This window comes from Coregonus clupeaformis, chromosome 19 (genome assembly GCF_020615455.1).
Source record: "Coregonus clupeaformis isolate EN_2021a chromosome 19, ASM2061545v1, whole genome shotgun sequence".
Lineage (NCBI taxonomy): Eukaryota > Metazoa > Chordata > Actinopteri > Salmoniformes > Salmonidae > Coregonus > Coregonus clupeaformis.
The window spans coordinates 44,619,240-44,680,187 of NC_059210.1; the positions used below are offsets into that span (position 1 = coordinate 44,619,240).

Below are 60,948 nucleotides of genomic sequence, written 5' to 3' on the forward strand. Positions count from 1 at the left end.
CTGAGAACTCAGAAAAAACGAGTTCAAGGGAAGGAGGAGAGGAGAAAGAAAAGACAAGGGAGGTAGGAAAGAAAGTGAGGAAAGGGAGATGGGGAAGGAGGAGAGGAAATGGAGGTAGGAAAGGAAGTTAGTAAAGGAGAAAAGGAAGCTAGGAAAGTTGTAAAGGAGAAAAGGAAGCTAGGAAAGTTGTAAAGGAAAGGGAGCAAGAAGAGGAGAAAAGGAATCTAGGAAAGAAAGAGGTTCACATATATGTGGTAGGGATAAACCATGGCCAGTAGAGAGGAAAGGAAAGGAAGAAGAAAAGGAATCTATGAAAGGAGGCAGGGCATAAAATTACAATTTTGGTCCACCAGCCACTGTAGCAGGTAGATAAAAAGATCTACCAGCCACTCAGATCTTTTACCAGCCAAAATGTATATTTTTTCTAGCAAAAATTACACTAACAAAACACACAAAAAACGGATGAGCTTGCTTTGTAATGTTTCTAAAACAATACATGTGTTACTACACTGCTCAAAAAAATAAAGGGAACACTAAAATAACACATCCTAGATCTGAATGAATGAAATAATCTTATTAAATACTTTTTTCTTTACATAGTTGAATGTGCTGACAACAAAATCACACAAAAATTATCAATGGAAATCAAATGTATCAACCCATGGAGGTCTGGATTTGGAGTCACCCTCAAAATTAAAGTGGAAAACCACACTACAGGCTGATCCAACTTTGATGTAATGTCCTTAAAACAAGTCAAAATGAGGCTCAGTAGTGTGTGTGGCCTCCACGTGCCTGTATGACCTCCCTACAACGCCTGGGCATGCTCCTGATGAGGTGGCGGATGGTCTCCTGAGGGATCTCCTCCCAGACCTGGACTAAAGCATCCGCCAACTCCTGGACAGTCTGTGGTGCAACGTGGCGTTGGTGGATGGAGCGAGACATGATGTCCCAGATGTGCTCAATTGGATTCAGGTCTGGGGAACGGGCGGGCCAGTCCATAGCATCAATGCCTTCCTCTTGCAGGAACTGCTGACACACTCCAGCCGGTCTAGCATTGTCTTGCATTAGGAGGAACCCAGGGCCAACCGCACCAGCATATGGTCTCACAAGGGGTCTGAGGATCTCATCTCGGTACCTAATGGCAGTCAGGCTACCTCTGGCGAGCACATGGAGGGCTGTGCGGCCCCGCAAAGAAATGCCACCCCACACCATGACTGACCCACCGCCAAACCGGTCATGCTGGAGGATGTTGCAGGCAGCAGAACGTTCTCCACGGCGTCTCCAGACTCTGTCACGTCTGTCACATGTGCTCAGTGTGAACCTACTTTCATCTGTGAAGAGCACAGGGCGCCAGTGGCGAATTTGCCAATCTTGGTGTTCTCTGGCAAATGCCAAACGTCCTGCACGGTGTTGGGCTGTAAGCACAACCCCCACCTGTGTATGTCGGGCCCTCATACCACCCTCATGGAGTCTGTTTCTGACCGTTTGAGCAGACACATTGTTACGTTAATTATTTAACAAAACTATTTCAGTGTCTCGGTGCGTCTCCCAAAAGGTTGTAAGTCTTTTGGGATTTAAGTAACGGACAGAGTCTCGATCTGCATAGTCAGAGATTTATTCATTGAGAATTCTGTCATCACAATTTCAGAGTCCATCTTTTATAGTCATACGTCATACAAAAAAATCCCTCCCCTCTGTAGGGGGGCTGTAGTTTTCCACTCTAAAACTGCTCTCCTGACCATCAGTTCACACACACACACACACACATATACACACATGCATACACACATAAATACACACACACTTTCTTATCATAGCCTACTACCTGCATTCCTCAGTTATTGCCGTTCTCACAATATTCTGCACCATGTTTTCATAACAGTTTCTCTACTCCCTAAATTCCTCAGTTATCAGTTGCCTTTGTTGTCTGGCCTAACTCTTACTCACATTGCTAAATAGTGGCTCAATGCCATAGCCTTTACTGGTCCTACACTCACACATTTCTAACACATTATTCACAGTTTCAGGGTGTAATAATTAGTCATTAATAATTAATCTATCACACATGCACATTTGTGGCCTGCTGGAGGTCATTTTGCAGGGCTCTGGCAGTGCTCCTCCTGCTCCTCCTTGCACAAAGGCGGAGGTAGCGGTCCTGCTGCTGGGTTGTTGCCCTCCTACGGCCTCCTCCACGTCTCCTGATGTACTGGCCTGTCTCCTGGTAGCGCCTCCATGCTCTGGACACTACGCTGACAGACACAGCAAACCTTCTTGCCACAGCTCGCATTGATGTGCCATCCTGGATGAGCTGCACTACCTGAGCCACTTGTGTGGGTTGTAGACTCCGTCTCATGCTACCACTAGAGTGAAAGCACCGCCAGCATTCAAAAGTGACCAAAACATCAGCCAGGAAGCATAGGAACTGAGAAGTGGTCTGTGGTCACCACCTGCAAAACCAGTCCTTTATTGGGGGTGTCTTGCTAATTGCCTATAATTTCCACCTGTTGTCTATTCCATTTGCACAACAGCATGTGAAATTTATTGTCAATCAGTGTTGCTTCCTAAGTGGACAGTTTGATTTCACAGAAGTGTGATTGACTTGGAGTTACATTGTGTTGTTTAAGTGTTCCCTTTATTTTTTTGAGCAGTGTATTAAGAAATTGTGTGATTGTTTAATTTCATTTTTTGTGACCTGATTCTTGTAACCAAAATATCACAGATGAGACAAACATTTTCACCTGCCCCTTTAAGGTTGGGGGTTACCATGGTAACGTGGCATGTTTGTACCTGTGAGATTGAGTCTGACTAGTAGAAGTGTTGTCTTCTCTTCCCAAGCAGTTGAAACTCAAACATAGAAATATAACCTAGCTTGTGAACGAAAACAATGTAAATGGCCAAGAAACACAATGACAAAGTCTCACTTCAGTAGACTTTCGTTTCAAGTAAATTAGACTAACTTTTATGCCTACAAATTAATATTTCACTCAGCTCTTCACGTGCGCACAGCCCCCAGCCAGGCAGTGTTGCAGTGCGAGGTGGAATAGGCTATAAAGTATTTGTAGTTCTTTGACTTTGTGCGATTTTAATTTACCAGCTATGAAACGAAATGGCAGCAACACTTAAACAGCTACTGCAGCAATTATTTTACTATAAATGTGATCATACTTTACTTTTTATTCACAAATGCGATTAAAATGCTTGCACTGTGGAGCCCTGACCACCCATGAGGAAAGGAATCTAGGAAAGAAAAGTTCACATGTATGTGGTAGGGATAAACCACGGCCATTAGATGGTGATAGTATTGGTTTTAGTGACAGGCTAGTTTTAGTCACAGGCTGCTGTGGGGCTGCAGCTGGATGCATCTTCTGCAGCTAACTATCACATGTCTAGTCATCCCTATTCATTGTGAAGATTTAGCAGTGATCTAGCAGTGTCTTAGTTTTGGCTGGAAGGTTCTGGCCTGGGTATAAGCATTTCGTGGTTTCTTGTTTGTCAGCAAACGTATCTCGTTACCTGGACGTTTTCTAGAATGCCAAGAACATATGCTATTAGCTATTTACTTAGCTAGCAGTAGTAAGCTAGCAAGCCTGCCATATTCGGGATACACACAGCTGCTTGGAGGGGTGTGTGTGGAGATTCTCCTTCTGGTTTTGGTGACCTGACCCTGCCCTGCTGAATATCCTATTTCTGCAGGCAGTGTGGCTGGTCACTGCTGATACTGAGAAGGGTGTGTGTGTGAGAGACTGTCAGTCAGTCTGTCCCATGGTGTATTTCCTACAGGCAGACTTGCAACACATGGTGTCTCATCAGACAGTTCCCACATTTCCACATCATCACACAAATACATCACCTCTTGAACAGTTTTAGAGCCCACAGCCCAAGACCTAAACACAACAGCAGCCCAAAGTACTAGAATGCATAGAGTAAACATGCACCTGTTAAGAAACGGACTGTTAGAACTGTTAAGGCTCCTGTATGGTTGAAAGAGACGGGGCAAAAGGAGTGGCTAATAAGTCTGCCTGCACATCTGACTGGCTGACTTACTGCAAATTGAGACATTATGTGACTAAACTCAACAAAAAGAAGAAACTGTATTATGAAGCCAAGATCAATGATATAAAGAATGATGGGGGAAAAAAAACTTTGGAGGACTTTTTAAATGAAATTATGGGCAGAAAGACAAATTCAACTCAATCTTTCATCGAATCAGATGGCTTATTCATCACAACCATTTGATCTTGCCAATTATTTTAATGATTACTTCATTGGCAAAGTGGGCAAACTTAGGCAGAAAATGCCAACAACGAAGAGTGAGCCATCATATTCATGCTTAAAAAAAAAATAATGAAAGAAAAGCATTGCAAGTTTGAATTTTGTAAAGTTAGTGTGGAAGAAAATGATCAATGACAAACCTCCTGGCATTGACAACTTAGATGGAAATCTACTGAGGATGGTAGCTGACTATAGCCACTCATATCTGTCATATATTTAATCTGAGCCTAGAGGAAAGTATTTGTCCTCAGGCCTGGAGGGAAGCCAAAGTAATTCCGCTACCCAAGAGTGGTAAAGCGGCCTTTACTAGTTCTAACAGCAGACCTATAAACTTGCTGCCAGCTCTTAGCAAACTGTTGGAAAGAATTGTGTTTAACCAAATACAATGCTATTTCTCTGTAAACAAATTAACAACAGACTTTCAGCGTGCTTATAGAGTAGGGCACTCAACATGTACTGCACTGGCACAAATGACTGATAATTGGTTGAAAGAAATTGATAATAAGATTGTGGGAGCTGTACTGTTAGATTTCAGTGCAGCCTTTGATATTGACCATAACCTGTTGTTGAAAACGTATGTGTTATGGCTTTTCAACCTCTGCCATATCGTGGATTCAGAGCTATATATCTAATAGAACTGAGGGTTTTCTTTAATGGAAGCTTCACTAATGTCAAACATGTAAAGTGTGGTGTACCGCAGGGCAGCTCTCTAGGCCCTCTACTCTTTTCTATTTTTACCAATGCCACTGGCATTAAACAAAGTGTGTGTGTCCATGTATGCTGATGATTCAACCATATATGCATCAGCAACCACAGCTAAAGTCACTGAAACCCTTAACAAAGAGTTTAGTCTGTTTTGGAATGGGTGGCCAGTAATAAACTGGTCCTGAACATCTCTAAAACTAAGAGCATTGTATTTGGTACAAATCATTCCCTAAGCTCTAGACCTCAGCTGAATCTGGTAATGAATGGTGTGGCTGTTGAGACAAAATTACTTGGCGTTACCTTAGATTGTAAACTGGCATGGTCAAAACATATAGATTCAATGGTTGTAAAGATGGGGAGAGGTCTGTCTGTAATAAAGAGATGCTCTGCATTTTTGACACCACATTCCAAAAAGCAAGTCCTGCAGGCTCTACCTTTGTCTTATCTTGATTATTGTCCAGTCGTGTGGTCCAGTGCTGCAAGGAAATACCTAGTTAAGCTGCAGCTGGCCCAGAACAGAGTGGCACATCTTGCTCTTCATTGTAATCAGAGGACTGATATAAATACTATGCATGCCAGTCGCTCTTGGCTAAGAGCTGAGGAGTGACTGACTGCATCACTTCTTCTTTTTATAAGAAACATTCCAAATTGTTTGCGTAGTCAACTTACACACAGCTTTGACACACACACACTTACCCCACCAGATATGCCACCAGAGGTCTTTTCACAGTCCCCAAATCCAGAACAAATTCAAGAAAGCGTACAGTATTATATAGCGCCATTATTCCATATTGCTCAAATAAACAGCAAACCTGGTTTCAAAAAACAGATAAAGCAACACCTAACGGCACAACGCCTCCCCCCTATTTGACCTAGATAGTTTGTGTGTATGTATTGGTATTGATATGTAGGCTACGTGTAATTTTTTATTGATGTTGTTCTGTCCTTGAGCTGTTCTTGTCTATTAATGTTCTGTATTATGTCATGTTTTGTGTGGACCCCAGGAAGAGTAGCTGCTGCTGTTGCAACAGCTAATGGGGATCCTAATAAAATACCGAACACTACCACAGACATACTGTGCCATACCCTGCTACAGCACAACTAACCTTCAGTGTCTCTCTTTCCCTCTCTCCCTCCCCTCCATCTCTAGTTGGTGAAGCAGGAAGGCACGGGGACAGAGCTGCCTATGACGGGGGACAAGGTGTTTGTTCACTATGTTGGCACGCTGCTGGATGGAACCCCATTTGACTCCAGTCGCGAACGAGGAGAGAAGTTCTCCTTTGAGCTGGGCAAAGGTGTGTGTGTGTATCAAATGTGTGTCTGTGTGTAAGTATAAGCCAGGTGATCAAGGCATTTGACCTGGGTGTAGCTACTATAAGTGTGTGTGTGTTTGTGTGTGTGTAGGTCAGGTCATCAAGGCGTGGGACCTGGGAGTGGCTACTATGAAAGTAGGAGAGATCAGCCAGCTGATCTGTAAACCAGAGTACGCTTACGGCACCGCCGGCAGCCCCCCGAAGATACCCCCCAATGCTACTCTTGTCTTCCAGGTAACCTTCTGTCTGTCTGTGTGAACATTGACGTTTGACTTTGTGAGTGCTTAAATTTATGTTTAGTGTGTGTGTGTGTGTGTGTGTGTGTGTTAGGTGGAGCTGTTTGAGTTTCGAGGGGAGGACATCACTGAGGGAGAGGATGGAGGAATCATCCGTCGCATCATCACTAAGGGAGAGGGATACTCCAAACCTAACGAAGGAGCTGCCGTAGAAGGTACACACACAAACATATCATCATCAATAAGGAACAGGGATATTCCAAACCAAATGAAGACCTACTGTACAGGATACAAGCTCTCACACCTTTCTCTGTCTCTTTCCCCTGCAGTGTGTGTGGAGGGCAGCTGTGAGGGCAAGGTCTTTGACCAGAGGGAGCTGAAGTTTGAGTTGGGAGATGGAAAGAGCCTGGGTCTGCCAAATGGAGTGGAGAAAGCCCTGACTGCCATGGAAAAGGGAGAGGAGTCACTCTTTATCATCAAACCCAAGTAATACACACACACCCACAATTACAAACCTAGTCTACATACTATGTTGTTATTTTGAGAAATGTGTAGTGGTGTGTTCTCTGGGTATATTGGCCGAGTTGTGTGACTGTGTATGTATGGATATCTAATTGTAGTGTGTGTAGATATGGATTTCTAAGTGTGTGTGTGTGTGTGTAGGTATGGCTATGGAAACACAGGAAGCAGCAAGTACAGTATTCCTGGTGGAGCCACTCTGCAGTACAAACTCAAACTGACCGCCTTCGAGAAGGTATGACCCCTCACCCTTTAGCCATATCAACCAGAGGGTCCTGTCCAGAAACATGCCTTAGGCATTTTATTCATGACATTTCCAAACCATTTGCCTACTAAGTGTGCCCCAGATAAGTCTGGTGTTCTGAGAGGTGATTTGCTGACTGACTGAAGCATTTCCTGTTCCCCAGGCCAAGGAATCCTGGGAGATGAACTCAGCAGAGAAACTGGAGCAGAGTATCATCATCAAGGAGAAGGGAACACAGTACTTCAAGGTCTAGATTTAGATTTTAGTCATTTAGCAGACCCTCTTATCCAGAGCGACTTACAGGAGCAATTAGGATTAAGTACCTTGCTCAAGGGCACATCGACAGGTTCTTAACCGCTAGGCTACCTGTGGGTGGGTGGGTTGGAGGGAGGAGAGAAGTAGCTTCAAGCAGCAGTGCAGTATAACCAGCCAGGTCGCCCGTGATACAAGTCAGTATTAGACGTCCAGCCATGTCTGAGGATGTCGGGAAATTATGTGGAAACTGGCCACTAGGAGCAACAGTAAGCGCTGTTACCTTCAAATAGGTTTCGATTTTGCTAGGGCAGTGGGGTTGGCGGATGGGCATCTGCTTCTGGTGCAAAAGGTTGCATGTTTGAATCCAGCGATAGAAAGTTATTTTTGAGATTTTTGTTTTAAGCTTATCCCAAACCTTAACCCTTACCTTAACCATTTGGAGTTAATGCCTAACCTTAACATTTCAGAGATAATGCCTAAACTTAACCATAAACGTAACCTTAAACACTTTGAAATTTGACATTTGAGAAACCTGGATGAACATCTAATTCTGACGTGAGACTGTGCGAGCTTGTTTAGTATAACAGGATTGTGTGTGTGTGTGTGTAGGAGGGGAAGCATCGCCAAGCGGCTGTCCAGTATAACAGGATTGTGTGTGTGTGTGTGTGTGTAGGAGGGGAAGCATCGCCAAGCGGCTGTCCAGTATAACAGGATTGTGTGTGTGTGTGTGTAGGAGGGGAAGCATCGCCAAGCGGCTGTCCAGTATAAGAGGATTGTGTGTGTGTGTGTGTGTGTGTAGGAGGGGAAGCATCGCCAAGCGGCTGTCCAGTATAACAGGATTGTGTGTGTGTGTGTGTGTGTAGGAGGGGAAGCATCGCCAAGCGGCTGTCCAGTATAACAAGATTGTGTGTGTGTGTGTGTGTGTAGGAGGGGAAGCATCGCCAAGCGGCTGTCCAGTATAAGAGGATTGTGTCATGGCTGGAGAATGAATCAAGTTTGCCCGAGGGGGAGGAGCAGAAAGCTAGAGCCCTGCGATTGGCTGCTCACCTCAACCTGGCCATGTGCTTCATCAAGCTACAGGAACCAAGCTCTGCCTTCGACAACTGTGACAAGGTACACATGCACACTCACTCAGGAGACACACACCTGACCTGACTGTATCTGAACCTATCTGACATCCCAAATATTCCACATCACACCTATTCCCCGACCTACTTTTGGTTTCTGCTCTCTCTCTCACGTGTATGCGAAGGCCCTGGAGCTGGACGAGGCCAATGAAAAGGCTCTATTCCGGAGGGGGGAGGCGCTGTTTGCCATGAAGGAGTTTGATAGGGCGAGAGCAGACTTCCAACGCGTCACACAACTTTATCCTAGCAACAAGGCCGCCAAGAGCCAGGTACTGTACTAGAATGGTCTTTGTGTACCCCCGTCTAAACTTCCCTCTCATCTGGATGTCCATCTCTCTGATCCGGGGCTCTCTGTCTTCCCTCCCAGGTGGCTCTGTGCCAGAAGCAGATTAAGGAGCAGCATGAGAAGGACAAGAGGCTCTACGCCAACATGTTCCAGAAGTTTGCAGAGAGAGACGCCAAGGTGAGTCAAACAGCCCTTAGTCCCTACACATTTCCTGTAGCCTCAAGGTGAGTTGAGATGGAATACTGAGGAGACATCAGAACAGGGCTGAAGTTTTCTAAATTAACCACTAGAGGGCAGACTAACCCACACTTAGCATCATATCTTTTAATTTTAATTTTACAATGACGGCCTACCCCGGCCAAACCTGGACAACGCTGGGCCAATTGTGCGCCGCCCTATAGGACTCATAATCACGACCGGATTGTGATACAGCCTGGAATCTAACCAGGGTCTGTAGTCACGCCTCTAGCACTGAGATGCAGTGCCTTAGACCACTGCGCCACTCGGGAGCCCATATAAGAAAGTGTTCCATAGGGATGCTGGCCATGTTGACTCCAATGCTTCCCACAGTTGTCAAGTTGGCTGGATGTCCTTTGGGTGGTGGACCATTCTTGATACACACAGGAAACTGTTGAGTGTGAAAAACCCAGCAGCATTGCAGTTCTTGACATACTCACACCGGTGCGCCTGGCACCTACTACCATACCCCGTTCAAAGGCACTTAAATATTTTGTCTTGCCCATTCACACTCTGAATGGCACACACACAATCCATGTCTCATTGTCTCGAGGCTTAATCCTTCTTTAACCTGTCTCCTCCCCTTCATCTACACTGAAGTGGATTTAACAAGTGACATCAATAAGGGATCATAGCTTTCACCTGGTCAACCTATGTCATGGAAAGAGCATGTTCTTAATGTTTTGTATACTCAGTGTAAATGTACTGTTTTTTAATGTCTCTCTCTTTCTCTCTGCTGTGATGAACAGAAGGAGGCTGACAAGGGGACTGAGAACGTAGGAGGGATGGAAGTGGAGGAGAGTGGAGGACAGGAGTAATGGCTGCTGGAGAAAGATGTGGCAGTCTGTCTGTCATGAATACTTTTAAAACTTCATACATTTATGTTTATAAAGAGAGAACGTGTTTGTGTTTGTGAGAAGTGTGTGTGTCCATGGCTCAACTGTATCTTGTGTGTGTGTGTGTGTGTGTGTGTGTGTGTGTGTGTGTGTGTGTGCGTTCTATTGTCATGGCAGCTAGCTGGCTGGGTGGGCCTTCTGTAGCTGACTGCACTCGGGAGGTGTGGCTAAAAGGAGTGTCCCCCATCCCTCTGGTTAGCATGTAGCAGGCTGCCCCTCCCTCCACCACTCCGCCTCCCTCCACCACTCCCCCGCTCATAGAGCTCTTTGCTTAATGGAGTTGGAAGCCCAGTACTGGGTGTGTGCGTATTTGTGTGTGTGTAAACCCCCCTTCTTTCACCAAGCAAGGGCTAATCCCCAAACCCCCTTCTCTTCTCACCCCTCCCCCTTCCAAGGCCAACTGATCAACTCCTGGGGACTGCTCCCTGTGTATGTGTGACTGCGTGTCTGCAGACAGTAGCAGCACCCTCTCTAGCAGCAGTCATGCTAACTAAGCGGTTGCTCTCTGCTTCTCAAACACACTGTATGTTCTTACCCTGGGTTTATGATTTCTCTTAACTGTTCTTCATGGGATGATGATTTACTTCACACCTAGAAGGGTGTGTGCGTGTGTGTGTGCGCAAGTGTGTGTGAAGCAGCTAACGCAGCTTCTCCTGGTCAGACTCAACCAGTATAAAGCTCAGTCACATTACATATATAGTCTTACTGTAGTCTGTCTGCATCCCAAATGATACTCTATACCTTGTAGATCAGGGATTCCCAAACTCCAGCTTGGGGCCCCCAATGGGTGCACGTTTTGGTTTTTGCTCTAGCACTACACAGCTGATTCAAATAATCAAAGCTTGATGATCAGTTGGTTAATTGAATTATCTGTGTAGTGCTAGGGCAAAAAACAAAACATGCACCCAGAGGGTGGGGCCCCAGGACCGAGTTTGGGAAACCCTGTTGTAGATGACACAATATGCCCTACTTTTTGACCAGTGGTCAGAGGTGGCTACTAAAGTAGTGCACTATATAGGTAATGGGTGTCTTTTGAGATGCAGACTTACTGTAATCTTACTCTTACAGACAGCATCTCCAGCTCCAGCAGACCTGGCTCTAGGTTCAGCTAAACAAGGTCCTGTGGAGCAGGGCAGAGCAGCTAGGGAATGCGATTGGTCAGTGGGTGGGGTTTAGGGTGTCAACTGTGTGCTGGTTGGTTGGTTGGAGGGGGGGGGTCTGTCTGATTGGAGCATCACGATTGGTTCTCAGACTGAAGGCTCTAACTGCTAATAAACAGAAATTACGCAAACTCTGGTCTCTCTGTCCTCATTTTTTGTACAAGGGTCAGTGTACCTTTTGGCCAATCGATTTTGTAGTATACAGTGGAAACGATAAAAGTAGTTTTTTCAAGACTGACAAAATTAAAATGCAAACTAATTGGGTAAACCAAAAGCAATCCTCCCAGTTGAGATATAATTTATTTGTCATGCATAATCGTTAGATGCTAAGCCGGTTCCTTGGGATGACCCTAAACCAACCCTTAACCGTTTCAAATGTAAACTTCAGTGGGGTGACATCAGATTTGGGTCCTCCCAAGCAAAAACCATGCATTACCCTGGCCATAACTAAAACCATATCTCAATCCCATTTTCACTCAACAGTTTGGCCTGTCAATCAATGTAGGTGGGGTTTTCAAAGAAGGGGGTGGGATGTTTGTGAGAGACAGTTGATAGAGCTCCAGACCTGTCTATCAATCACTGGGGGTGGGGTACCAGGAGGGGGTAGGGTGCTACTAGTGGCTAGGTGCTACTAGTGGCTAGGCCAAGGGTATTCAACTCTTACCCTACGAGGTCTGGAGCCTGCTGGTTTTCTGTTCTACCTGATCATTAATTGCACACACCTGGTGTCCCAGATCTAAATCTGTCCCTGATTAGAGGGGAACAATGAAAAAGCAGTGGCAATGGCTTCGAGGTCCAGAGTTGATTTTGAGGGGGCTAGGCTGTTCTGACAGGCACAACAGTTGGGTTTACTAAATCTGGTATGCACCATGGCAGTTTTAGCATGTTTGAAGGATCTGGCCTTTGAAGGGTCTGTGTGATGTATTATTTTTTTAAATCCTAAAGATAGTAATGATCTGATTATCTGGCAAAATTTTCTCTTTAATCCAGAGCAGTGCTCTCCAACCCTGTTCCTGGAGAACTACCGTCCTGTAGGTTTTCGCTCCAACCCTAATCTAGCACACCTAATAATTACCTGGTTTATAAGATGAATCAGGTCAGTTACAACTAGGGTTGGAGCAAAAACCTACAGGAGGGTAGCTCTCCAGGAACAAGGTTGGAGAGCCCTGATCCAGAACCATATAATCAGTATACGTGGCCCATGCAGAGCTCAAACCTACCACCCTCTTCTATAAACCAGCTATCTGAACCAGATCTGGATCGACATGATCGAGTTGTTGAAGTTATTGTTCTGTTAGCTGTGGATATGACCCCACCACAAACAGGAACTAGGCTAACTCAGATCACTAGACATATGTGTTCAGTTGGTGGTGGGTCAGTAATAATAATAATATGCCATTTAGCAGACGCTTTTATCCAAAGCGACTTACAGTCATGCGTGCATACATTTTTGTGTATGGGTGGTCCCGGGGATCGAACCCACTACCTTGGCGTTACAAGCGCCGTGCTCTACCAGCTGAGCTACAGAGGACCACAGGTGTGTGTGTGGGTCAGTGGTACTGACCATCAGCTAAACCTGTCTCTCCGTTCACCTGCATGGCTGCTTAGGTGGCCATGACATTATCAGGTGGCTCTACTTCCTGTTTCCTTCACACAACTGTGTCCTGGTTTCCATCTCAATGAAAAAGTAAACATATGAAGGTCACATGCTGTGACTGGAGAGAAAGGAGGGAAAACTGGACTGGTGACAGCAACATGATGGATGTGTAGCCTATATCAGCTTTTTGCTTTCACCTGTAGTTCTTTGCTATCAATGTAAAAGAGGAGAGGTTCCTACTGAATTAATTAAATATTGTAGCTTATTGAGTTAGGGTTTTTCTTTTCTATATGTTCTTACAACCTTGCATACAAGGACTTCTGTATGAAGAAAGAAGACTTAAAGACACCCTTTAGGTGGCCCCTCCAAAACTTGAACGCTGGATCTCTCTCCCCATTGCAGAGTCACTGCTGGGTAACACACACACGCTGGGTTACTGGGCGCCAAGCAGGGCCATCCGCAGTGTCATCTTACAGACGCTCTCTCTTCTGATGAACACAGGCTGCCACACACAAACACACTCTGACATAAGCTACTCAATCCCTATCGATAGAGCTGCCAGCCTGCCACATAGTTAGTTTGACTATGACAACAAAACACTGTATTACAAAAACACTGAACAGGACCAGGTGTGATGCTTCCGGATACATTAACTTGACCATACAATAACTCATCAACTGGCAGTGGTGGAAAAAGTACCCAATTGTCATACTTGAGTAAAAATAATGATACCTTAATAGAAAATGACTCAAGAAAAGTGAAAGTCACCCAGTAAAATACTACTTGAGTAAAAGTCTAAAAGTATTTGGTTTTAAATATACTTAAGTATCGAAAGTAAATGTAATTGCAAAAATATACTTAAGTATCAAAAGTAAAAGTATAAATCATTTCAAAGTGCTTATATTAAGCAAACCAGACAGCACAATTTTCTTGTTTTTGTTTTTATTTATTTACGGATAGCCAAGGACACAACAACACTCAGACATAATTTACAAATGAAGCATTTGTGTTTAATGAGTCCGCCAGATCAGAGGCAGTAGGGATGCCCAGGGATGCAGACCACCATAGTCCCTGTGTCCAAGAAAGCGAAGGTAACCTGCCTAAATGACTACCGCCCCGTAGCACTCACATCGGTAGCCATGAAGTGCTTTGAAAGGCTGGTCATGGCTCACATCAACACCGTCATCCCGGAAACCCTAGACCCACTCCAATTCGCATACCGCCCCAACAGATCCACAGATTACGCAATCTCAAGTCGCACTCCACACTGCCCTTTCCCACCTTGACAACAGGAACACCTATGTGAGAATGCTGTTAATTGACTACAGCTCAGCGTTCAACACCATAGTGCCCACAAAGCTCATCACTAAGCTAAGGACCCTGGGACTAAACACCTCCCTCTGCAACTGGATCCTGGACTTCCTGACGGGCCGCCCCCAGGTGGTAAGGGTAGGCAACAACACATCTGCCACACTGATCCTCAACATGGGGGCCCCTCAGGGGTGCGTGCTCAGTCCCCTCCTGTACTCCCTGTTCACCCACGACTGCGTGGCCAAGCGCGACTCCAACACCATCATTAAGTTTGCTGACGACAACGGTGGTAGGCCTGGTCACCGACAACGATGGGAGAGACCTGGCAGTGTGTTGCCAGGACAACAACCTCTCCCTCAACATGAGCAAGACAAAGGAGATGATCGTGGACTACAGGAAAAGGAGGGCCGAGCACGCCCCCATTCACATCAACGGGGCTGTAGTGGAGCGGGTTGAGAGTTTCAAGTTCCTTGGGTCCACATCACCAACAAACTATCATGGTCCAAACACACCAAGAAAGTCGTGAAGAGGGCACGACAACGCCTTTTCCCCTCAGGAGACTGAAAAGATTTGGCATGGGTCCCCAGATCCTCAAAAAGTTATACAGCTGCACCATTGAGAGCATCCTGACCGGTTGCATCACCGCCTGGTATGGCAACTGCTCGGCATCCGACTGTAAGACGCTACAGAGGGTAGTGCGTACGGCCCAGTACATCACTGGGGCCAAGCTTCCTGCCATCCAGGACCTATATACTAGGCGGTGTCAGAGGAAGGCCCAAAAAATTGTCAAAGTCTCCAGTCACCCAAGTCATAGACTGTTCTCTCTGCTGGTGCACGGTAAGCGGTACCGGAGTGCTAAGTCTAGGTCCAAAAGCCTCCTTAACAGCTTCTACCCCCAAGCCATAAGACTGCTGAACAATTAATCAAATAGTCCACCCGGACTATTTGCACTGACACTCCCCCCACCCCTTTGTTTTTACACGGCTGCTACTCACTGTTTATTATCCATGCATAGTGACTTTACCCCTACCTACATGTATAAATTACATTGCATTTACATTTTAGTCATTTAGCAGACGCTCTTATCCAGAGCGACTTACAGTTAGTGAGTGCATACATTTTTTATATACATTTTATTTTTTTCTTATCTTTTCTTTTTATATTTTTTTCATACTGGCCCCCCGTGGGAATCGAACCCACAACCCTGCTCTACCAACTGAGCTACATCCCTGCTGGCCATTCCCTCCCCTACCCTGGGCCAATTGTGCGCCGCCCCATGGGTCTCCCGGTCACGGCCAGCTACGACAGAGCCTGGATTCAAACCAGGATCTCTAGTGACACAGCTAGCACTGCGATGCAGTGCCTTAGACCACTGCGCCACTCGGGAGATTACCTCGACTAACTTCACTACATTCCTAAAGAAAATAAGGTACTTTTTACTCCATACATTTTCCCTGACACCCAAAAGTACTCCTTACATTTTGAATGCTTAGCAGGACAGGAAAATGGCCCAATTCAAATAAAAATCAAATCAAATTGTATTTGTCACATGTGCAGAATACAACAGGTGTAGGTAGACCTTACTCTGAAATGCTTACTTACAAGCCCTTAACCAACAATGCAGTTTTAAGAAAATAGAGTTTACTAAATAAAATATTTAATATTGAGGCTATATACAGGGGGTACCGTACCCAGGGTGCACATTGACTTGGTACCGGTACCCCCTGTATATTTGATTTTGATTTTAATTGGGCCATTTTCCTCTCCTGCTAAGCATTCAAAATGTAAGGAGTACTTTTGGGTGTCAGGGAAAATGTATGGAGTAAAAAGTACCTTATTTTCTTTAGGAATATAGTGAAGTAAACATAAAAGTTGTCAAAAATATAAATAGTAAAGTAAAGTACAGATACTCAAAAAAACTACTTAAGTAGTACTTTAAAGTATTTGTACTTAAGTACTTTACACCACTGTCCACTGGTATGGCAAATATTCAGATGTAAAGGAGGGTAAGTATTTAGCAAACATACAGCACACTCACTCTCTCTGCTAGACTGTAACAAATGGTTTGAAAAGGAACAGATTAGAATCAAGATCATGTCGGATGTAATCTCGTTCCCAGACACTTTAGCCCAAATGCGCGAAGTGTCTGGTGGACCAACGCGTCAAACGTGGTTTTAGCCAATACAAAAAGACCGGGAGAAGGTCCCAACGCGTGGGCATTGAGGGGATTCGATTAATCTGGCAGGGCGCACATTTGAGTGTAGTTTGCACCGGGTGAAAAGTGATTGCATTCGTTTTGGAACCGGGCTGGCAATTGGCGAAGTCGGCTCAAAACAGAAGTGACGTAGGTTAATTACGTGGAGTAATGAATAGGATTCTGTGTTTTTACATGTAAAGGTGTTTGCTCTCGTGATAAAAACGCATAGACCTATGTCCTTAATCTGCCCTCCCAGGTAAAACTAGTTCAAAAATTCGAAAATATACTTTATGGAAAATATATGTTTCTGAATGATGCGCCATGCTTGCTGTCTTGTTGACAATATGACCGGGTGGCACAGATTACGGTTCGATTTGAGAAGTGTGCTCCTCCCTTAATGTCACAGGCCATAGCCCGGTGCCACTCGGGGCATCTTAATCGAATCCCCTCATTGGTTTAATCACTTAATCTACCAACCAATCATTTCCCACAACACATTCCCCATAACCCTCCCCAATCACTAGCACACCATCAGCACAGAGCCACGCCTCGCAGTCGTGTGATTGGCTAAAATTGACAAACATTACTCACTAAGGCCAATTTTTGAATAGCTGATGTACCAGGTTTATGCTGCGTTGCTAAGGGTAGGTAGGTGGTCATTACCAGTTGTGAAGTCGTAAATATCAGTTGTATGCATTTACATGCTTTGAACTCATTGAGAAACGCTAATGGCTAGTGGCCAACAAGCTGCATCAACCATAAACTAAAAGTACAGCTATGATGCTTGTAAATAAATTATAGTGTTCAAAAACCATATTAGATTGCTTTTTATAAATAATGTTTTGTTGTTGCATTTAACTGCCGAAAATGCTTTTATCGAAGTTATTATCTTAGTAGGTGACGTCAGTATGTGGGAGGAGTCGGAGCTCAGAGATGAGAGACGAGTTTCCCACTAGTAATTACCAGTTATAGGCGCGTTCTTATGTTTCTTTCCCAGGCGTATGGGTAAATACCATATTCTCACGTTGTTATGAACGCAGCATTAAATGAGCAATAGCCTGGGGACGAGGTTCTGGCGGATGTGACACTGTGATAGGCTAACCTATGATAGCAGGCGTAAAAGAAACGTGACCACGCTAGTGACAGGCCTACCTATGTCTCCCAGGTAGGCTATACACTCGTATGCCGCGTTTTTATGCTAGTCGGAACTAGTGCGGTGTTTATGTGCTAGTCGGAACTAGGAAACTCGGAAATGTCCGACTTACTATATGGTTGTAGTTATACACGTGCCGTGTTAAACCAGTTAGCAAATCAGACATGTTCGGACCAGTAGTACGTGAACGCGGCATAGGAAACTCGGAAATTTCCGACTTGCTGATTCGTTGAACGCGGTGCGTGTATAACTACAACCAGTTAGCAAGTCGGACAATTCCGAGTATGCATGTGAACGCGGCAATAGACATTAAAACCAGGGTATACTAGGGAGAGGCTGTTCGAACACGCCTGGTGGCCGAGTTAAATTACTCATTGCAGGACAGCAGTGCTCCGCAATCGAGAGCGAAGGACACATGTTGTGTTGCCGGCTTGCAGCGCAAATTCTCCCCATTGAGCAGACTGTATCAATATGACATCCAGATGGTTCTATACTACCAATATTACAAATTATTTCTCGTGTAGGCTGCTATCCTACTCGAAATATAATCAAGTGGGATCGAACAAATTGGCCACGTTCGCTACCGCCTGCGACATGTGATACAGCTGTCCTGTGAAGCAAGTACAACTGCTACCCAGTTGGAAGCAACAGTCGGAAGCACCTCGAAATAGCCAGCTTGCTTACAGCTGCACTAGGGTCAGATTAGCCCTTGATCATGAATCTCAGTTCCATTACATTACACATAAGAGTCATTGGACGAAGGCGTCTTCTATATTAAGACACCACAGAGCCGGTGCTAGATATGGCTTGGAAAAAGTACCTCAATCCTGGGATGAAATGCGTTATATCCCAACTGTTACACCGAGAAGATTGAAAGACTGCTCGTTTTTTAGCAGTCGTTCAATCTTCTCGGTGTAACAGTTGGGATAAAGAGACAATTTGGATTACAACGCATCTCATCCCTGGATTGAGGTACATTTTCCAAGCTCCCCAGTGCCTTACTCTACAGCCATGCTGTCCGACCGTAGTGCCAGCATAAACTAGCTATCAGGAAGGGCTAAGGACAACTGACTGAACCTAATCCATTCGTCTCCACTCGAATCTCAGCTGCGCGACATACGTCATCAATTTGGGCACCATGCGTGTCCGTATAGCCTCTCCTGGTTTCTACCTGATTTGACTTTTCGTAGCAGGTTAGGAGAATTAGGTTAAGGTTACAAAAGCTGCATCCCATCTAGTCATGACCTACCACCTGGGCCACTGGCTGCGATACGATGCGGGCGTGGCCACGTAACCCCACCCCTAAATCTCTCTCTGAGCGGGTGCGTATGTGCTTGTTCTGTTTGTGTTCGCGCAGTGAAACGAGAAGGGGACAGAAAAGAGAGCGGGGTTGGTAGGACTTTTGTTTAGTTCGTTCTGTAGCTTAGTAGTAGTCAGCCAACCCAAGAGCCAGTTTCGACTCGATTAAAGAGGGGTAAATGCAAGATAGCGCTCGAGTCAGAGCAAACTCAAAGCCGGAGCCTGCCGGCTTATTTACGGGATGAAATAAAAGCCACCTCGCGACCAGCGGGAGGTGAGAGTGTTGGGGTCGCCGGCGGTGTATCGCGAACGGGGTTCGCGAGATTGACGGGCCGTCAGCCTGGTCCAACTTTGCCGAACGAACAAAGCCGCTATATTCACTGACTGGGTCCCTGGGAGCAAGCAGCAGGGAGATCAATCAACATGGTCAAGTCTTTCTTCCCGCTGAAGAAACTGAGACGGAGTGGGAAACATCTGCTGTTCTTAATTCTGCTGATGCTGGGAGCTTTCGCTGTCTACCACGAGTTTGTTGCTACTAATGCGTGGAGGAGCACCAATAGCCGTAAGTAGGCTATCATGGCTAGCTATCTGAACCATTGCTATGATGATCAACAAGTGTATACTGCTAGTTTTGTTCATTGTCAACTGTATTGCCAAATGAGCTAACTTGCTAGTTTTTCACCAAGTCTAGGGTATTTTATCAATGGTACATGCCATGGTGTCATTGAATGGTAGGCCTATCCTGCAAGGTGGAAAATAAAATTACTCTACACTGTAGCTGAGTCAACAACTTTTTCAATGCCTGGGTTATTGTAAGGACTTCTAACTTTCTAACTAACTTTAGAAAGATGTAAGTGTGTGCTGATGGGCTGCTGACATACTAGGGATTTAGAGGAACGTCCCATACTCTACAGGTGATCACGCCTACACATCTGGGAGATCCCTTTGTTCTGAATGCTGATAATAGTGTAATAATAATGTAGAGCAGTCGGTGTCAATCATTCAACCATTCAGCATAACAACTACAACAAATTGCACAGACCATGATGAAGCCCGTTGAAGTGGTTGAAACATCAAACTGGAAATATGACATGCAAACACAACCATACAAGTGTCCAGACAAAGTATGTGGGTTGGGTCCTATGTGGGGCTTGTGTGTACATGTTGGTCTTTGTTGGGTGGCTTTTCTTTCCCATTGTCCCTTGTACCTGCTATCGCTAGTATACACACACAGACACACACACACTGGTTTGTAGCAGTGGTAGCCTCATACCTGGGGCTGGAGGGGGCAGAGCTTTGGAACCCTGCTGTAAATACACACACTCCTGTAAAGATGGCCCTCCTGACCTAACCCCATCCCCCTCTCACACACACCCTCAAACACACACTCCTTCCCATTCTTGTTCAAGAGGTGTGTGTATTTGTAAAGGAGAGAAAATGAATAATACACCTCCTTCTGAACAAACAGACCCACACACACACATCTTCGTCACTAAGGGACAGGGGTACGCCAAGCCTCATGAAGGAACTGCCTTAGAAGGTACACACACAGTGCATTCCTGAACCCCCTCACAATGGGGAGTGAGGACATCACCCTCTTATGTGTGTGTATAGTGTTGGGACACATTTTGTAGATCGGAAGTTGGTCTATGTGCCCATACACCTAGGAAGAGGAGTTGGGAGAGAAGAGAGATGCATAAAAACATGGGATGGGAGAAAGGAGGGGGATAATCTCTTATTCTTTCAGTTAAAAATATCATTCTTTTTCTGTCCTCAACTACCACTCTAAAATGACCCTGTGTGTGTCTCCTCTCCACCTACCCCATTCATAGACACTAACTGCTTTAGCGCCTATTGACGATAGGATTTTCTGACCGGGGGAGTTTTGTTAAGAGCCCTGACACTTGCTCTATATGTAAACACGCATTGCTTGCGGTACGTTTTTGGAAACATAAGTAACGTATCTTTCATATCAGCAATAAATAATTTGCAAAAAACTAAAGGTTAAATTACTACACACCTTTTTATAGGGTTAGGGTTCCCACATGGCCATGTCTCCATGTTACATCGCTTGTTTACGGAAAACATAGGCGATCTAACGTGCTCCGAACACCTGTGTGTAAGCCGTAACTGGGGAGGAAGTGTAGTTCATCAACTGGAGGCACACAGCTTGTGGATCTCTGCAAAACTGCTACAGTAAGTGTATCTTTTTTTATTTGATGGATTCTTTCTCGCTGATATGAAAGATAAGGGGCATATCTGCAAATGTTTCCAAAACCTGTTTGAATGAATATTGACTTTTCAAATGTTAAAACACAGCGTCTGAATTGTAGTTCACATGGAGCCAAATGTGTGCGAATGTAACCGCTGAAAACCCTACATACGGAGTAGGGTTTTCAAAAGCTACTCTCCACCCTGGTGATAATGACAGACTTCCAGACCAGCAGTACTTAAAGTTCTCTCTCTCTACCTCAACCTCCCCCTACACCCACACACTAACCCTATAGCATTGCCTATAAATACACACAGGGTAGCCTCATTGTGTGTGTGTGTTTTTGTGTGCGCGCCTGGTTAGTGTTTCTGAGTCCAGAAGGCTGGTGTTCATTCCCAGACCCGATTCCTAGGCTTTAGCTCACTTGTCTAAAATGGTCTTGAATCAAGCAGACAACCCTTATTGGAACATCAGCAGTAGAGGGTTGTATGGGAAACGAGGAGTGTGTGTTAACCCTTTACACTCGTACCCGTATAAGTGTTGAAAAAGGCAGATTTGGTCACTAATAAGCGCCTAAATTGGAACATAATGGCTGTACAGTAACATGCTATACATGACGTCAAAGCTCTTCACTTCACAGTGCTGTATGGGTTTTGACTGACAGCCGTTCTGAACTTAAGCATCTCGCGCAACAATAAGTTGCTCCAATTCATCCCAGTAATTGTGCAACTTTTACAAATTTGTTGTTGTCTGAGTGAGGGAAATCCTTTAAATTAAGATGACTCGATGTACACTGAACAAAAATATAAACGCAACATGTGAAGTGTTTGTCCCATGTTTCATGAGCCGAAATAAAGGATCCCAGAAATGTTCCATATGCACAAAAATCGTATTTCTCTCAAACTTGGTGCACAAATTTGTTTACATCCCTGTTAGTGAACATTTCACCTTTGCCAAGATAATCCATCCACTTGACAGGTGTGGCATATCAAGAAGCTGATTAAACAGCATGATCATTATACATGTGCACCTTGTGCTGGGGACAACAAAAGGCCACTCTAAAATGTGCAGTTTTGTCAAACAACACAATGCCACAGATGTCTCAAGTTTTGAGGGAGTGTGCAATTGGCATGCTGACTCCAGGAATGTCCACCAGAGCTGTTGCCAGATAATTTAATGTTAATTTCTCAACCATAAGCTGCCTCAAACGTTGTTTTAGAGAATTTGGCAGTAAGTCCAACCGGCTTCACAACAGCAGACGATGTGTAACCACGACAGCCCAGGACCTCCACATCCGGCTTCTTCACCTGCGGGATCGTCTGAGACCAGCCACCCGGACAGCTGATGAAACTCTGGGTTTGCACAACCGAAGAATTTCTGCACAAACTGTCAGAAACATCTCAGGGAAGCTCATCTGCGTGCTCGCCGTCCTCACCAGGGTCTTGACCTGACTGCAGTTTGGCGTCATCACCGACTTCAGTGGGCAAATGCTCACCTTCGATGGCCACTGGCACGCTGGAGAAGTGTGCTCTTCACGGATAAATTCCAGTTTCAATTGTACCGGGCAGATGGCAGACATGGCGTCATGTGGGCGAGCGGTTTGCTGATGTCAACGTTGTGAACAGAGTACACCCTGGTGGGATTATGGTATGGGCAGGCATAAGCTACAGACAACGATCACAATTGAATTTTATTGATGGCAATTTGAATGCACAGAGATACCGTAACGAGATCCTGAGGCCCATTGTCGTCCCATTCATCCGCCGCAATCATCATTGTTTCAGCATGATAATGCACAGCCCTTTGTCGCAAGGATCTGTACACTTCCTGGAAGCTGAAAATGTCCCAGTTTTTCCATGGCCTGCATACTCCCCAGACATGGCACCCATTTGAGCATGTTTGGGATGCTCTGGATCGACGTGTATGACAGCGTGTTAAAGTTCCCGCCAATATCCAGCAACTTCGCACAGCCATTGAAAAGGAGTAGGACAACATTCCACAGGCCACAATCAACAGCCTGATCAACTCTATGCAAAGGAGAGGCATGAGGCAAATGGTGGTCACACCACATACTGACTGGTTTTCTGATCCACACCCCTACTTTTTTTTTTAAAGGTATCTATGACCAACAGATGCATATCTGTATTCCCAGTCATGTGAAATCCATAGATTAGGGCCTAATTAAAATGATTTCAATTGACTGATTTCCATATATGAACTGTAACTCAGTAAAATCTTAGAAATTGTTGCATGTTGTGTTTATTTTTGTACAGTGTATTTTGAAAGATGAGATGTTTAGGATTATAATAAATACCGCTTTGATGTCATACAAGCAAGCCAAACACCCGTGAGTCCAAATATGCACTTCACATTTCAAAATCATAAGACTCATGTCATATACAGTGTCAACGTTTATGTTAACAACAACAGTATTTGTGTGATGGCTGGGATGCAGGGTTGTGTTCCAAATGAAAAGGCTACAAGTGTGGTTGCACTAGTTCCTCAACGGCATAGCTAAGAGAGGTCAAAAAAGTACCTTATAGGTGACGACTCTACTTTGACTCATAAAAATTGCTTAGGAACTGTTCACACTTTTGAGAGGTGTGTGTGTGTGGCCTCTTGGAGACACCAGTTAGTCCTGTCACTCAAAACCTTGTAAATTGTTTGTCTTATTTGTATTTTTTTGTTGCACCTACCCCACATTTTCCAGGAATAGTCTTAACATGTTACTGAATGTATCCAGAGTATTTTCAGATTTCGTTGTCAACAAATGCGGCGAAAAGTACAGTAAATGTAAAATGCACATAAAATCAACAGTGTAATGTTTGTAGTCAGTCTTGTAAGGTGAGCTGTTGTGTCTTGTTTGTTTAGTTATTTTCCCATTATAGCCAAGCTGTTCCCTTTCAGTTGCGACCATGGTTTCATATTTATTCTGTAAGAATTTAAGGTCGTTCAAGGTCATTTTAGCAAGCCATGACACCCACTGTCTCAGATTGTTCTGAAATTGTTTTTATAGTTAGAAACACAAGAGAAGCATTCCTGCAACATTAATTTGTTGAAATATAATTTGATCTCTGAGAAATTAGGCTAATTGATTGCACCCAAATTGGCCATTTTGTGGCAGAAATCCAATGCAAGTCAATGGTACCTATATTAGCACTTTCACGCTTCATATCCAAATCATCTATAAGTAACATCATTGAGTTACACACTTTTAAAAAATACTTTAGGATGATTTGAACATGAAGCATGATAATGCTAATATTGGTACCATTGACTTGCATTGGATTGGTGCCACAAATGCTAAAATGTTAGCATTTGAAACCAGGGGTTGGATCCAGTTCAGGGAACAGAACAGAGAACTGGAAAATAACTACGTCTTTCAACGAACAGAATCCCAACCTGGAATGAAAGTGATCCATACTGTTCCAGAACAGAACCGTTATATTAAACGCATGGGAACTGCTTAATAACGTTGTTTTACGTTCAGGGTATTTTTTTTCCAATCCCACAAAAAAACGCAACAAAGAACTTATGCAAGGCCCTCACTCTGTCACTCAAACTTTTTCCAATGTCTGCCTGCCAGCTGAAAATCTTTGCCAGTCTTTGTGAGTGTGTAGGCTACCTGCCCCTTCCCCTCTGAGGCATAGGCAACTGTAGCCTACTGATGTGATTCAGAAATTAGGGAGAGAGATTTTTAATTAGAGAATAATGGATTTTCAGTGCTAATTAAGGATAATATAGTTATAATGTTTCACATTGGATTTATTACCTACACAAAGGTAAGATGTGTTTCTATTTTAATTCTGGTGCTGCTCTGCACACAAAAGCTTGTTTGTCAGCTGGTCCAACGCTAAGCCAACTATCAGAAGTTCAAAGACATTCAAAGTTCCTTCATAGAAGCCACTCCCCTGTAGGTATAATTCTGTCAGCCTAATTCAGATAATGCATGTCATAACAAGATGCCCAGAGCTTCAAGCCAAGCGTCCTCCTCCACCCTCTCTCGCTTTCTCCCCACCTGCAAAATTTGTTGCATCTCGTGCCCTACACTTGTCTGTCCAATGCATGTAAACAATAGCTTGCCCCCTCCATAGTAAGCTGCTCTATCTGCACTGATTGGTGAAGTAATTTTAAAGTCAAGCTAAATGTGAAAATACATAGATTTCAGAGGTTTAAAAAGGAACAGAAAGGAACAATATACACAGTGTACAAAACATTACATGCTCTTTCAATGACAGACTGACCAGGTGATTCCAGCTGAAAGCTATGATCCCTTATTGATGTCACTTGTTGAATCCACTTCAATCAGTGTAGATGAAGGGGAGGAGATGGGTTAAATAAGGATTTTTAAGCCTTGAGACAATTGAGACATGGATTGTGTATGTATGCCATTCAGAGGGTAAGAAAAGATTGTAGTGCCTTTGAACAGGGTATGGTAGTACGTGTCAGGCGCACCAGTTTGAGCGTGTCAAGAACTGCAATGCTGCTGGGTTTTCTACGCTCAACAGTTTCCCATGTGTATAAAGAGTGGTCCACCACCAAAGGACATCCAGCCAACTTGACACAACTGTGGGAGTCAACATGGGCCAGCATCCCTGTGGAATGCTTTCGACACCTAGAGTAGAGTCCATTTTCCGACGAATTGAGGCTGTTCTGAGGGCAAAAGGGGGTGTGCAACTCAATATTAGGAAGGTGTCCTTAATGTTTTGTTCACTCAATGTAAACAGTTACTTTTTTGGGGTTCAAACCGGTTCAGAACCCCTGTTTTGAAACAGTGGCCAACAAAACCAAAGCATGGGTTGCTGTCATACCTTGTGCATAGAGTGCTTACAGGCTAATGAAACCAATATGTAATTTTGTTGAACTATCCCTTTTAACATTGAGGTGGTGGGGGATATTCAAACTTGTTTAACCTAATAGCAGGAACAGCACAATCTAGTGGTCAGAACCCGGTAATAACAGGATGTAGGATGGGACTTATAACAATTTAAATTACTAATTTCTGAACAGGGGATGCAAAAACATCACAGAATTCACTGAAAATACATGACATGGAATGAAGAAACAATACTCTGAGCCGCAGCTCCATACTACTTATCAGACACGTAGAACTGATACTACGCTGAATAAAAATATACACGCAACATGTAAAGTGTTGGTCCCATGTTTCATGAGCAGAAATAAAAGATCCCAGAAATGTTCCATACGTACAAAAAGCTTTTCTCTCAAATATTGTGCACAAATTTGTTTACATCCCTTTTAGTGAGCATTTTTCCTTTGCCAAGGTAATCCATCCACCTGACACGTGTGGCATATCAAGATGTTTTGTCACACAACACAATTCCACAGATGTCTCAAGTTTTGAGGGAGCGTGCAATTGGCATGCTGACTGCGGGAATGTCCACCAGAGCTGTTGCCAGATAATTTAATGTTAATTTCTCTACCATAAGTCGCCTCCAACGTTGTTTTAGAGAATTTGGCAGTACGTCCAACCTGCCTTACAACCGCAGACCAAGTGTAACCACGTCAGCCCAGGATCTCCACATCCGGCTTCTTCACCTTCGGAATAGTCTGAGACCAGCCACCAGGACAGCTGATGAAACTGAGAAGGATTTCTGTCTGTAATAATGCCCTTTTGTGGGGAAAAACTCATTCTGATTGGCTCGACCTGGCTCCCAAGTGGGTGGGCCTATGCCCTCCCAGGTCCACCCATGGCTGCGCCCCTGCCCAGTCTTGTGAAATCCATAGATTAGGACTTAATGAATTAATTTATTGATTTCCTTTATATTAACTGTAACTCAGTAAAGTTGTTGCATGTTGCGTTTTATATATTTGTTCAGTGTATATATACTCGTTGTTGGGGTGGGATTGGTGTGGGGGTCTGTGGGTGGCTTTTGACCATTGCTTTCGATTACTCATGTCTAACTCATTGTTCTAAAAAAAGTTTGGTCCAAATCGGATGTTAGGTGCTATATTTATTTCATATTATATGAATCCTATGAATTAAAATGCGTAATTTAGATGCAATCAATTAGCTTAATTTTGCAGAAATCAAATTATATTTCAACAACATAATGTTGCAGGAATGCTAATCTTACCTGTTTCTAACAACAGAAACAATTTCAGAACAATCTGAGATGGAGGGTGTTCAAAATCCTCTTGGTTCCTTTTAAGGTGGAACGACCCTTTATCCCTATCCATATAGGCCAATTCCAATGACTACAAAGGGTTAAATAGGACTGGCACGGTAATTGTATAATTGTGTAACCGTCATAACCGTAAAAATATATATACTGTATGTATAAAGCTATATATTTGTTTTGTTTTATGAACTTCATTTTCAAGTCGACAAACTTAACCCAAAAACAGTAAAGGTAAGCCTGGTTCACATTTAACGGCCGATATAAAGAGCAATGAGAAGAGAAAAAAATTGCCAGTTTTAGAACGTTGTTGAACAAACAGCTGACTGAAGGGCTGCAGCGGAGTTGACATGAATGAGACTGTTTCTGTGGTAACATTGACTCTTTACAAAGTGATGAAACTTTGCTGCTCCTTGTTTTAGCAAGGTTTTGTAGCAAACAAGTATCATGTAATACATGCACCAAAAACAGGGCACACTGGCCCTGTTTAGACTTGACAGTTCATGCAGCTTTAGTATTCTGATCAAAGAGTTCTGATCATGGAATTCTGAACGCGTCATGCATCTACACCTACATTTTAAAGTGTCTACCGTGTCCACAGTGTGCGTTTTCCCCGCGCTATATTAAACTGACAGAATGCATTTTACAAACGGTGGAATATGCAAAATATGATAACACAACAACTGATAGCAGTAGCTAACTACTAACTAGCCAGCTAACCTCTGTAGCTAGCCAGCAAGCTAGCAAGAAACACTAAAGGGATCGCAAACTGGTTAGCATAACTCTAGCCAAACAAATTAGTTTTTCTAAATATTAGCTAGCTGGCTAGCATTTGAGGCCAGCAAACATGTTCCCCACACGCTAGGAATGTATTTCCTCCAACTTTGTAATGAAAAGGGGCCTCTCAGTCTCAAAACACACATTTTCTGGAGACTTGTGGGAGGAGTGCTGATATCGCCCACTGTATGCACTTTCGGTAGCCTGATTGCGTCCAGACTGAGGAGAAATCGGCACACAATGCATCCCTGACCACCAACTGAAGTGGTCACCCAGATCGGACACCATTGGACCAGAAATCGACTTTTGTGCGCCTAGAGCAGTCTTTTCAATGCGGTCTTTGTATTCTGATAGCAGAAGTTGCATGTAAGTGTCAAGCGTAAACACGACCTGAGACAGTCCGGAGCGGAGGAGAGGAGAAAATGTGCAACAAAAAATATTTTATTTTTATTTTATTAATAACAGTGACCCTAAATTCCATGACCATCAAAGCAATAGTGTTAAAGTGAGTGTGTGTGTGTGTGTGTCTGTGTGTGGGTTCAGATTCATGTGCGTGTGTCATTTCCTTTTTAATAACCAGCTGATTGTGTGATAACAGATGATTTAACCATAGAGATCCTATTAAATTACTAGAGGCTATGTAGGGCTGTGACGGTCACGAAATTTAGTCAGCCGGTGATTGTCAAGCAAATAACTGTCCATTAATTAACAAACACATTTAGCGTCTCCTGGCTTCCACACACAGCCTACAAGCCATTTGAAAAAGTATTATGTCCATGTAATATAGCCTACACCTTCACAATATATCCATTATTTATTTTAGACAGGTCTAAAGAAGCATGATATGAAGAAAATGTAGTCTATTTCAGAAGAAAAGAATAGCATCCGAGTTGTCCTGATGTGGCTATGCCAAATGGCTGTGGGCTACACTCGTTTATTTAGCAGACAAGATTTGATTATAATTCCGTGGCATTAATTTATATTATTTTATAGTATGAAGAAAACAATTGAACAAATCTGAATAAAATAGAAAGGATATTTTCTCAAACGACTTGAGCACATGCGGCAATTCTGTGTTGAGCGGTTAACAAAGAAATGGGTAATCCTATATGCTTAATTTAGTTATTCATGTAACATTAGTTGTTCTACAAACGTTGGGCTATATGTTTTGATTTTTAATACATTGTAAGGCTGCATGATGAGACTAATGATGATTCGAAAAAAGTCGCTTGAAAGGCATGAGCAGGCTGTACACACTCCAATAGTCTCTCATTCACAATTTGACAAGCATTTGATAATGCCTCGAATTTCACGGTGGCATCCCCTTTGTGGCCATAATGCACCCTAAAAAGATACATGCCTTTTGCGGCCCGGAGTGCTGCGTTGTGCCCTTCTCCCGGAGTGTGCTGCGCAATCCGAAGTGTCTCTCGTCACTTGATTTGGTCTTTCTCACAGGCTACAAGTTAAGACCGAAACATCAGGGACGCAACTGTGCACGTCCTTATCCAATTCCGAGGTGCATATTGAAGATATTGGATGAACTGTCTACATTTTACTTTTCGTCAGCCAACAAGATGAGTAGGCCTACCGGACAGCAAAAGCACTAGCCTATGTCAATCTACTATCCCCCATAGTACAAAAGTCGAGCTATTCTATTCTGTGCGAGAAATAGATATTCCAAACATAGTCTGGGACAGTTGTGGGATGCGATAGATCCCAAATTAATACAACCACTAGCATCAAAAAAACATGTTTTATGCAGTGTGGCTTATGCAACAGATCAGAACATTTAGCTTAAAATGTTGATAAACTATTAGGCTATTTCATCACATTATAAGCGCAGCAATGCGCACATGGTAGTAGGCTATAAGCGCAAATGTTCCATTAGCGGAAAACACCATTTATCAAAAGTGAACGCAAATGTAATTATGCATGTAATGCCTTTATTATGAGGGTGCATTTTGTATGGTGAAAATGATCTTCTCCAAACTTGAAACTCACGCGCTGTTTATATATGCCAGTTAGGCTCTACACCCCTTGTAAAGTGGATTAATGTGCTTAATTTTAAGAAGTTATTTGGCCACTTTAGTTGTGATACAAACCTTATTAAAACATATGGGCTAGGCTACATGAGTTGTGCGACTATGATTCAAACAAAGTCGCAAAAAAAAGGCATTGTTCCATATGCTGGGCATCATTCACAAGTGATAATATATAATTCACAAGTGATAGGCTAATATTGTCACCCATCAGACTATTCTTGATTTAATCTTGCCTTTACATATACTAAATAATATATGTGTGACATTTGTTTTGATTTAGAATGGACCATTATGCACCTGTATCCAAACAGGGGCAGCGGAAAAAATACATGGCATCTATGCACTTAAATAGTGAATGGAGAATGCTTTTCCCTGTGGTTTATTTTCATGCCAACCAGGTAGGCTATACTCCTGTTGTAAATATAAGCAATGTGCTTAATATTAGGAAAGTAGAGAAATAAATATAGTAGGCCTAGCCTATATAAAGCTGATGGGTTCCTCTTTTTAAAAGCGGCCATCACTCTGTTTTCTCCTGCAATTGCATAGCCTATAGAAATGTTGTGCAACATGAGCTCATGGGCTCTCATGAAGTGTTTGATTAGATTTTCGATTACATTTCCATTGATGTCAGAGTGATTAGAGGGACAATATAGTGCTGAGTACCAGGCAGTTAGCAAGTTTGGTACGCTACTAATGAGCAGCAGCATCAGAGCTTGGAGAAGCCTAATTACCGTGACTAAATGCTAATGTAGAATTTGACTGCCTTCATGACTCGTGACCACAGGTGTGGCGGTAATACGGTCACCGCAACAGCCCTAGGGCTATGTCATAAACCCTAAAAGTTCCATAATGGGGCAGCAGGTAGCCTAGCGGTTAGAGCGTTGGGCCAGTAACTGAAAGGTTGCTGGTTCGATTACCCGAGCCGACAAGGTGAAAAATCTGTCTGTGCACTTGAGCAAGGCACTTAACCCTAATTTGCTCCAGGGGCGCAGTACTAAATGGCAGCCATCTTGGTCAGGGAGAAATCCAAAACCAGTCTGGAATGAATGGCAGTAGAGGCATAGGTAATGCATTGCTTTTACTTATGCAGGACAATAAAAGTAAGGCATGTGATGTCAGAAATTGTGTAATGGAATTATAGTCAACCTAAAATATAGTCATATAATTATAAATGCAGTTTATACAGGTTTTATACCAATTTTCTGTATAAATAGCCTCAACTACAGTGAGGGGTAAAAGTATTTGATCCCCTGCTGATTTTGTACGTTTGCCCACTGACAAAGAAATGATCAATCTATAATTTTAATGGTAGGTTTTATTTGAACAGTGAGAGACAGAATAACAACAAAAAAATCCAGAAAAACGCATGTAAAAAAATGTTATAAATTGATTTTGCATTTTAATGAGGGAAATAAGTATTTGACCCCCCCTCTCAATCAAAAAGATTTCTGGCTCCCAGGTGTCTTTTATACAGGTAACGAGCTGAGATTAGGAGCACACTCTTAAAGGGAGTGCTCCTAATCTCAGTTTGTTACCTGTATAAAAGTCACCTGTCCACAGAAGCAATCAATCAATCAGATTCCAAACTCTCCACCATGGCCAAGACCAAAGAGCTCTCCAAGGATGTCAGGGACAAGATTGTAGACCTACACAAGGCTGGAATGGGCTACAAGACCATCGCCAAGGAGCTTGGTGAGAAGGTGACAAAAGTTGGTGCGATTATTCGCAAATGGAAGAAACACAAAATAATCTCCCTCGGCCTGGGGCTCCATGTAAGATCTCACCTCGTGGAGTTGCAATGATCATGAGAACGGTGAGGAATCAGCCCAGAACTACACAGAAGGATCTTGTCAATGATCTCAAGGCAGCTGGGACCATAGTCACAAAGAAAACAATTGGTAACACACTACGCCGTGAAGGACTGAAATCCTGCAACGCCCGCAAGGTCCCCCTGCTCAAGAAAGTACATATACAGTGGGGAGAACAAGTATTTGATACACTGCCGATTTTGCAGGTTTTCCTACTTACAAAGCATGTAGAGGTCTGTAATTTCTATCATAGGTACACTTCAACTGTGAGAGACGGAATCTAAAACAAAAATCCTGAAAATCACATTGTATGATTTTTAAGTAATTAATTTGCATTTTATTGCATGACATAAGTATTTGATCACCTACCAACCAGTAAGAATTCCGGCTCTCACAGACCTGTTAGTTTTTCTTTAAGAAGCCCTTCTGTTCTCCACTCATTACCTGTATTAACTGCACCTGTTTGAACTCGTTACCTGTATAAAAGACACCTGTCCACACACTCAATCAAACAGACTCCAACCTCTCCACAATGGCCAAGACCAGAAAGCTGTGTAAGGACATCAGGGATAAAATTGTAGACCTGCACAAGGCTGGGATGGGCTACAGGACAATAGGCAAGCAGCTTGGTGAGAAGGCAACAACTGTTGGCGCAATTATTAGAAAATGGAAGAAGTTCAAGATGACGGTCAATCACCCTCGTTCTGGGGCTCCATGTAAGATCTCACCTCGTGGGGCATCAATGATCATGAGGAAGGTGAGGGATCAGCCCAGAACTACACGGCAGGACCTGGTCAATGACCTGAAGAGAGCTGGGACCACAGTCTCAACGAAAACCATTAGTAACACACTACGCCATCATGGATTAAAATCCTGCAGCGCACGCAAGGCCAGCTCATGTCCCATCTGAAGTTTGCCAATGACCATCTGGATGATCCAGAGGAGGAATGGGAGAAGGTCATGTGGTCTGATTAGACAATATAGCTTTTTGGTCTAAACTCCACTCGCCGTGTTTGGAGGAAGAAGAAGGATGAGTACAACCCCAAGAACACCATCCCAACCGTGAAGCATGGAGGTGGAAACATCATTCTTTGGGCATGCTTTTCTGCAAAGGGGACAGGACGACTGCACCGTATTGAGGGAAGGATGGATGGGGCCATGTATCGCGAGATCTTGGCCAACAACCTCCTTTCCTCAGTAAGAGCATTGAAGATGGGTCGTGGCTGGGTCTTCCAGCATGACAACGACCCGAAACACACAGCCAGGGCAACTAAGGAGTGACTCCGTAAGAAGCATCTCAAGGTCCTGGAGTGGCCTAGCCAGTCTCCAGACCTGAACCCAATAGAATATCTTTGGAGGGAGCTGAAAGTCCGTATTGCCCAGCGACAGCCCCGAAACCTGAAGGATCTGGAGACGGTCTGTATGGAGGAGTGGGCCAAAACCCCTGCTGCAGTGTGTGCAAACCTCGTCAAGACCTACAGGAAACGTATGATCACTGTAATTGCAAACAAAGTTTCTGTACCAAATATTAAGTTCTGCTTTTCTGATGTATCAAATACTTGAACATGGACATGTACATGCCCTTCTGAAGTTTGCCAATGAACATCTGAATGATTCAGAGGAGAACTGGGTGAAAGTGTTGTGGTCAGATGAGACCAAAATGGAGCTCTTTGGAATCAACTCAACTCGCCGTGTTTGGAAGAGGAATGCTGCCTATGACCCCAAGAACACCATCCCCACCGTCAAACATGGAGTTGGAAACATTATGCTTTGGAGGTGTTTTTCTGCTAAGGGGACAGGACATCTTCACCGCATCAAAGGGACGATGGACGGGGCCATGTACCATCAAATCTTGGGTGAGAACCTCCTTCCCTCAGCCAGCGCATTGAAAATGGGTCGTGGATGGGTATTCCAGCATGACAATGACCCAAAACACACGGCCAAGGCAACAAAGGAGTGGCTCAAGAAGAAGCACATTAAGGTCCTGGAGTGGCCTAGCCAGTCTCCAGACCTTAATCCCATAGAAAATCTGTGGAGGGAGCTGAAGGTTCGAGTTGCCAAACGTCAGCCTCGAAACCTTAATGACTTGGTGAAGATCTGCAAAGAGGTGTGTGACAAAATCCCTCCTGAGATGTGTGCAAACCTGGTGGCCAACTACAAGAAACGTCTGACCTCTGTGATTGCCAACAAGGGTTTTGCCACCAAGTACTAAGTCAAGTTTTGCAGAGGGGTCAAATACTTATTTCCCTCATTAAAATGCAAATCAATTTATAACATTTTTGACATGCGTTTTTATGGATTTTTTTGTTATTCTGTCTCACTGTTCAAATAAACCTACCATTAAAATCATAGACTGATAATTTCTTTGTCAGTGGGCAAACGTACAAAATCAGCAGGGGATCAAATACTTTTTTCCCTCACTGTATATGTAAACTGACCATAAGTGTCTCAGATTTTATTTTCTTGGAAAGCTGTGAGTGCTATTTTATGATAAAATAGTTGCATTTACAATTTTACAAGTCCTATCATCAACTGATTTGAGCCAGTTTGAATGGAATGTTGGCTGTTAATTTGAAAAGATCTATGGAATCATTCCTCTAAAACTGGCTGGCTAGCGAGCTAACACACATACAGTGCATTCGGAAAGTATTCAGACCCCTTGACTACTTCCACATTTTGGTACATTACAGCATTATTCTAAAATGGATTAAAAAAAATAATTCCTCATCAATCTACACACAATAAACCATAATGTCAAAGCAAAAACAGGTTTTTAGATTTGTTTTCAAATGTATTACAAATAAAAAACAGAAACCTTATTTACATAAGTATTCAGACCCTTTGCTATGAGACTCGAAATTGAGCTCAGGTGCATCCTGTTTCCATTGATCATCCTTGAGCTGTTTCTACAACTTGATTGGAGTCCACCTTTGGTAAATTCAATGGGTTGGACATGATTTGGAAAGGCACACCCCTGTCTATATAAGGTCCCACAGTTGACAGTGCATGTCAGAGCAAAAACCAAGCCATGAGGTCGAAGGGATTTTCCATAGAGCTCCGAGACACGATTGTGTCGAGGCACAGATCTTGGTAAGGGTACCAAAAAGTTTCTGCAGCATTGATGGAAGAAGTTTGGAACCACCAAGACTCTTCCTAGAGCTGGCCGCATCTGTGGAGATGGGAGAACCTTCCAGAAGGACAATAATCTCTGCAGCACTCCACCAATCAGGCTTTTATGGTAGAGTGGTCAGACGGAAGCCACTCTTCAGTAAAAGGCACATGACAGCCCACTTGGAGTTTGCCAAAAGGCACCTAAAGACTCTCAGACCATGAGAAACAAGGTTCTCTGGTTTGATGAAGCCAAGATTGAACTCTTTGGCCTGAATGCCAAGTGTCAAGTCTGGAGGAAACCTGGCACCATCCCTACGGTGAAGCATGGTGGGGGCAGAATCATGCTGTGTATTGTGTGTAGATTGATGAGGGGGGGAAAACAATTGAATCCATGGCTGTAACGTAACAAAATGTTGAAAGAGTCAAGGGGTCTGAATACTTTACGAATGCACTGTACAGTGTGGATCAATTCTTCACATTCATTGTTTTACACAATATCTTATCACAGCACTGGCAAACCATAGTTGACCAACTCCCTGACAAACATGACTGACCATTGGACCATCATAAGAAGGTTCATGTCCATTCTTGTATTCTAATTCCTAATTCTGTGGGTTTAACTTTTAACTAGAACCTAGGATAGTGTCTGTGTATTTGTTTCCCTTTTCTTTCTAAAATCTCTCTCTCCTCTCTTCTCTTCCCTCCCTCCCTCCTCTCGCTCGCTCTCTCTGCTGCAGGTTTCAGTCTTGCCAGTGAGGATAGCCTCGGGAGAAGACCTACCCAAGAGAGATTGGTAAGGGTGGGGGGAGAGAGAGGAGAAGGAGAGAGGGAGAGAGACAGTATGGAGAGGAGGGTAAGAGAGTGTGGGAGACAGAATTTGTCACATACCAGTTTTCCCATACACACCTATCACAAAATAAAAGTAGTTGCCTGATCTGGTTGTGTGTGTTCCAGTTTGGAGGTGATGCGAAGGAGGATTCAGAAGCCTGGCGTTCCAGCTACACCCCACAGCCCTGGAGGCCAGAGGTACACTCTCTTATTCACCTCACAGGAATAATCCACCACCTGCCCAGGCTTGCTCAACCCCCCCTCCCTCCCCCTCCCCCCTTGTGTAAGTGTGTGTATTTATGCCCTAGTGTATAGTAGGAATCAGTGTTTGAGCAGAATCTAAGTAGGAGTCATCACAGTGTGCTGCTGTGCATAGTTGGTAGAATCATATTTAAAAGGATTCACAGCTTTAATGGCTGCCAAAGGGGCTTCCACCAAGTATTAACTGTGGGGTGTGAAGATGTAAGCATTCAAGACATCTTAGTTAAAAAAATGTTTTTATACATTTGGACAATTTGCTAGAATTTTCTTTCACTTTGAAGATGTGGAGTATGTTGTGAAGATCTGTATGAAAAAAATCGAATGTAATCCCATTTTAGATTTCATTTTAAGGCAGCAAAATGTGAAGACAGTGCAGGGGGTGCGTGTGTATTCTTTCCCAAACCACCTCTGTACGAGTTCACAAAATTGTTTCTCAGAACATTTCTTACCATTCTCTCCCCTTCAGCAGAGCATTGTTATGGCTACCAAGCCTTCAGCAATGCTGTGCTCGAAAGCCAGAGAATTTACGCGTGTGAAAACAAAATTCGGACATTTAGATACTCATAAAATTCATGTCAGCCTACTGTTTGTCCCTAGCACAATATTCTGTGAGGCCTCTATTAGCCTATTCAACAAACATCACAGACAAATATACATAAGTATAGACAGGTAGGTTGTGACCAACAAAACCGGTGTGTGCGCAACTTTGGGGCAAGACGGACAGGATTGGCTTTCAATCAAAGGATTATTGACATGTAAACTACATTTAGTCTCCAAGTGTTTACTGAAAACATACATTAATTTGCCCAATAAGCACTTGTTGAGCCTACTCGAATACATAACACACAGCCTTTAGCTTTTGTGATGTTGTCAACTAACCCTGTCTTTATATCCATCTACCAGTATTCAAGGAGTATTCAACATTCTATTCAGGAGGAAAATCATCAAACTATCCAGGTTCACCTGGTTTCTGTAAGACTGCAAAGCTGGGGTCCCAGTACACCCCATTTCCCACTTTAACAAAAAATAAGGATTATGTCCCTACAAAAGCTTTACATTCGCTATGTGTAGGCCTAGTCTAAACAGCATTATTTTAGATTATTTAGTTTAACACCACACTTTAGTTTTCCTGTAAATACAAACTTTTCTAAATAGTTTGTCATTCATTCAAAACCTTAGTTAAAATGCGTTACAAATGCTGAAGATTTATGATACCGTATATGTTTCATAGTATCCCCCCCATCCAAAAATGTGTTTGCATGTCCCTTGAATACTTTAAACAAAACTTTTACAACAGAATGCAAATGCAGTCAACTCTCACACTCATTGTGACTGTATATTTTAAACATTAGTTTCAAATGACTAAGGAATGCCTTGTTAAGACCATTGATTTGTCCCACACAATCATAGAGTCGAAAGCTCTATATATTTCAATTGATTTATGAGCATTGGCTTTGCTCCAGAATTGTTTACCTTCTAACAGCGGTATTCCAAAATTTCACAAAAGCAGCGACTCGCTGAGAGAAGTCATTTTCTTTGGTATGTAGCCTACTCTATCTGTACGTTTAAAGTAGAGTCCTTCCACAACATTATCAAACTGTTTATTTTGTAATTTTTACCATAAAACCCATTTAAAGATATACCATATTTGTATTAAGCCCAAATCACACTTTAGTCTACTTAGCATATGGGTCTACCCCGTGTGATTTGGGCTTATGGAACCATACATATCGTCAACAATTGAACCAGAAGGTTTTTGTGTTAACACTTGCTAACTAAACTTCCAAAGTGTATTTTCGAAACATCAACTGATAGACCTGAGTACCGTGAAATTACGACTCTCTAAATGATTTTGTAACCAGTTATTTTCCGGGCTGTACACCATTTCACTGCTGCTGTATCTTATCTCTACATTTGATATTATTGATTTGTGTTTTCCCTGGTTTCGAACCAGGTTAAACCACCTTTTCATTAGATACAGTGGGGGGAAAAAGTATTTAGTCAGCCACCAATTGTGCAAGTTCTCCCACTTAAAAAGATGAGAGAGGCCTGTAATTTTCATCATAGGTACACGTCAACTATGACAGACAAATTGAGAAAAAATAATCCAGAAAATCACATTGTAGGATTTTTTATGAATTTATTTGCAAATTATGGTGGAAAATAAGTATTTGGTCACCTACAAACAAGCAAGATTTCTGGCTCTCACAGACCTGTAACTTATTCTTAAAGAGGCTCCTCTGTCCTCCACTCGTTACCTGTATTAATGGCACCTGTTTGAACTTGTTATCAGTATAAAAGACACCTGTCCACAACCTCAAACAGTCACACTCCAAACTCCACTATGGCCAAGACCAAAGAGCTGTCAAAGGACACCAGAAACAAAATTGTAGACCTGCACCAGGCTGGGAAGACTGAATCTGCAATAGGTAAGCAGCTTGGTTTGAAGAAATCAACTGTGGGAGCAATTATTAGGAAATGGAAGACATACAAGACCACTGATAATCTCCCCTCGATCTGGGGCTCCACGCAAGATCTCACCCCGTGGGGTCAAAATGATCACAAGAACGGTGAGCAAAAATCCCAGAACCACACGGGGGGACCTAGTGAATGACCTGCAGAGAGCTGGGACCAAAGTAACAAAGCCTACCATCAGTAACACACTACGCCACCAGGGACTCAAATCATGCAGTGCCAGACGTGTCCCCCTGCTTAAGCCAGTACATGTCCAGGCCTGTCTGAAGTTTGCTAGACTGCATTTGGATGATCCAGAAGAGGATTGGGAGAATGTCATATGGTCAGATGAAACCAAAATATAACTTTTTGGTAAATGTTTATGTTGGGTCATTGTCCTGTTGATAGTCCCACTAAGCCCAAACCAGATGGGATGGCATATCGCTGCAGAATGCTGTGGTAGCCATGCTGGTTAAGTGTGCCTTGAATTCTAAATAAATCACAGACAGTGTCACCAGCAAAGCACCCCCACACCAAAACACCTCCTCCTCCATGCTTCACGGTGGGAAATACACATGCGGAGATCATCTGTTCACCCACACCGCGTCTCACAAAGACACGGCGGTTGGAACCAAAAATCTCAAATTTGGACAAATTTCCACCGGTCTAATGTCCATTGCTCGTGTTTCTTGGCCCAAGCAAGTCTCTTCTTCTTATTGGTGTCCTTTAGTAGTGGTTTCTTTGCAGCAATTTGACCATGAAGGCCTGATTCACACAGTCTCCTCTGAACAGTTGATGTTGAGATGTGCCTGTTACTAGAACTCTGTGAAGCATTTATTTGGGCTACAATTTCTGAGGCTGGTAACTAATGAACTTATCCTCTGTAGCAGAGGAGACTGTGTGAATCCATCCTTCATGGTCAATTTGCTGCAAAGAAACCACTGCTAAGGGACATTCCTGTGACAGTCCTCATGAGAGCCAGTTTCATCATAGTGCTTGATGATTTTTGCAACTGCACTTGAAGAAACTTTCAAAGTTCTTGAAATGTTCCGTATTGACTGACCTTCATGTCTTAAAGTAATGATGGACTGTCGTTTCTCTTTGCTTATTTGAGCTGTTCTTGCCATAATATGGACTTGGCCTTTTACCAAATAGGGCTATCTTCTGTATACCCCCCCCCCCCCTACCTTGTCACAACACAACTGATTGGCTCAAACGCATTAAGAAGGAAAAATATATACAATATTTTGATTTGTTTAACACCTTTTTGGTTAATACATGATTCCATATGTGTTATTTCATAGTTGTATGTCTTCACTATTATTCTACAATGTAGAAAATAGTTTAAAAAAAAGAAAAATCCTTGAATGAGTAGGTGTTCTAAAACTTTTCACTGGTAGTGTGTATCTACTTCGGGATTAACAAATAACAATATAATCTTTTCAAGCAGTGTTACCAACTAATTTTCAGGGGAAGTTGCTAGAGGCGGGTTGATTTGTTGCTAAATGACGTTGTGATGTCATTGCGTGATGACGTCATTACATAATAACGTAAAACTGCGTCATTACGTAGAATACACAATAACGTTATTCAAATTGACTGGCCATTTCGGCGACAAATATGATTTGACATTTGTTAGTTTAGATTTGTTTATTATCACATATTTTTATTTTTAAAAGTAATATAAACACAACACATTTTATACGATCAGATATTTATATTTTTAAGCGCAACACATTGAATTATTGAATGTATTTTCTTATTAATAAGTAAACTTACACATTCTGAACAATTATAGTTTTTTAAGCAGTGTATTGGTAGTTAACATGCTACCTAACTGATCAACAATTATAGGTACAAGCTAATAACAAGGTATATATGCTATCTTATTGAGATAGCAACTCACAATGCACTTTTGCAGCCAGGCACATGTGTTGTGACTGAAAATGTGACAGAGAAAATCGTTTTTGTGTCATTTAGAGGGAAAGTGCGTGCATTTTCGCATTTGAGTCACTTTTCAAAAGTTGCTAAAAGTTCCAAATACTTTTTTTTAAAGTAGCTACATTTGTTGCTAGGTGCTGTTTGAAAAAAAAGTTGCCTGGGTAGTCTGAAAAGTTGCTAAATCTAGCAACAAAATTGCTAAGTTGGCATCACTGCTTTCAAGTACGCAGCGCTGAGCTGTCATTTGTATTTTTACCATACAAAAAGTCCAATTTACAGTGGCTTGCGAAAGTATTCACCCCCCTTGGCATTTTTTTCTATTTTGTTGCCTTACAAACTGGAAATAAAATGGATTTTTTTGGGGGGTTTGTATTTGATTTACACAACATGCCTACCACTTTGAAGATGCAAAATTAATTTTTTTTGTGAAACAAACAAGAAATAAGACAAAAAAACAGAACTTGAGCGTGCATAACTATTAATTAATCAATATTTGTAGAGCCACCTTTTGCAGCAATTACAGCTGCAAGTCTCTTGGGTATGTCTCTATAAGCTTGGCACATCTAGCCCCTGGGATTTTTGCCCATTCTTCAAGACAAAACTGCTCCAGCTCCTTGAAGTTGGATGGGTTCTGCTGGTGTACAGCAATCTTTAAGTCATACCACAGATTCTCAATTGGATTGAGGTCTGGGCTTTGACTAGGCCATTCCAAGACATTTAAATGTTTCCCCTTAAACCACTCAAGTGTTGCTTTAGCAGTATGCTTAGGGTCATTGTCCTGCTGGAAGGTGAACCTCCGTCCCGGTCTCAAATCTCTGGAAGACTGAAACAGGTTTCCCTCAAGAATTTCCCTGTATTTAGCGCCATCCATCATTCCTTCAATTCTGACCAGTTTCCCAGTCCTTGCCGATGGAAAAACATCCCCACAGCATGATGCTGCCACCACCATGCTTCACTGTGGCGATGGTGTTCTAGGGGTGATGAGAGGTGTTGGGTTTGCGCCAGACATAGCATTTTCCTTGATGGCCAAAAAGCTCAATTTTAGTCTCATCTGACCAGAGTACCTTCTTCCATATGTTTGGTGAGTCTCCCACATGCCTTTTGGCGAACACTGAACGTGTTTGCTTATTTTTTTCTTGAAGCAATCTGGCCACTCTTCCGTAAAGCCCAGCTCTGTGGAGTGTACGGCTTAAAGTGGTCCTATGGACAGATCCTCCAATCTCTCGCTGTGGAGCTTTGCAGCTCCTTCAGGGTTATCTTTGGTCTCTTTGTTGCCTCTGTGATTAATGCCCTCCTTGCCTGGTCTGTGAGTTTTGGTGGGCGGCCCTCTCTTGGCAGGTTTGTTGTGGTGCCATTTTCTTTCCATTTTTTAATAATGGATTTAATGGTGCTCCATGGGATGTTCAAAGATTCTGATATTTTTTTAGAACCCAACCCTGATCTGTACTTCTCCACAAATTTGTCCCTGACCTGTTTGGAGAGCTCCTTGGTCTTCATGGTGCCGCTTGCTTGGTGGTGCCCCTTGCCTAGTGGTGTTGCAGACTCTGGGGCCTTTCAGAACAGGTGTGTGTGTGTGTGTGTGTGTGTGTGTATATGTATATATATACAGTGGGGAGAACAAGTATTTGATACACTGCCGATTTTGCAGGTTTTCCTACTTACAAAGCATGTAGAGGTCTGTAACTTGTTATCATAGGTACACTTCAACTGTGAGAGACGGAATCTAAAACAAAAACCAGAAAATCACATTGTATGATTTTAAGTAATTAATTTGCATTTTATTGCATGACATAAGTATTTGATACATCAGAAAAGCAGAACTTAATATTTGGTACAGAAACCTTTGTTTGCAATTACAGAGATCATATGTTTCCTGTAGGTCTTGACCAGGTTTGCACACACTGCAGCAGGGATTTTGGCCCACTCCTCCATACAGACCTTCTCCAGATCCTTCAGGTTTCGGGGCTGTCGCTGGGCAATACGGACTTTCAGCTCCCTCCAAAGATATTCTATTGGGTTCAGGTCTGGAGACTGGCTAGGCCACTCCAGGACCTTGAGATGCTTCTTACGGAGTCACTCCTTAGTTGCCCTGGTTGTGTGTTTCGGGTCGTTGTCATGCTGGAAGACCCAGCCACGACCCATCTTCAATGCTCTTACTGAGGGAAGGAGGTTGTTGGCCAAGATCTCGCGATACATGGCCCCATCCATCCTCCCCTCAATACGCTGCAGTCGTCCTGTCACCTTTGCAGAAAAGCATCCCCAAAGAATGCTGTTTCCACCTCCATGCTTCACAGTTGGGATGGTGTTCTTGGGGTTGTACTCATCCTTCTTCCTCCAAACACGGCGAGTGGAGTTTAGACCAAAAAGCTCTATTTTTGTCTCATCAGACCACATGACCTTCTCCCATTCCTCCTCTGGATCATCCAGATGGTCATTGGCAAACTTCAGACGGGTCTGGACATGCGCTGGCTTGAGCAGGGGCACCTTGCGTGCGCTGCAGGATTTTAATCCATGACGGCATAGTGTGTTACTAATGGTTTTCTTTGAGACTGTGGTCCCAGCTCTCTTCAGGTCATTGACCAGGTCCTGCCGTGTAGTTCTGGGCTGATCCCTCACCTTCCTCATGATCATTGATACCCCACGAGGTGAGATCTTGCATGGAGCCCCAGACCAAGGGTGATTGACCGTCATCGTGAACTTCTTCCATTTTCTAATAATTGCGCCAACAGTTGTTGCCTTCTCACCAAGCTGCTTGCCTATTGTCCTGTAGCCCATCCCAGCCTTGTGCAGGTCTACAATTTTATCCCTGATGTCCTTACACAGCTCTCTGGTCTTGGCCATTGTGGAGAGGTTGGAGTCTGTTTGACTGAGTGTGTGGACAGGTGTCTTTTATACAGGTAACGAGTTCAAACAGGTGCAGTTAATACAGGTAATGAGTGGAGAACAGGATGGCTTCTTAAAGAAAAACTAACAGGTCTGTGAGAGCCGGAATTCTTACTGGTTGGTAGGTGATCAAATACTTAAGTCATGCAATAAAATGCAAATTAATTACTTAAAAATCATACAATGTGATTTTCTGGATTTTTGTTTTAGATTCTGTCTCTCACAGTTGAAGTGTACCTATGATAAAAAAATTACAGACCTCTACATGCTTTGTAAGTAGGAAAACCTGCAAAATCGGCAGTGTATCAAATACTTGTTCTCCCCACTGTATGTATGTGCATATATATATATATATATATATATATACTGAGATCATGTGACAGTTAGATTGCACACAGGTGGACTTTATTTAACTAATTATGTGACTTCTGAAGGTAATTGGTTGCACCAGATCTTATTTAGGGGCTTCATAGCAAAGGGGGTGAATACATATCCACACACCACTTTTCCGTTCTATATTTTGTTAGAATTTTTTGAAGCAAGTTATTTTTTTCATTTCACTTAACCAATTTGGATTATTTTGTGTATGTCCATTACATGAAATCCAAATAAAAATCAATTTAAATTACAGGTTGTAATGCAACAAAATAGGAAAAACGCCAAGGGGGATGAATACTTTTGCATGGCACTGTACAATCCTTGCTTTGCTTTGTTTTCAAGCTTGATCTGTCCTGTAGGCCAGTGGTTCCCAAACTGTGGGGCGTGCACCCTAGGGGGGAGCGAGGGGTTGTTGTAATTTTTTAGTCACTCAAATATCACATGAATACACATTAGACATGGCAAAATGTATAGGATTGCAAGAAAATTAGCTTTAAAACTGCAAAATGTTCTTTGCACCATATGACATAATGTGTAGAATTGCAGGAAATAAGCTTTAAACCTGCAAAATTCTCTCCACTGACAAGAGGGGGTGTGAACAGTTTGTGCCGTGAACAGTGCTTGTGCCCATAGGGGCGTGCAGGATGTTCCCCAATGCTGGAAGGGGGGCCCTGAGTGAAACATTTTGGGAACCCCTGCTATAGGCTACATTCATTAAATTATAGGTAGTTATAATTTCTATCTAAAAATAAAACATTCTGTACCCCCAGGATTATCCAATAAGTGTTTTAGATTACACATGCTACTATTTTTATTTACTCTATATCCCAGAGTCCCAAGTGTGGCTCCCCAAAATAAGGTTTTAATGACACATTTTTAAAATTATAACTAGTTCACATGTGGAGGCTTCACCCTCCCCTTTACTTTCTCCTTATTGGAAGGCATTGTTATGTATTTTAGTCTTACTCCAAAGTTTTACAGTATTTATTACCTATCTCCATTGGATATTCTTCATTTGCTTTACACTCATTAGACCTATTATTTTGAGATGAATATGTAATGCACCCAAATTATTAAATACATCAGCCATACACTGAGTCTACAAAACATTAGGAACACTTTCCTAATATTGAGTTGAACCCCCTTTTGCCCTCAAAACAGCCTTAATTCATCGGGGCATGGACTACAAGGTGTCAAGCATTCCACAGGGATGCTGGCACATATTAACTCTAATGCTTCTCACAGTTGTGTCAAGTTGTCTGGGTGTCCTTTGGGTGGTGGATCATTCTTGATACACACGGGAAACTGTTGAGCGTAAAAAACCCAGCACCTTTGCAGTTCTTGACACACTCAAACCAGTGCGCCTGGCACCTACTACCATACCCCGTTCAAAGGCGCTTAAATCTTTTGTCTTGCCCATTCACCCTCTGAATGGCACACATACACAATCCATGTCTCAATTGTCTCAAGGCTTTAAAATCCTTCTTTAACCTGTCTTCTCCCCTTTATCTACACTGATCTGAAGTGGATTTAACATCAATAAGGGATCATAGCTTTTACCTGGATTCACCTGGTAAGTCTGTCATAGAAAGAGCAGGAAATAGAGGAACTAACAATACAGATAGCAATAAAAAACGGTACCATAGAGGCACAGAATAAGTTAGCGGAAAAATTAAAAGAACTGGAGGAACTTATTCAAGAAAGATCAAGTGTAATATATTACTAAAAATAAAGCAAACTGGCTGGAATATGGGGAAAAATGCACCATATAATCTGTTTATCTTCAAATTAGAAATGTTACCAAAAATAATTAACAGAAACTTGTTACAAATGACTGTCATCCATGATTCACTAAACAATATTTTGAAAGGGGAAGCAAAGTACTTTAAGCATATGTTTTAGTTTCAGTCTCCACTAACTGAAGTTAATTGTGAGGATTTTTTTTCTATTAATAGTGTAAAATGAACAGCTGTACAGAAAGACTCATGTGAAGGCCAAATTACAGAAGAGGAACTTCTAGATGCAATTAAATCCTTTAAGTCAGGAAAAACTCCAGGGCCGGATGGCATACCAGTTGAGGTATATCAAACCTTTTTCGATGTAATCAGAGGTCCGTTATTAGCATGTTTTAACCACTCCTATAAAAATGATTAACTATCAGATACTGAACAAGAAGGTCTGATTTCACTATTACTGAAACAGAACCAAGGTGGTAAATATAAAGATCCAGTCCACCTAAAAAACTGGAGGCCCCTTACACTTCAGTGTTGTGATGCAAAAATTCTAGCCAAATGCATAGAATTAAAAAGGTGTTGTCGGATATTATTCATCCTAATCAGACAGGTTTTTTACATGGACCATGCATTGGAGATAATATAAGACAAGTACTGGAAACAATAAAACAGTATGAAAAATGTGGTAACCCAGGCCTTTTACTCATAGCTGATTTTGAAAAGGCCTTATATATAAACTAGAGTTTGTATATATAAATGCCTGGACTATTTTAATTTTGGAGAATCTCTTATACAATGGGTTAAAGTTATTTTACTAACCCCAGATGTAAAATAGCAAATAATGGCTACTTCTCAGAAAGTATTAAACTGTCAGCCTCATACAGGATCTAGATAATTTCTCAAACCTCTCTGGAGTACAACCAAATTATGATAAGTGTACTATATTACGTATTGGATCACTAAAAAATAAAACGTTTACATTACCGTGTAGTTTACCAATAAAATGGTCTGACGGTGAAGTGGACGGACTCGGTATTCATATCCCGAAAGAAAGAAATGATCTCACTACAATACATTTTAATGGAAAGTTAGCAAAAATAGATACGCTCTTGCTACCATGGAAGGGTAAATACGTGTCTATTTGTGGAAAGATCACCCTGATTTAATTATTTAGTTATATCCCAGTTTACCTAATTACTTATGGCCCTGCCTACACCCAACGACTTGTTTTAGAAATATTCCACTTTATTTGGAGAACGACAAGCCAGACAAAAATGTTAAAATGTAAAAATAACCGGCCTATTTATATAATGACTATAAATTCGGAGGGCTGAAATTATTTCAATATTAAAGCGTTGAACCTCTCACTAAAGGCTTCAGTCATACAAAAGTTATACTTAAATCCAAACTGGTTCTCCAGCAGATTAGGAAGAATGGCTCACCCTGTGTTCAAAAATGCCCTTGTTTTCGCTTTATTCATATTACAGGTTATTTGAAAATGAAATCATCTCCCAAGATATAGCAAATTTTTTAACAAGAAAGCTGTTTGCAATTTTGGTTTAATCCACCAGAAAATACAGAACAAATATTATGGTTAAATTCAAATATACTAATTGATGAAAAACCATTATAAAAAATAAAGGTATAATCTTTAATGATATCATAAATAGGTCACAAATGCAGCTAACAAATATACTGAACAAATACATAAACGCAACATCCAACAATTTCAAAGATTTGACTGAGTTACAGTTCATATAAGGAAATCAGTCGATTGAAATACATTCATTAGGCCCTAATCTATGGATTTCACATGACTGGGAATACAGATATACATCAGTTGGTCATAGATACCTTAAAAAAAACAAAAAGTAGGGGTGTGGATAAGAAAACCAGTCAGTATCTGGTGTGACCACCATTTGCCTCATGCAGCGCGACACGTCTCTTTCGCATAGAGTTGATCAGGCTGTTGATTGTGGTCTGTGGAATGTTGTCCCACTCCTCTTCAATGGCTGTGCGAAGTTGCTGGATATTGGCGGGAACTGGAACACGATATCGTACACGTCGATCCAGAGCATCCCAAACATGCTCAATGGGTGCCATGTCTGGTGAGTATGCAGGCCATGGAAGAACTGGGACATTTTCAGCTTCCAGGAATTGTGTACAGATCCTTGCGACATGGGGCCGTGCATTATCATGCTGAAACATGAGGCGATGGTGGCGGATGAAAGGCACAACAATGGGCCTCAGGATCTCGTTACGGTATCTCTTTGTATTCAAATTGCCATAATCCCACCGCATACCATAATCCCACCGCCACCATGGGGCACTGTTCACAACGTTGACATCAGCAAACCGCTCGCCCACACAACGCCATACATGTCGTCTGCGGTTGTGAGGCCGGTTGGACGTACTGCCAAATTCTCTAATGATATTGGAGTCGGCTTATGGTAGAAAAATTAACATTCAATACTCTGGCAACAACTCTGGTGGATGTTCTTGCAGTCAGCAATCCAATTGCACACTCACTCAAAACTTGAGACATCTGTGACAAAACTGCACATTTTAGAGTGGACTTTTATTGTCCCCAGCACAAGGTGCTGTTTAATCAGCTTCTTGATACAATGGGGAAAAAAAGTATTTAGTCAGCCACCAATTGTGCAAGTTCTCCCACTTAAAAAGATGAGAGGCCTGTAATTTTCATCATAGGTACACGTCAACTATGACAGACAAAATGAGAAAAAAAAATCCAGAAAATCACATTGTAGGATTTTTTATGAATTTAGATGCAAATTATGGTGGAAAATAAGTATTTGGTCAATAACAAAAGTTTCTCAATACTTTGTTATATACCCTTTGTTGGCAATGACACAGGTCAAACGTTTTCTGTAAGTCTTCACAAGGTTTTCACACACTGTTGCTCGTATTTTGGCCCATTCCTCCATGCTGATCTCCTCTAGAGCAGTGATGTTTTGGGGCTGTCGCTGGGCAACACGGACTTTCAACTCCCTCCAAAGATTTTCTATGGGGTTGAGATCTGGAGACTGGCTAGGCCACTCCAGGACCTTGAAATGCTTCTTACGAAGCCACTCCTTCGTTGCCCGGGCGGTGTGTTTGGGATCATTGTCATGCTGAAAGACCCAGCCACGTTTCATCTTCAATGCCCTTGCTGATGGAAGGAGGTTTTCACTCAAAATCTCACGATACATGGCCCCATTCATTCTTTCCTTTACATGGATCAGTCGTCCTGGTCCCTTTGCAGAAAAACAGCCCCAAAGCATCATGTTTCCACCCCCACGCTTCACAGTAGGTATGGTGTTCTTTGGATGCAACTCAGCATTCTTTGTCCTCCAAACACGACGAGTTGAGTTTTTACCAAAAAGTTATATTTTGGTTTCATCTGACCATATTACATTCTCCCAATCCTCTTCTGGATCATCCAAATGCACTCTAGCAAACTTCAGACGGGCCTGGACATGTACTGGCTTAAGCAGGGGGACACGTCTTGCACTGCAGGATTTGAGTCCCTGGCGGCGTAGTGTGTTACTGATGGTAGGCTTTGTTACTTTGGTCCCAGCTCTCTGCAGGTCATTCACTAGGCCCCCCCGTGTGGTTCTGGGATTTTTGCTCACCGTTCTTGTGATCATTTTGACCCCACGGGGTGAGATCTTGCGTGGAGCCCCAGATCGAGGGAGATTATCAGTGGTCTTGTATGTCTTCCATTTCCTAATAATTGCTCCCACAGTTGATTTCTTCAAACCAAGCTGCTTACCTATTGCAGATTCTGTCTTCCCAGCCTGGTGCAGGTCTACAATTTTTTTTCTGGTGTCCTTTGACAGCTCTTTGGTCTTGGCCATAGTGGAGTTTGGAGTGTGACTGTTTGAGGTTGTGGACAGGTGTCTTTTATACTGATAACATGTTCAAACAGGTGCCATTAATACAGGTAACGAGTGGAGGACAGAGGAGCCTCTTAAAGAAGAAGTTACAGGTCTGTGAGAGCCAGAAATCTTGCTTGTTTGTAGGTGACCAAATACTTATTTTCCACCATAATTTGCAAATAAATTCATTAAAAATCCTACAATGTGATTTTCTGGATTTTTTCCCCCTCAATTTGTCTGTCATAGTTGACGTGTACCTATGATGAAAATTACAGGCCTCTCTCATCTTTTTAAGTGGGAGAACTTGCACAATTGGTGGCTGACTAAATACTTTTTTCCCCCACTGTATGTCACACCTGTCAGGTGGATGGATTATCTTGGCAAAGGATAAATGCTCACTAACAGGGATGTAAACAAATGTGTGCACACAATTTGAGAGAAATTTGCTTTTTGTGCGTATGGAACATGTTTGGGAATCTGTTATTTTAGCTCATGAAACATGGGACCAACACTTTACATTTTGCGTTTATATTTTTGTTCGGTGTATATGGAAATGTCTGCTCTATCCAAAATTATATCCAACTGATTGCAGCATTACCGCAAAAAATTGAGGAGGCAAGTGGAAGTGGAAGTGTGATAATGTAAGGAACTTGTCTGTCGGCCCTCCATTAAAGACCAAAATTGGTTAAAGAAAATTGTGAAAAAACATAAAATAAGTATATCCGTTTCATTTAAGGACCTAAAAATTGACGTACAAAATTGACAGCTGCACCATACAGGTTGCAAAATAGTTGGGAAGAAATGTTCGATGTGCCGCTTCCATGGCACATAGTTTATGAACTGATACACAAAACAACAACGGATTGAAAACTTCATTTTTCAATTTAAATTATTATACAAAATTCTTGCAACCAATAGAATGTTATGCATATGGGGGATACAACCATCCCAGCTCTGCAGATTTAGCTGCGCAGAGATCGAATCATTAGATTACTTGTTTTGGTACTGCCCATATGTAGGTTGTTTCTGGTCGCAGGTTCAGGAATGGCAAAGAATTGCAACGTTTACCTGGAGCTAACTTATAAAATAGCATTGCTGGGTGACTTATAAAGCCATAGTCAATCTATCAATACTATAATAATACTCTTAGTAAAAATGTTCATATTTAATTTAGGATCTGTAGAAACTATGAGAATGGAAAGGTTCAGACCTTTTGTGAAACAGCACAGTTAAAAAATAAATTTAATTTAGAATCAAAACTGGATGGTTTTCAGAGATAGATGGGAAGAGTTGAGGATAGCTGAAGGATGGGACTAAAAATCTAAAAGCGATAACTCGTAAAATATACAGTGTCTGTAAAATTTATATAGTATGTAAGCTGGAAGTAGAAGCCTAAGTATTGTTGTCCATTAGTTTACTCCAATTAGGGCAGGGGTGGTAGGGTTAGGGGAAAATTAATAAATGAAAATATATTTCATTAGTTTACTCCAATTAGAGGAGGGGTGGTAGGGTTAAGGGGAAATTCATAAAGAAAGAAAATATACTTATATATTTTCTAATGTTTTGTACACTCAGTTCACCAAATGTAAAACTAGTAACTGTATTGTTTGAACTACTCCTTACAGATTTTTCATACCAATCACAATCGTGCAATTTGTCAGACAACTCAAAGAGCTTCACATTAAAAATAGATGAGTATGTCAGAAATTTCACATATCAATACGGCTTCCTTCTCAGCCTTACCTTTCTTATTTTTCTACCAAACGCTCCAGCCATTCGCCCGGCTGGCCATTCACATCCCACCGTCCTTTCTCCATTTTGTCACGTGTTTTAGCAACTTTGTTCTACTCCACTGACAATTGGTAGAGTAAAGTTCAAATATAATTTTATCCTACATTCATGACAGACTAGGGATGTTTAGTTTCCGTCGATGTAATAATGCGTGGCCCTGCTGTCCAGGGAGTGAATATCATGGCCACATTGGGACTAGTTGCCACCAAGCTAACTGACTGTAGCCACCAAGCTAACATTCTAAGCCACCAAGCTAATGACTAATCATTAGCATCTCTGCTGTTAACTGAGGACAGCTCCTCTCTTCGAGAGGCTTTGGATCTGACCTGCTTAATTCACACACACACAAACGCACTCACTCACACAGCTCAGATATCTGTCTGTCTTGTGCGTGTGATGGAGAGAGGGAGTGTTTTATGGTGTCACACTGTCATGTGTTCCCCCCCCCCCCAGTATAAGGGTCAGGCTAATCTCCATATCTTTGAGGACTGGTGTGGCAGCTCTACAGCTCAGCTCCGCAAAAACCTGCATTACCCGCTTTACCCACACGTGAGTCACACACAGTTCCCCAGCCAACATATACACATGACATGCCATAGTTCAACTGAAGCCTACACCCATTACTTTCTCACTCTCTCCTCTAGTCTAGAACCACAGTAAAGAAGCTGGCTGTTTCTCCCAGATGGACGAACTACGGCCTCAGGATCTTTGGCTATCTCCACCCCTATACCGACGGTATTGTTTTATTTTGGAAATCTGTTCCAAAGTTTACCCAGATATATGTGATCGTATACACATGTAAGCAAGGTTTGAAATGATTGTTTTAGTCAAATATTATATCTGTTTGGGCTTCTTGCAGTCAATTTGCAGTCTACAAATAAATTATTTGTAATTATGTTCCATGCCCCAAGGCTTTTAACAACTGTGTTTGGTGCAGTAAGACAGCCATTCAGATATACGATCAGGTCTGACAACTTTACATGACACAGGGCGACTGAACCACAGGGAACACCTAATTCAAATAATTATCTGTCAAGATTTGTCATCTCTGTGTGTCTGTTTGTTCCAGGTGAGTTTGTGTTTGCGGTGAGCTCTGATGATAACTCTGAGTTCTGGCTGAGCCGGGATAACTCTCCACTCAACCTGCAGCTACTGGCCTGGATCGGCAAGGTGGGCTCTGAGTGTGTGTGTCTGTTTGGACCTGCATACCTGAGATGGCTACAGTGACTGTAATGAGTGTGTTTATTTGGGGTTCTGGCATCTCTCTGACTATGTGTGGTGTTTTTCAGACTGGTATGGCGTGGACGGCTCCTGGTGAGTTTGGGAAGTACGCCAGTCAGACATCCAGACCAGTTAGGTGAGTCGGCTAAACACTGTGTGGGTGTGTGTATTAGTGAAGGCTATGATTGCAGAAGTTTGGGGGGTAACAAAATTCTGTATGAATCTATTTGTCTCAAATGAATAACTGAAAATGCACCCAAACACAGGGCTGAGAGTTATTTTTAGCAGAGGTTGTTCTTTCTTCTTTTGGTGCCTTGGAGCTATGGCACTGAGCCAGGATGAACACACACATTCACAAATGCACAAACAAACACACCTCTGAGGTGTGTGTGTGTGTGTGTATGTATGAACAATGATGGATGGTGCAGGGAGACATGGGTTTGATCCTGACAAAGGAATCTGTCACAACAACCATAATCAAGCATGGACCACATGCTAGAGAGGGGTAGTGTAGAAAGAGGGAGGGAGGGGGACAGGGAGCGAGAGAGGTTAAAGGAGGTGATAGTCAGGTATAGGCAGGAGAGTGGAAGGAGGGAGAGGTAGCTTTGGAAGGGGGAGGGAGAAAGGCATTGACGGTTAAGGGGCATAACATGACAGGCATCTACAACCACCTATCAGAAACTAGCATTGTGTGTGTTCTGCAGGCTGTCAGTTCAGAGGAGGTACTTCTTTGAGATCATCCATAAACAGAACGACAGAGGAACAGACCACATAGAGGTGGCGGTGAGTTTCCCCTCTTTACTCTTTCCTCTCTGTGTGTGTGTGCACATCTGGGCAGTAGTATTAAGTGTGTGTGTGTGTATTTGTTTTGACACAGTGGCAGCTGAACCAGGAGGGTCTAAGGTTTACAGTCATCAGCTCCAAGTACATATCCCTCTACAGCAGTGAGTACACACACACACACACACACACACCACACACTAGCTATCCAATATTTCTAACTAATTTTAACTACCTAACCGTTATTTCAGACATGTATTTCAGATGTGTGTGTGTGTGTGTACAGATGAGTCTGCTCTGAGGATGAGTGACATCACTCATGTACCCCAAACGGCTGCTAGTCACACCCGCTCGTCTAGTAAACAGCCCGACAACCAGCTGAGCAACCAGCCCGCAGCCGACATGCTGAGAGTCGACCCACGCGACACCCTCTACCAGAGTAAGACCTTACACTCTCACACACAACACTACAGTCGTTAGCTTGAACAAATAACAACTCTGTGTGTGTGTGTGTAGTCCCTGCCTTAGACAGTAGGTTCCTACAAGGTGTGTTACCTGACTGCTCCTATAAACCCAGCTACATCATCAAAGGTTTCCCTCTGCTGCGATACCAGGGCCTGCAGTTTGTAAGTACCGTAAATATTACACCTTGAATCCCTATAACTAACAGAAATGAGCGTGTTATTACCATGTTGTTTGTGTGTTTCCAGGTCCACATGTCCTACATCTATCCCAACGACTACACACGGCTCACACACATGGAGACAGACAACACCTGCTTCTACCACGACAGTCCTCTATACCTGGACAGGTGAGGAGGGGAGGGAGAGGGGCTGGGAGAGGGAAAGGGAGAGTGTTTGTATTGTTATTAAGTAGAACTGACAGTGAAATTTGTAACCTCTCTATGGCTCTGGTCTGAGCAGTGGCTTATCCTGTATGAGGTCATTACCATTACCAACCAGCAGAGGGCAACGTGCTATCACTGAAGTTATGGATAATGGTGTTAGAGAGAGATGATGAGAACATTCCCTCTCTACCCCCCTCCTTATCTCCACTCTCTAGGTATGGGTTTTCCAGGTACATGAGGCTGGATGAGCCAGAGGGGCAGGAGGGAGAGAGCCGAGCCAGAGGTAGGAGACACACACATTGTTCTTCGGTTAAAAAGTATATGAACTGTCGTGGGTCGGCCTTCGTTTTATTTTAACACTCTTCTCTGTCTGTGTGTTTGGTAGTTGTTGGCATCTTGAGGAGGAGAAAGGCGGTCCCAGAGGAGGGGTTAGATGGCGAGGCTCCTCCAAATGTGGGAGGGGCTAGGAAGAAAGACCACGCCCCTCCTGACTATGGAGACGACTATGACGATTACGCTCAGAGACGACGACGCAAACTCTTCTCATTGCCACAGGCCGACAGGGCACCTACACACAGACACATGTCTGATACTCTCACATACAAGAAGAGGAGGAGGAGGAAGAGGAGAGAAACGAATGCAGCAGCTGTAGTAGAGCAGCAAGCAGTAGTCCAGACCAGAGCAACAGAACAGGATGGGTTAGAGATCCCCCCTGGTCCTGGGTCACATACATCTCTACAGACTACACCAGCAGAACAGCTGAGACTAGCAGAAAGACCAGCAGACAGACCAGCAGAACAGCTCAGACCAGTGAAGTCCAGAGCAGGGGAACAGAAACCAGGAGGGAAGCCAGCAGACAGAGAAGATATGGGACCAGCAGACCGAAAACAACCCAGACCAAGAGAGAGACCAGCAGAACAGAACTCAGCCGGGTTAAAGATTTTACCTGCACCACCAAAACTAGACCAGAACCTGACAATAGACCGAGACGGACCAGTAGAGGGAGACGGACTAGCAGACGGATATAGACCAGAAGTTTGGCTTCCCCAGTTGCAAGGGAGGCACCAGCATGTTCAACAGCCTGGTCCGAGGGGTCGGGCTAACGCAGCACCCAATCCCCTGCAGGACCGCCCATCTCCCACTGTCACTAATTGGTCCATCAGGGTCGGTCGAGGGTGGAGACTTGTTAACCGTACACTAGAGCTGTGGTCAGCGGTTACCAAACAGTTGACCACTCGACTGCCTGAGGTTAAACCACCCCTAATTAAGTTGGACCACGAAGAAACTGTGACCAGGAAGAGAGTCCAGGTCCTAGAGACAGATATCATCCTCCGAGCACAGCCACAGATAAAGTCACGACCGAAATCTGACTATGACAACACACTCTACGGGGATCTGCCCCCTGGCGTGGTCAGAGGGATGAACCGTCTGGTTGAAGGGGTTGACAGAGGGGGAGGTGGTGAGAGAGTGGGGGAGAGAGAGGGTGAGGAGGTGGGTGTGAGTGAGTCTTTATGGGGTCTTGAGGGAGACTCTGAAGAGGGGGACGGCCTGTCTTATGACTCCACCCCTCCACCAGTGTTTGACCCTGAGGTGAACTGGGCTCAGACATTCCAGGTGACCCCTGTCGACCTCCAAGCGATGCGGTCTGATTGGATAGACCTCCGCTGTAACGTGTCTGGTAACCTGCTGCTCCGCCCTAGAGACGCTCTGCCTGTCGTAAAGGCCTTCATGGACAAACTCAACCACAGACACCATGGGTCAGTGTGTGTGTGTGTGTGTACAGTATATGTGTTTGTGGAAGTGTGTGTGTGTGTTAACCCTGTCCCTCCCTCCCTAGGCGTTTCACCCTGGTGCGTGTGCTGAACGTTGAGAGGAGAGTGGACGGGGCTCAGGGCAGCAGGTACTTCCTGGAGCTGGAGCTGAGGGATGTGAATGGCCAATACCTTCGCCTGTCACACTACATCTATGCTCTGATTCGCCACAGACTATCTCGCCCCAGGGGACTCCCGCCCCTTCACCCTGCCCCTGAAATGTTTCTATGCAACCCTGTAGGTTTTCACTGGAACCCGACTGCCACTGTCCACTTCATAGTACCAGGTACACACAAACACACACCCTATTGCTACTCTCCTACTGTTGTATGGTGATATATTGGTTTATTCCTGTATGTGTGTGTGTGTGTGTGTGTCAGTAAAGAACCAGGCCCGCTGGGTGCAGCAGCTGATAGTTGACATGGAGGGTCTGTACCAGACCACTGGCGACCCCAACTTCAACCTAATCATCACTGACTACAATAGCACTGACATGGACATAGAGACAACACTAAAGGCATCCACCCTGCACAGGTACGCAGAGTGTGTGGCAGAGTGTGTGGCCTAAAAGGCTCCCGTAGGCTACCTGTGCACATTCTTCCACTCTCTATAATAATTCCAGCATCCAAACAGTAATGGAAAGAGACAACTGTTACAAAACACCAAAAAGTATAATGACATTCGAGAATTAAGTCAATTCTAGGCTGGATTGAGTTAAGGTTGATGCGTCGTCCACTGTTGTCTCAGTCTCGGACATTCATCTATGCCTTGATAACATTTCAAATTTTTATTGTCGCAGAGATGAAACCCCACTGCATTTTAGAGCATATATCACCCATTTTCAAGTCCATTCGCTAATTTTTCATTTGGCTGAGATGCGGCAATAATAAATTATGGTGTAATATCCTACAGTGTTGTTGGCATCTTTGTTTTAATTATTGTGATAGGCTAATGTTTGAACCGTACGGCTTACTTTCACCTCTGATAACTTGCCTCTGTGTACCAGGTACCAGTACTTGAAGCTGAGTGGGAACTTTGAGCGTTCCGCAGGTCTACAGGCCGGCATCGACCTCATCACTGTGAGTGTGACATGATCAGTGACATCATCACTATGTGACAAACAGTGGGTGTGTCTTGTTTTGTGTTCCATACATCAACTGAGTTTCATGAAATGGGCATGAATATTCTCACTTCCTCCCCAGAATGAGCACAGTATAGTGTTTCTGTGTGACCTTCACATCCACTTCCCCCCCTCCATCATCGACTCAGTCAGGAAACACTGTGTGGAGGGACACATGGCCTTCGCTCCTATCGTCATGAGACTGGACTGTGGGGCTACGCCCAGGGAGCCCAGAGGTACACACACACACAAGCATGTGCACACACACACAAACCCACACACGCTTTCACACGTCTCTCTCTCGCTCTTTCTCTCTCTCTCTCTCTGTGTGTGTCTCTCTGTCTCTCTGTGTGTTCCAGGTTACTGGGAGGTGAATGGGTTTGGTCTGCTGGGGATCTATAAGTCTGACTTGGATGCAGCAGGAGGCATGAACACACATGACTTCACTGACCGCTGGGGCGGAGAGGACTGGGAGCTGCTGGACAGGTTTGTCTGTCTATGGTTGTTTGGTGCATGTTTGTGTGTGTTCTGTTGCTCATGCCTGCTCTGTCAATCTGATCATTAATAGGAATTATGTTGCTCTCCTGTGCTCTGTGTCTCAGGGTTCTGCAGTCAGGTCTGGAGGTGGAGCGTATCTACATGAGGAACTTCCTGCATCACTACCACTCTAAGCGTGGCATGTGGAACAGACGCACCCAACGCAGCGGCACGTAACCCACAACACAGCCAAAACGTACAATGATGTAGCCGTAACCTACGATGACGCATCCGGGGGTGCAAGGAAACTGCCACACTTTAATGTCCCCATTCCTCGCATCAACCATTTACAGCTGTCGACCGGTTAACTAGAGGGCAGGACAGAGGAGATTCCTGACACCATTGGGTGATATCTCCTGTCACTCAAAAGGTTTGAGGGTGTCGTGATGATGGAACACAACATTATACAGATTGTCCTGGAAAAAGACACTAGTGCAGAGGTACTCAAATCTGAACATGGAGGTCCGCAGTACTGCTGGTTGGCCAGCGAGTCACTCACCTAGTGTCCCAGGTCTGATTCACAGGTTGATGTTTATTGTCATGAATCTTGCCCTGGAGGCAGAACTGAGCTGTTTCCGCAAGATGGGCCAGCTGCAAATTGTCTGTATCTTAAAAATGCATGGTTAAAAAAAAGTTAAGGTTAGGCATTAGGGTTAGCAGTGTGGTTAAGGTTAGGGTTAAGGTTGGGGTTGGGTTTAAAAACAGATTTTATGACTTGTGCCACTCTGTAGAGCTGCCTCCAGGGCAAGACTCATGACAATAAATAACAACCTGCATCTGAATCAGATCCTAGTTGGAGAGGAAATACAGTATGAAAACCAGCAGTGCTACAGATCTCAAGAACCGGATTTGAGAAAAGGTGGGACAAACACTACTGGGTACTCTATTTAAACATGATACTACTGATTTACTGTATTCTAACAACACACTACTGATGATCCTGTTCTAAGGAGATACTGTTGTAGTAAAAATGTAAACCTTTTCCAAACAGTGTGGATATTATCCTTTGGCTAGACAATGACAGATGTGTCTTTGGTAGCGTGAGGAGACTAAGAAGAAAACTGGGAGCAGTGATGATCTGCTCTGGTCACTGATACTGATGAACTAGGCTGAACCCTCCTGGGCTGCCTAACCAAAGACAGAGACAATACACACACACACACACACACACACACATCATGTTAAACATCATGGATCATACAGCATTTGTATGTAATCAGGGTCTAGCTTATTTATTGACAATGAAAAATGCACCAAAGTTACGGTACTAGTGTGATAGTAAATTTTTGGTGTAAAACATTGTTTTATTAATATAATTAGTTAAGACATGAAAAGGGGGATCATTTCTGATAGAAGTGACTATTATTCAGGCAAGGTTACTGTACTGGATGGGGATATATCCCTTAATATGCGATGTGCATTATGAAGCCCGCTGTATTCACCTGAGTGCCTGCTCCATAGCTCTACTACTGTAGAGCTCTACTACATACAGTGGGGGGAAAAGGATTTAGTCAGCCACCAATTGTGCAAGTTCTCCCACTTAAAAAGATCAGAGAGGCCTGTCATTTTCATCATAGGTACATGTCAACTATGACAGACATTTGGTCACCTACAAACAAGCAAGATTTCTGGCTCTCACAGACCTGTAACTTCTTCTTTAAGAGGCTCCTCTGTCCTCCACTTGTTACCTGTATTAATGGCACCTGTTTGAACTTGTTATCAGTATAAAAGACACCTGTCCACAACCTCAAACAGTCACACTCCAAACTCCACTATGGCCAAGACCAAAGAGCTGTCAAAGGACATCAGAAACAAAATTGTAGACCTGCACCAGGCTGGGAAGACAGAATCTGCAATAGGTAAGCAGCTTGGTTTGAAGAAATCAACTGTGGGAGCAATTATTAGGAAATGGAAGACATACAAGACCACTGATAATCTCCCTCGATCTGGGGCTCCACGCAAGATCTCACCCCGTGGGGTCAAAATGATCACAAGAACGGTGAGCAAAAATCCCAGAACCACACGGGGGACCTAGTGAATGACCTGCAGAGAGCTGGGACCAAAGTAACAAAGCCTACCATCAGTAACACACTACGCCGCCAGGGACTCAAATCCTGCAGTGCCAGACGGGTCCCCCTGCTTAAGCCAGTACATGTCCAGGCCCGTCTGAAGTTTGCTAGAGTGCATTTGGATGATCCAGAAGAGGATTGGGAGAATGTCATATGGTCAGATGAAACCAAAATATAACTTTTGGTAAAAACTCAACTCGTCGTGTTTGGAGGACAAAGAATGCTGAGTTGCATCCAAATAACACCATACCTACTGTGAAGCATGGGGGTGGAAAGATCATGCTTTGGGGCTGTTTTTCTGCAAAGGGACCAGGACGACTGATCCGTGTAAAGGAAAGAATGAATGGGGCCATGTATCGTGAGATTTTGAGTGAAAACCTCCTTCCATCAGCAAGGGCATTGAAGATGAAACGTGGCTGGGTCTTTCAGCATGACAATGATCCCAAACACACCGCCCGGGCAACGAAGGAGTGGCTTCGTAAGAAGCATTTCAAGGTCCTGGAGTGGCCTAGCCAGTCTCCAGATCTCAACCCCCATAGAACATATTTGGAGGGAGTTGAAAGTCCGTGTTGCCCAGCGACAGCCCCAAAACATCACTGCTCTCGAGGAGATCTGCATGGAGGAATGGGCCAAAATACCAGCAACAGTGTGTGAAAACCTTGTGAAGACTTACAGAAAATGTTTGACCTGTGTCATTGCTAACAAAGGGTATATAACAAAGTATTGAGAAACTTTTATTGACCAAATACTTATTTTCCACCATAATTTGCAATTAAATTCATAAAAAATCCTACAATGTGATTTTCTGGATTTTTTTCTCTCATTTTGTCTGTCATAGTTAACGTGTACCAACGATGAAAATTACAGGCCTCTCTCATCTTTTTAAGTGGGAGAACTTGCACAATTGGTGGCTGACTAAATACTTTTTTTCCCCCACTGTATTACTGACGCTTGGATGTCACATTGTGCCTATTTGCATGTATCCTTCGGAGCTCTGTCTATTTAATTTTCTATGGATTATACTTAAGAGGATCCCACACCCAACCCCTTGAGCAAGTGAACTATTTTTTTATGTTACACCGTGCCTTCTTTACAGCTCCGCCGAAAGCTGGGTGTTGTTCAGTTGATACAAAACTGGAACACTTTTGAAATGGGGAAATACTACCTGAACATGTCAGTTAAAGCCCCCATGTAGTCTTTTACATTTGATTTTTAAATAATCACTGTATGTCTAATAAATCACTGTTTATTTCATGAAAATAACTCCAAATATATTTGTATCATTTATTTCCCTGAGTGTGTTGATACAAATGTAAATATACAGTGCCTTGCAAAAGTTTTCATCCACCTTGGCATTTTTCCTATTTTGTTGCATTACAACCTGTAATTTAAATTGATTTTTATTTGGATTTCATGTAATGGACATACACAAAATAGTCCAAATTGGTGAGGTGAAATGAAAAAAATAACGTGTCTCAAAAAATTCTAAAAAATAAATAACGGAAAAGTGGTGCTTGCA

The 60,948-nt window shown here is 43.1% G+C and overlaps 2 protein-coding genes across 2 annotated transcripts in view; both read left to right on the plus strand.

Moving 5' to 3' along the window:
* Positions 1 to 10,099, plus strand: part of LOC121531964 (peptidyl-prolyl cis-trans isomerase FKBP4-like) — a 13,901-nt gene extending 3,802 nt beyond the window's left edge. Inside the window, exons 2-11 of the mRNA XM_041837566.2 lie at positions 6,128 to 6,272; positions 6,382 to 6,524; positions 6,621 to 6,741; positions 6,856 to 7,012; positions 7,190 to 7,280; positions 7,453 to 7,536; positions 8,472 to 8,657; positions 8,797 to 8,940; positions 9,039 to 9,134; positions 9,944 to 10,099. Of these exons, the coding sequence (XP_041693500.1) occupies positions 6,128 to 6,272; positions 6,382 to 6,524; positions 6,621 to 6,741; positions 6,856 to 7,012; positions 7,190 to 7,280; positions 7,453 to 7,536; positions 8,472 to 8,657; positions 8,797 to 8,940; positions 9,039 to 9,134; positions 9,944 to 10,012 (1,236 nt within the window). The 3' untranslated portion in view covers positions 10,013 to 10,099. The remainder of the gene's footprint in view (positions 1 to 6,127; positions 6,273 to 6,381; positions 6,525 to 6,620; positions 6,742 to 6,855; positions 7,013 to 7,189; positions 7,281 to 7,452; positions 7,537 to 8,471; positions 8,658 to 8,796; positions 8,941 to 9,038; positions 9,135 to 9,943) is intronic.
* An 8,396-nt stretch (positions 10,100 to 18,495) lies between these two features.
* Positions 18,496 to 58,342, plus strand: b4galnt3b (beta-1,4-N-acetyl-galactosaminyl transferase 3b). The gene is made up of 20 exons (XM_041837567.2): positions 18,496 to 19,369; positions 35,635 to 35,750; positions 35,852 to 35,923; positions 51,498 to 51,593; positions 51,689 to 51,779; positions 52,114 to 52,214; positions 52,334 to 52,401; positions 52,970 to 53,048; positions 53,143 to 53,209; positions 53,332 to 53,484; positions 53,562 to 53,671; positions 53,756 to 53,856; positions 54,108 to 54,175; positions 54,278 to 55,649; positions 55,730 to 55,989; positions 56,084 to 56,237; positions 56,710 to 56,782; positions 56,906 to 57,059; positions 57,183 to 57,309; positions 57,426 to 58,342. The coding sequence occupies exons 1-20, from the start codon at positions 19,231 to 19,233 to the stop codon at positions 57,535 to 57,537; spliced, it is 3,513 nt and encodes a 1,170-aa protein (XP_041693501.1). The 5' UTR covers positions 18,496 to 19,230; the 3' UTR covers positions 57,538 to 58,342.
* Positions 58,343 to 60,948: the final 2,606 nt, after the last annotated feature.

Excerpts from the sequence above, each read along its gene's own strand:
- b4galnt3b (XM_041837567.2), top strand. The coding sequence starts at position 19,231 with ATGGTCAAGTCTTTCTTCCCGCTGAAGAAACTGAGACGGAGTGGGAAA. Across the intron at positions 53,672-53,755 it reads GATACCAGGGCCTGCAGTTT|GTCCACATGTCCTACATCTA; the intron begins GTAAGTACCGTA and ends GTGTGTTTCCAG. Across the intron at positions 56,238-56,709 it reads AAGGCATCCACCCTGCACAG|GTACCAGTACTTGAAGCTGA; the intron begins GTACGCAGAGTG and ends TCTGTGTACCAG.